We start from the raw sequence: 71,923 nt of genomic DNA, 5'->3' as shown, positions 1-71,923 counted from the left end.
CAAGTCTACATCAATCTAATCAAAACTAAATCATCAAATCAATTAGTCTAATCACTATCTAGTTAAAAAAATTGTCATGTTTCCTAAGAAGCTAACTACACAAGATAACCATATACATGTGTCAAGATCTAATGCCAAAAGGGGTAATCAACCTCACATATAAATACTCATGATACAATATTTGGGTTTAAGGATATTTTACCTTTAGAGGATAAAAAGTCGTATGTGGTTGACTTAAGAGAGAAGACAACTATTGATACAAGATTTGGGTTTGACGTTTGAGGACGATTCACCCTTAAAGGGCAAAGAATCGTATGTAATTTAGTTAAGGGAGAAGATATTATTAGAACTCTAGTCATCTGTAGCTTAGAGAAAGGTAGAAAAAGAAGAGAGCCTCTCTTCCATCTCTCATTCCTCCAGCTGACACATGGATCACACTATACTCGTTTTTTTTACATAAATAATATAAAATAAATAAATACCATAATAGGATAAGGGGATTAATATTCACGAAACTAGGCAAAATCAACAGTACATACTTTCAAGCGACACTGCTTTACTTTTTAAAAAAATATTTTTTTTGGTGCAGCCTGACCAATTGGCGGCATTCATATTTAAAATTAAAAATATGAGTTTTTTAACAGTATACGAGTAAAAGATGAAAGAAATTATTTTTTTATTGGTGCTCCTAATGTGTTAAGCAACACCCTATTATTTTTAATAAAATATAATTTTTTAAGTTGAAAATAAATCTGATTTGATAAAATTTATTGGGTATAGGAACCCGGGCTCATGACCGACAAGTCATATCCGCAACAGGCTGTCAAGTCAGTGCCGTTTGACAGCCTGTTGCATATATGACCCGTCAGTCACGGAAACCTGAGTTGTGGCATCATCATACACAATGATCTCGAGGCTCATATGTCGATTGTCGATCTTGATACGATGCATGCTTTCGAGTTCCCGAGTACCTGGACATCATACCTACTTACTTGATGTTAAAAGATCCTGGCAGAGTTGTTCATGGGTCAAAGATTCGCAAGCAAAGACGAGTATGTTGATGCCATCAAGCGCTATAGTTTGAAGGTGTCTGTCGACTACAGGGTGGCTGACTCTAAACCAACGATCTATGTTAGTGAGTGTTGGAAGTTGACAGAAGGGTGCAAGTGACGGGTACGAGCTGCATTTATCCAGAGGTCCCAGTAGTGGGAGATACAGAATTATGTTGGGCCTCATACATGCACTTTTGCTCGTATGACGCAAGACCATCGCAAGCTTGATTTAAAAACCATCTGCAACTGTGTATCGGCAATGGTTAAAGACGACCCCACCATTGTTGTATCGATGTTGATTGCCAAAATGCAAGAACAGTTCCACTACCGAGTTTCATACCAAAAGCATGGTTGACAAAACAGATGGCCATGGATCAGTTGTACGGAGATTGGGATGTCTCGTACAACGAACTCCAAGGGTGGATTGCCGCAATGCGAGAGTATGTTCCAGGGACTATCGTTGAGTTGCAGACATTGCCTTATCGCGATTGGGACAACTAACTACATCCGGGGAAAAGAACTTTTCACTGTATGTTTTGGACATTTGATCTATGCATTTAGGCTTTTCCCCAATGTAAGCCACTTATGCAAGTTGATGAGACCTGGTTGTGCGAGAAATATACACAGATCCTCCTCATTACAGTTGCACAAGATGGGAACCGAAACATTCTATCTATGGCTTTTGTTATTGTCGAAGGAGAGAAGTCGGAGTCATGGCAATTTTTCGTGGAGAACTTGCGGAGATATGTTGTAACTCAAGATAATGTTTGCATTATATCTAATAGATCAAAGGGGCTAGAAGCCGAAATTAGGAGTGTGGGTGTTTCGTAGAGATCCATCTACTGCATCAGGTACATTACGGTGAACTTCCACAAGGAATTCAGAAATGTGGATTGGCGAAGACAAGTTGTCAAGATGGGTAATTATCTTACTCATTTTTTCCATATGTTTAGAGTTTTCCAAACGACACGTAACATGTTGTAATGGTTTAGGGTATGAGGTGGAGCTACATCGGTTCAAAAAGATATAGGCCCGGGTTCTTATACCCGATAAATTTTATCATATCTGATTTTTTTTAACTTAAAAAAATTATATTTTATTAAAAAATAATAGGGTGCCGCTTGACACATAGGCAACACCAATAAAAAATATTTTTTTCGTCTTTTACTTGTATTTTGTAAAAAAACTCGTATTTTTAATTTTAAATATGAGTGCCGCCGATTGGTCAGGTGGCACCAGGTATGCACTGTTGATTTTGGCTAGTTTCGTGAATATTAATCCCCTTATCCTATTCTGGTATTTATTTATTTTGTATTATTTATGTAAAAAACTCCACTATACTCTTTTCTTTTTTGTATTTTTATAAAAAATAGATAATTTGCAATTTTAATCTCTCTAATATGTTTAAATTTAAAATTTAATCCTTATACTTTTATTTTTAATATAATTTGCTCTCTATATTTTTATAATATTATTAACTAGTTCAAATAGTTAATGTTGTTAACTTTTCAATTAAAATGTTATGTGGTTATATATAATATGAAAGCAAATTTTTAAATCCAAAAAAGGAATTAAATTCTTGAAAATAAAAGTAGGAAGACTAAATTCCAAATGTACAAATTGTATAGAAACTTAGAGTCATGGTTCTTTGAACCAGATCAAAATGGTTGGGGTACTGATCTGGAGAGAGGTATCAAACCGGTTGACTTGTGAATTTGTATGGACCGGATGAACCAAGCTAAAAATTGAATGAATCAATTTTTTATAATCTTTTAATAATTTATTTAATCGAATCATATAATCAATAGTCTACCAGTTCAACCACCGATTCAATTATGAAAATCTAGCTTTAATCTTTAAATTTTTGATACAAACAAATAATTAACTTGGCGCAAAACATGATAGGACTAAAATTTAAAAAAAAAATGTCCAATTCACAAGACTAGGTTGGTTTTTTAATATGGTTAATGGAAAACAACTATTCCAATATTTCTTTAAAAATATTTTGATAATCATAATTTCACATTCCAAATGATATGATATCTTGGTTTACTTTTTTTTGTATGAGTAAATTACATTCAAAAACATTAAATTATTAGTTAATTTATATTTTGGTCATTTAACTTTAAAAATTATAAAATGGTCATTGAATGATTTGAAAATTTTTGTTTAAATCATTGAACTATTCAAAAATTTTTATTTAAATCAATGGGGGATTAAGATTTTTTATTTATTTAAGTCTAGCTAGTGAGCTCTAGTAATGATTCGTTGATCTGTATGGTGAATCAGTACTCATCGGTTTGTAGAAAAATATACTTTAGATTCAAGTTGATCTAACGATCAGTGTCCGAGATAGATAAGAAAATTGTTTGGATTTTAGTTCACAGATTCGTGATGTTCAAAGTTGTGCCATAAAAAAAAGCACTATAAAAGATAAGGAAGAATAATTTTCGATTAGTACAGGCAGTATGAACGGAGAAGGCCATACAATAACGATTTTAACAATACAGTGACTTAAATGAAAACTTTTGAATAATTTAATGACCATTTTGAAACTTTCTGAAATTGAATGGTTAAAACGTTAACTTTCTAATATTTTAATGACCTTGGATTTAGTTTACACTTTTTTTTAATTCACATTAGTCATTTAACATTTTTTTAACAGTATTGGTGATCTAAACTAAAAAACGTAATATTAAAAGGATTAAATTATGCAAGTTAAAATAAAAGGATTAAGAACCTAAGTTGTGCTACTCTAGGAATAATCTAGGTTCAAATTATCATTGTACCAAAAATAATACAGGGATTAAATCTCAAGTTAAGTATATTATAGGGATTAAAATCAGAATTTAACCTTATTTAATAAAACCTAAACAAAAAAGTAGGAGGGTGTGTAAATGATGAAATTTCTAGGGTTTCAGTGACACAGAGCCAAGTATAAAAGAAACATTGTCTTCTATAAGACCCAATCTTCCTCTCAGTGAACCCTCGTCACTCGGCGGCAGAAGCAGAGAGCCTCAACATCTACACTTTATCCTCAAATCATGGTCCGAATCTTCATTTCATCTCTATTTCCACATCTGGGTATTTATCAAAACTTAAATGTTGCTCACAATTTTGATCACACTGGATCGATTATTTCTTTTTGTAGACTTTCAAGCGTAGGAATGGTGGCCGCAACAAACATGGCCGTGGCCACGTGAAGTTCATCCGCTGCTCTAACTGTGGCAAATGCTGCCCTAAGGTACTTTACATTTGTATTTCCATCTGGTTCTTTGAGGTTTTTTTTTCTCTGAAGGATTTTAATTTTCATTTGTTTTTTGTTTCTTTGGAATTATTAAAGGATAAGTCGATCAAAAGGTTTCTTGTGAGGAACATTGTGGAGCAAGCTGCTGTGAGGGATGTCCAGGAAGCTTGCGTCTATGACAGTAATTATCATTTGATTTCCTAATTATATGCTAATTTTCTCATTCTAGTACATACATTTGGATTTATTGTTTGATTAATTGTATGTAGCCTACACTCTGCCTAAGCTTTATGTGAAGATGCAATACTGTGTTTCATGTGCTATCCACTCCCACGTTGTGAGGGTCCGGTCTCGCACTGACAGGAGGAACCGTGATCCACCTCAACGCTTCATCAGGCGCAGGGTATATCTTTTTGTAACCCATGATTAGAGATGCTTTTCACTGTCAACTATCCATGTATTGTATTGTGAATGAAATGCTGTTCTTCTTGCCATGTTGGATTTTAAGGTTATTTTATTTTTGCCATAGAGTGGGGGTGCTGTTAATAGAATTTTAGCTATTGAACTCCTCCATAGGGTTTGTGACCTATGACCATCCCTAGAGTGGTTCTTTTTTTAATTATCTTATAAAGAATAACTGAAGGGTATTTTTGGAAATTTCTTCAATGGCTGCTAGTCTTCTGCTTGAGCAGAAGTTTTCAATAGATGTCTGGATCACCGTTCAATGCCTTAGTGATTGGTTTATGATCATTTTGGGATGCAAAATTCCTTGAATCTAATATAACTAGCTCTTATATACAGAATTCATACGGAGCTGATTGATAGAATTTTGGCAACATTTTTGTTGATTGTGATATATAACCATCATTAAATGATTCCCTGTATTATGTATGATGCAAGTCTTTAGGGACTTACGTCTGCCTCTTCTGCAGAACCTTTAAGTGCTTTAGGGTTGGACAAGTCCCTCGTATCTAAACCACTTAGTGGCCTTTTTTGGTGGCTTATTGATCATATTGGGATGGAATATTCCTAGGAACCTAGATGCAGAAGTCCTCCATTGGACTGGTGGAATTTTGGCTACATTTTGCTGATTGATCCGTGACCATCATTAAAATGATTCTCTCTACTATTTATGATGCAAGTCTTTAGGGACTTATGTATGTTCCTTCTGCAGAATTTTTAAGTGCTTTAGGGATGAACAAGTCCCTCGTAGTCAATAACCATCTACACCACTTAGTCAGTGGCCTTTTTGGTGGCTTATCCATCATTATGGGATGGATGGTATATTGCTAGGAACCCAATTAAATGTTTTGTGGAGGTCATCCAGAGGGATGATAGAATTTCGCTATTCCTGAAACCTAGAATCCCTCTACTTATCAGATTGTGATTACTCAGAATCTTTCTTGTGATGCTTGGCATTTCTTTAGGGACCCATCTGCCCCTCAAGATGAAATCTTTTAAGTGTTTTAAAAATGAACGGGTCCAGTGGTCCCTCATATATCTAACATCATCTAATTCACTGTCATGTACCATTTTACAGTTGTAAGCTGATCACTATAGTATAGAAAAAGGTTTCTTATATAGGTGGTATCTGTAGGTGTAGGGGTTCTTTGTTAAGTCTAAATAATGCGTACTTTGTTACAGAAGATTTTTTATCTCAACAAGAAGGAAAAAATAAGCTTTTGTGCTTAGACAAATGTGCTTGGAAAGTACGCTATCTATTGTTGACAATTGCAGTGTTTGGTTGTGGAAATATATGTGCAATTGCTTTGTTTTTCTTTTTTGTTATAGCAATGAACTCCTAAACTCTACTGTATAGCGCCTTCATATTTATCAGAGGCTTGCATCTGTGATAACTCTACCTATTCTGTGTTTTATTGTTTTATTTTCATATTTCTTCCATTTTTGCTACATTCAGAAGCTTCATTATTTATGTATGTGATTTATTCGTTCAGGATGATATGCCAAAGCCTGGTCAGCCTGGTCAAGCTCCTCGTCCAGGTGTTGCCGTTCCTGCCCGTCCTTAAGGCCCCCAAAGTTAAAGATAAATTTCTATTTTTGTATTTGCTTTGAATGGGGCTGCTTTAATTTTGAGAAAAGTTGGATTTGTGTAGGAAGGTTTTTGATTAGTTAAAAGTTTGATCGCATTTGACAAGCTATGAATGGTTGAGAATACTGGTTGGAATCTCATAATTTCTATTTAGTTGCTTATTTTATTCAAAATAATCTTCACATCTTTGAGACATATTGCTCATTATTTTACATAAAACTTGTTTTTCCATTAGTCTGGGCTGATGATGAATCATAGTTGGAAAGCAAAGAGCTTGATTCGGCTATTTTACCCATTTGACCCCAAAAAAAATAATATTTACAAAAATAATTCTGATTTAAAAATATTTATCAACAGTAAAGTTAGGTTATGGAACTAGATGGTCAGCATTATTATTTTTTATTAAAAAATAATTTTTGAGGTTTTGAATATTAGATGGTTGGACCCATGTAAAATTTAAAAAAATTTTAACTGGTTGGTCGGTATCTTTTATTTGATTAAAAAATAATTTTTTGGGTGTAGTGCTAGTCAACCAAAATAAATTTTTAGGTGTAGTGCTAGTCAACAAATTGCCAAAATCACTTAAACAAAAGATAATAAGAATATTGCAACATAATCCCTATTTGTTTCTCAGATTCATATTTTAAAACTACTTATTATGTTTTTAATTATTATTGCATCACTCACATTATTATTAATTTAAAATATATCAATTACATATTTTATAAATATATTACTCGTTATCTTTTAAAATAAAAAATAATTTAGCAATGTTTATTTGAATTATTATAAAATATAAAAATCATTGAAACATATTCTAATTTTATAAAAAATATAATTTAATTGTGCATATTAATTGTGCATTTTAATATATTTTACAATTATAAAATTTAATATTAAAATTAATAAATAGTTTTAAAATACTTTCATTTGAAGTTCTTAAATAATATATTAAAATAAGATAACTTTAACAACTTTTATCAAAACCACCTCCAAAAGATTATCATTACATTTAAAAATCAATATAATTTTTAGGCTTAATTTATTATTTATACTTGAGTTTAACAACAATCAAGTTACATTTAACGAAATAAAACAAAATTTAAAAAATCATGAAAATTCAAATATGATAATATTAACACGTTATTTTAAATTAATTTTAAATTTAATAATAATGTAAGTGATGCAATAATAATTAAAAAATATTAAGTATTTCAATATTATTTTAAAATATAAAATATGTAATTAAACTTGGGAAATAAAAAAGATGAGAAAACAACGAGGGGTTATGTTGCAATATTACCAATCTCTTTTGTTGGGTGATCTTAGTCCTTCGTTGGCTGACACCACACCCCAAAAAAAATATTTTTTTAATCAGATGGCGCCGGCATCAGTGTGCCAGCACCCAAAAAAAAAAATTTTTAAATACATCACTGCCGGCCATTTAGTGTATAAAACTCCAAAAATTATTTTTTAATAGAAAAAATAGTAGTGCCGGCCATCTTCCTTAACCCAATTTTATTATTTATTTCAGGTAATTTGGTGAATATTTTTATAAATATTAATTTTTTTTGGATTAGACAGTAAAATAGCCGCTTGATTTAGAAGCAGTTCACATACTTCTAACATGTTTGGGTGGAAAAGACCCTTGTGAGGGATGTCATCGAAGTTGATAAATCCGGAAGGCAGTAATCCCGGCTCTCTTTCTTCCAAATTCCGTTTCAGAACCAGTCCCTGCACCATTGCTCTGCCAAAATTAATATTTCCATGATTCAATCTGAGCACTAGAGTGAAGCCGTAATTACATAAGGGTTAAGGTAGATTGTACTTGAATCACTTGTGCTCGTACAAACAATTGCCACAATTTAGCAGATGTTCTTACAAAGACGGTAAACCATCATTATAAAAGAATGCCATGATGTATATATTGGTGTAGAGAGTAACAGATACGATCTCATACATGCATCGCTATCAGTTCCTGTAGCACTCTGAACTCCGTACATGTACACATTCTTTCAGTGCAGGCTTAGAAGCTTTTCAGGGAACCAAATTTAGTGGTGTGACTGAAAGGCAATTGAAATCAGGTGTGGCACTAAGAATCACCCATAAATAAACCTATATATACATTCATTAACTCAGGTCAGGACAAAGATCAATGCTGCCTCAAAACACAAACCCCATCTTCATTTTTCCAAGAATGCTTAAGTGAACCAAACTGTTCGACTACTAACGAAATTTTTATTACTTATTAGCTCCATCAAATATTTATAAATAATCATCACAAAAACAACATTAACCACTTGTAAAAGACCAGATAATAACAGTGTTTTTTTTATGCAATCCCACATCTGGTATGGTTCACAGGTACCAAACGACTCCTTGTAGACACCATTTACAACAGTTCAAGCAGCAGTAATTTTAAGTAGTATCAGATTTCTCAGTAATAACAAAGAGAAACCACAAAAGGGATACCATTATGAGCAACAACCTAACTTTCTGAGTGAGCCACTGTCTTGGGAGTGAAAATGTACATATGACAGTCATGCGAATCAACTTTAGCACCAAATGATGCCACTGCATTTTCCTTGACCTCTTTGTGCTGCAAGTGATAAAGATAAGTAAGCAGGTAGTTGGAAAGTAAAGAATTTCAGTCAAGGCAATGTATAAGCAAAACAGAACGAATTGTAGTTGGTATGACTAGAATTTCCTACTGCAATGGATTGAATGTTCGATAAACTTGAACAGGTTTCCAGTTTGGTGAAGTTTGAGCAATTTAATATCAACATACCCCCTCCCACAGTTCGACAGGTTACTTGCATAAGTCGAATATTTATCGATGTTTGGGAAACCCAAGCAAAGCTTCATTAGGGTGAGAGTAAGGAATATGTGTGCCTTGTTGATTATCTAGTTATACTTTGCATGTACTTTATGTAAGAAAATACACATGATTCTGGTTACTCAACACCAAAACAGACACTTAAGCCATCCTGGCTCTCCAACAGCCTAAGTAGCTTGAGGAATCCTGGGACGATATAGGATGATGCTACACTGTGTTGTTTCCAACTGACAGTTATTGACTATTTTCAGAAAAAAGAAAGATTTTTTGGTAACTTCTACGTCTAACACAAAAGGTTAATCTGAGTTTCAATTCCTTCAACCAAAACACCAGCTGAAAAGTAAGTTTGCTCACCTGCCACAAATCTCTTATTGAGACATTGGTGCTAGATTCAAGACCGAGTACCTCCCACCTAGCTGTTATAGTTGCAGCTTTCAAACATCTATTCCAGAAAGCTACGACTAAGCGATTGCCAGACAAAGGTCCTGCCCAAACCTGCAAAACATAATCACAAATAAAATTTAAGAGATGATCTATCCGTTATAGCATAGCGCAAACTTAAAACAATGTGTTGCACCATATGGTTGACAGCTCCTGTCGTAACCGAGTATGAAATACTTTCTCATACACAGCTTTCACAGCTAAAATAACATTTAGCTGCTCGATACTCTTACAATTGAGTCTTTCCTTTTATTTTTATATATTCTCTTGCACTGCTTTGGCCAGCAAAAAGCAGGCATACATAAGACTTTCCTGAGACCCAGCTGCAATATTGATAGTTAAGCTTACTACTAACTAAAGCCACATTTAAGGGGGGTATTAGAGGCCATTCTTCTCTACCAATTTGATAACTTTGTCAAGGAAAATATTCGCAGAAGTAATCACACTTAAGAATCGTTTGGTTACTCATGTAATAATGTGAGGAAAAAGCTTATTTATTACATTGTATTACAATAGTTAGACATAAAATAAAGAATAATTAGTACAATTTTAAACTTGAAATTAGAAAGATGAGTAGAAGCTCTTGTAAAAAATGAGATCTCTTCAAAATAAACAAAAATTTTCCCTTTTCTTAGCTAAAAATAAGGCATGGGAATGGTTAAACTTATCAATTGAATTAATTTATTGCTAACTCATATACTAAAACATGCATAAAAAATGATACTCCAACCAAACGTAGCATTAGTGTACCAACTTAAGCAAGCTTAAAGATCACCTGAAGGCAGTTAGCTTCTCCAGAAACATAAACTTTCCTTCCCTGGACACCTAGTGAGTCTGCAAAAAGAAATAATATCCTGTCTACTTAGTAGCCCGAAAATATGAATTGAAATCCATGGAATTATAAAGAATAACAGACAACACAAATTTCTTTTAATACAAGAAGCATAAGAAAGCCTGACTTGGCTGCAGACAGGGACGAAGGGATGAAGGGCAAAAAGTAAAAATAAAGAAATTCACCTTGGTTTACAGAAATGACCTCCTTATTGCTTAAAATTTCAAGGGTTTCAGCAGTCATGTTTCTTACATCACAACCAATTAAAAGAGGGGCCTGCACCATCAACAACAAAATTTTAAGCCAACTGAAGGATTTAAAAGGACATAATGTAGCAGATATACAGATATGGTCAGTGCTAATTAAGCAAAAGTAAATGGAAGAAAAGTTCTCAAAAGTAAAGAAATAAAAAGTATCCTCACAGGACACAACAAATTAAAAAGCAGATAAGGACTCAACCAATATTCCAGGTGCGTGGCAATTAAAACATTGGTGTCAAAACTTGGCAGAGCAAGCTCATGGAAACAGCAGTTCACCAGGAACCAGCTATGTAAGATTGGTTTCTCAATTCCAGAATCAATGAAATTAATAATAAAAATGAACTAAAAATAACAAGTTGGGATGGGGATAAAACAAATAACTTGTTTGGGACATACAACATTTAAATAAGGAATAAGATTAAAAAAGAAAAAGAAAAGACCTTCATCAAAGCCCAAATGCTAAAATGAGCACGGTATTCCTGATAAGTCATGCCTCCATTACCAACTTCCAGCATATCAGGATCTAGTCAAAAAGGATTACATGGAGAGTTCAATAACCGCAGCTTTGCACAAGAATTTTAACATCTCTATGCGAAAAAAAGACATTTTTACCATTCCATCCTCCAGGTCCAGCACGGGAAGCCCATTTGTCATTTATATCAGCTATTGTAGTCATGCTAACCAACAAGCAGAAAAAGAAGGTATATCAATCAATGTAAGAATTCAGTATCAGCAGAACTTTTTCTTTTTCTCCATGAACTAGACAGAAAATCATGTTTCATTTCTTACATTTCTTACATTTCTTACAAGGTACAAGAAAACCAGTTCAGTGTGTCGTGCTTTCCCAAGTGGTGATGATTAAGGGGGAGAAACTAAAGGAGCAAGCTAACCGTACTATAATTTCAGCATGTTTAACAATGATGCATAAAAAAGTAACTCACTACACCACTCAAGCACTTCTTATTCAAGAATTCTAACCTTGCCCATGTATCATTAATGTCATCTGTTGTACGCCAGCTATTTCCGACTCCACGAGCCCATAAGGCTGGGTCTTCAACCCCCCTGTCAATGAAGCCATGGTTGATCCCAAGGTTGTGCCAAATTGTGCATGAAAATAATGCAAATAGATAATGGAATTTCAATTACCATTCACAAATAGAATAGAAAATTGTTCTCCCAGTTGCATTTAGAGCGTCACGCATTGGAGGATATCTGAAATTATGGTACCAAATCCAATGAATTGAACCAAAGAAATAATGATTCTTTGAGTAATAAAAATGAAGAGGAGATGTAACCTTTTTTTAGGGTCAATACCCAAGTTGAAACAGTTATCATACTTCAAATAATCTACACCCTGGTAACAAAATAAAAAAGCATCAAATAGACATTTTTCTGTCATTTGTTTTCAGAGTCCATTTTATTAGTACTTTGAATTATAGAAGCCTACTGGTATCAAACTTCTAATATTATGAAAAAATAGAATAGTAGACAATTGAATTATGTTTAATGGTTTCCAACTAACCCAATCGGCAAACAGCTGTGCATCACCAGTTTCATGGAAGAGTGATCCGGGTCGAACTTGACACGTAAATGCCCTACAACATTGAGTTGAGTTAGTGAGGAAAATCCAGAATTTAACAGAGATGCAAAATTAAGTAACATTTTCATTGTGAATCTAACTTCAGAGATTCTGCGCAGGTATTGGAAGTCCATCCTACCCAGCATCACCATAAATACCGAGCTTGAGGCCTTTCCCATGTACATAATCAGAAAGAGCTTTGATTCCAGATGGAAAAGTTTTTGGATCTGGGACCAACTGACCCTGCATGATGAAGCAAAGCCGTAAAATTTAGGCGATCCTCGTACATTCAAGCAATAGACCTTGAGAAAGTACTAGAACACATATTTGACATGGACAAGTTTTATGAGGGTAGTAAACTAAGAAGCTCATAATATTATTCCATTAATTGAACTAGAAACGACATTTACGATAGATCAAGGTTTATAGAATGCAAATAGCAAGAGTCATAATTCTTTTTTAAAAGCAATAAGATTATCTAACCTTCAAATTTCGAGTGGCAGCAGACCAGCAATCATCTGCATCCAATGAAAATAAGTAAGCCTCATATAAGACAATATAAGTTAGGGTAACTATGTTAAATAAGACAATAACACAGAAGAATACCTATATTAACATATACATAGCCTAAATCAGCCAAGCCAGTTGAGACAAGTGCATCGGCTGTTCATAGTAGAAACAAGGTCAGTATTTCAAATGAATTTCAACCAAGAAAGAAGAAGAAAACAATAAACCAAAACTCAAATGGTATCGGAACAATGTTTCAATATGTCAATTAATATGACATTGTATTTGAAGGATATCACCATCATTAGATTTTTTGAAGTGGCAATGGAATGATATATATCCCAATTCAATTCTTTAGAAATGAATCCAGTATACCTACTGCTTATCAAGTATTCCTCTACGTTTCATACAAATATGTGTTAATGAGTTTGGCTTAGCAGAACATAATATTAACAAAAGAATCAATATGTCACATGATAATTCATGAGATTAACAGGGAAAGAATGTGGGTAGTTTATGTGTATTTATGAGCAATCTAGGCAAAATTGATCAATACCACATATAAGAAAAGGCCAATGAACCATGAGAGCAACTAAAATCGGGTAAAGAACCAATACCTGTTTCCTTAATAAGATCTTCACTGATACTACAAGCAAAGAAATTCCAGCTATTCCATCTGAAAAAAGCATGCATTAAAAGAACATCATATTTACCTTTGACATGCAATTAGTTTTTATACCAAAAGATAAAAACAATGAGTTCGGTTGCATTATTACATTAGCAGTGTCACTTGATACATTAACATCAAAGCCTTTGAATTAAGATCTCAAGCAAAACACTATATTCCCCCATATTGGCTTATCAAGTCCCAGTTGCAAATCTTTACTGAGTTTAGTCCTAAAAACAATATCTCCAAAATTATCATTGTTTCTAGACTTTCCATCACTGAACAATTTAATTTTAGCTTTTTCACAATAAAAAAATACTTTTTCCCCCTTCATTTTTTATGATTACACATATAGCACATATCCAACCCCTATAATCCAGGGGAAAAAACAGAAGAAAATTATATATATATATATATATATATATATATATAAGTAAATCAGCAGAAAGCAAGGACCTAGTGCATGAAAAATCAAAATCCAAACTGGGTTCTTAATAGATGAGGGATAAATTAAGATAAAGAAATAAAGAGAGAAAAGCAATACCCCATTTGAGGCGTTACAGCCAAGCCATTGTTGAGTTGAAAAATCCCATATTTTGAAGTATCATAAATGGAATTGTAGGATTTGGAGAAACCAGAACTGGGTTTTTCAAGTTTCTCTAAAACACCCACTTGTCTTCCTTCAATTCCACCATCAATCAACCGTAGTGTAAGAACCATCACAATATAAACACTGTAAACACTCTTCTTCTTCTTCATGTTCTCCATGCCCATTTCTATATGTTTCTCCTTCACCTTCTGCTGTAATTTGATTTAGAGGTTAAACTTGATCAGTTTCGTATAAGCTTTAGCAAAGCAAGGAAAAGAATAAAATATATGGATTTTGTTGATCCATATTGTTCAAACACGATAACTCAGGTCAGAGGTAAGCATTAGATTATTGTCTGATTAAGTGTTGCGTTGTCGGATTGAATTATACTTTAGGGAAATGGGACCCACGAAATTTGTGTAGGCTCCATGAAGGAGAGCGGTGACACGTGTTTCAGACTCTTGTCAGTTATTACCTTTCTCTAGATTACTCCTCAGTTTATTGTCTTAAATAATATAAAAAATAAATAATTACAAAAATAGGATATGTAAAAATTAAATACGAAAATAGCATTTGTCACTTCCGTTTGACTTACTGGCGGCATCGGCCTCACTTTCCTCCCAATCATTCGACCATCATTAGTTCTTCTTTTTCTTTTAAATAATTTACTTGTGCCGCTGCTATATCAGGCAGCATCGTTATGTTTTTTTTTCAAAATACTCGAGAAAATACAAATATATCTAGAGGTGTTCAAAAAGTTAACCGAACCGAACTAGTACTAATTGAATTAACTAAATTTTTTAATCCTTTAAACATTAATCGAATCAAAATTTTTTCAAAAAAATTAACCAAACCAAAATTGTTAGAATTAAGTGACTCGAATCATTATTTAAATAAAATACAGTGATAAAATAAAATAAAAGTAAAATCCCTATAGAACTATACTTCTTTTATTTTATTTTAGAATAAGATTTTTTAAACCTTATTAAACTCTATCTATTTGATATTGATTAGAATAAGGTGTTTTAATCTTACTACACTCCTATTAGAATATGGTTTTACAAGCCTATAAATAAACATAGCCTACTCCGTTTGTAATTATTCGAATTCGACATAGTGAATTTTCTTCTCTTCTGCCCGTGGTTTTTTCCCAAAAGGGTTTCCATGTAAAAATCTGTGTGTTCTTTATTTTTATTTCTATTTTCTTTGTGATATATTGTCATTACTAGAGGTGATCATGGGTTGGGTCAAGTCAGGTTCGGGCCGGGCTTGGATAAATTTTTATGCTCATATTTTGGGCCGGGCCTAGAAAACGGGCCAAAAATTTTATCCAAGCCCGGCCCAAAAGAAAATTGCTAAGCCCGAGCCCGGCCCGGCCCAGCCCATATTAAATTTTTTTTAGCTTATTTCATTAAATAAAAAATTTTAAAACAAATATTAAAACAAAAAACAAATAAAAAATGAGACTAAAACAATTCTTAAAACAATACACAAATTAAAAATATAATAAAAAGTGGTTATATTAAAATTGAAACAAATTAGAACTAAAATAATAGCCAAATTAATAATAAAACAAAAGTATATTTGATTAAAAATAAAAAATATATATTTAATATATAAGTTTTATCTGAAGCTCGGCCCGTTTTCTAAACGGGCCTCGTTTTTTACTCAAACTCATATTTTGGGCCTATATTTTTACCCGAACCCTCCCATTTTTCGGGCGGGTCGTCGAGCCGGGCCAAGTAGCCCAAGCCATGATCACCTCTAGTCATTACCGACATTCTATTTTTACAAATTGGTATTCGAGCTTCTGGATTGTTCATCTCAATCACGGTAATGGCATCTTTGAAGTATGAAATTCTGCTGTTAGATCGCAACACCAAATTTGCGTTGTGGCAGATAAAGATACAAGCAGTTCTTGCACAGATAGACTTAGAGAAAGCCCTGCTATAGGTAGATAAGATGCTTTCAACATTGACGGAGGAAGAGAAGAATCGCAATGATCGAAAGGCATTAATACAGTTACATCTGCATTTGTCTAACGAAATTTTGTAGGATGTGATGAAGGAGAAGACCGCCGTTGGATTATGGAAGAGGTTGGAACAAATATGTATGTTGAAAACTCTAACTAACAAGCTGCATATGAAGCAGCGTCTTTATGCTCACCGTTTGGAGGAAGGTGCATCTGTACATGAACACTTAACAGTGTTTAAAGAAATTCTCTCAAACTTGGAGGTCTTGGAGGTTCAGTATGATAAGGAAGATCTAGGGTTGATTCTAATTTGTTCGTTGCCCCCGTCTTATACAACCTTTAAAGACACAATTTTATATAGTCGTGAGTCTCTCACAGTTGATGAAGTTTATGATTCTTTAACCTCGTATGATAAGATGAAGCATCTTCTGGTTAAAACCAACTCTCAGGGAAAAGGTCTCATTGCTCGTGAAAGACAAGATCGGAATGCTGATGATGATCGTGGAAGGACACAGGAACGAAATCTTCACGGTAAATCTAAGGGTAGATCGAAGTCTTCAAACAGAGGTAAAACTTGTAACTTCTACAAGAAGAAAGGGCACATTAAATCTAAGTGTTATAAGTTACAGAACAAGATCAAAAGGGAGGCTGCGAATTAAAATAGAAAACAACCAGAAAATTTCGGTAAAGCTGATGTTGTAGAAGACTACAGCGATGGTGAACTTCTAGTCGCTTCTATCAACAATTCTAAAGTGAGCGAGGAGTGGATTCTTGATTTGAGTTGCACCTTCCACATGAGTCCCAATCGAAATTGGTTTACAACTTACGAAACAGTGTCTGAATGTGTTGTTTTGATGAGAAATAATGCTTCATGTAGAATTGCATGTGTTAGAACAATTAAAGTTAAGATGTTTGATGGAGTTGTCAGAACACTTAGTGGCGTACGACATCTTCCAGAATTGAAGAAAAATTTAATTTCGTTGAGTACTCTTGATTTAAAAAGGTACAAATACACAACTAAAAGTGGGGTTTTGAATATTTCCAAAGGTTCCCTCTTTGTGATGAAAGGGCAGAGAAAGACTGCCAAGTTATATGTTTTACAGGGTTCTACTATTAATAGTGATGCAGCTGTTGAATCCTCTTCCTTGTCAGATGATGATATTACTAAACTTTGACATATGCGCCTAGGGTATATGAGTGAGAATGACATGGCAGAATTGAGCAAAAGAGAACTTCTTGATGGACAAGGAATTTGCAAACTGAAATTCTGTGAGCACTGCGTTTTTGGGAAGTAAAAGAGAGTTCGATTCACCAGAGAAATTCATAACACGAAGGGAACGTTGGAGTATATTCATTCTGATCTGTGTGGGTCATCTAGAGTGTCTTCGAGAGGTGGAGCTAATTATATGCTAACTTTTATTGATGATTTTTCTAGAAAAGTTTGGGCGTTCTTCCTGAAGCAGAAAAGCGATGTGTTTCCCGCATTTATGTCTTGGAAAACTATGATTGAAAAACAAACGAGAAACTAAAATACATCTGCACAGACAATGGCTTAGAGTTCTGTTCTGATGAATTTAATAAACTGTGCAAGTCAGAATAGATCGTGAGACACTTGACAGTGTGTCATACTCCACAGTAAAACAGCGTTGCAGAACGAATGAACAGAATGATCATGGAGAAGGTTCGATGTATGTTATCAAATGCCAACTTACCAAAGTCATTTTGGGTCGAAGCAGCCTCTACTGCATATTTTTTGATCAACCGATCTCCATCAATTGCCATTGAGAAAAAGACTCTACAAGAGGTATGGTCTGTTAATCCTGTTGACTATTCTGATTTAAAGATCTTTGGGTGTCCTACGTATGCTCATGTTGATAATGGAAAATTGGAAACGAGATCCATTAAATGTGTTTTTCTTGGTTATAAAACTGGTGTAAAAGGGTATAAGTTATGGTGTCCTAAAAATAGAAAAGTTGTGATTAGCAGAGATGTTGTTTTTGATGAAACTGCTATGCTACCTAACTTATCTCTTAAAGGCACTTCCAATAAAGAAAATCAAAAGCAGGTGGAACATCAGATTAATCCAGAATCTACAACAGAGTCGACTCCTCAAGCCAGTACAAAAATTCAGAATAGAATTGCTTCTTCACCACAATACTCTATCGCCAAAGACATAACTAGAAGAGAAATTAAACCTCCAAAGAAGTATCTCGAGGTTGATCTAGTTGCTTATGCTTTAAATATGGCTGAATATTTAGATGCAAACCAAGAGCCATCTAATTATTCTAAGGCGGTTAGTTCTGAAGACTCAGAATAGTGGATGTTTGCTATGCAAAAGGAGAAGGAATCAATCCACAAAAACAAAACATAAGATTTTGTGAAACTTCTTAAAGGTAAAAGGGTTGTTCGTTGCAAATGGGTGTTTAAAAAGAAAGAGGGGAAGTAAGGCTTGTTGCAAAGGGTTACAGTCAAATTCCAATAGTGGACTTCACAGATGTGTTCTCCCCAGTTGTGAAGCATAGTTTGATTCAAGCTTTGCTTGGTATTGTGGTCATGCATGATTTAGAGCTTGAGCAGTTAGATGTAAAAACTATATTTTTGCATGGAGAACTTGATGAGGATATTTACATACAACAACTAGAGGGTTTTACAATCTCAAAAAAAGAGGACTATGTTTGCTTGCTAAAAAAGTCCCTTTACGGTTTGAAACAGTCACCAAGACAGTGGTACAAGAGGTTTGATTCATTTATGACTTCTCATGATTTTAAAAGAAGTAGCTTTGACAGTTGTGTTTACTTTAAGAAAAATAGTGATGGTTCTTTTGTGTATCTACTCATTTATGTTGATAACATGTTGATAGCAGCGAAAGATAAAGGAGAGATAAGAAAGGTCAAAGCCCAACTAAGCGAAGAATTTGAGATGAAAGATTTGGAACCAACACAGAAGATACTTGGTATAGAGATTCTCAGAGATAGAAAAACAAGTAAATTGTACCTAAGTCAGAAAAGGTACATTGAGAAAGTTCTTTGCAGATTCAATATGCAGAATGCTAAGCCTGTTAGTACTCCTTTAGCAACCCATTTCAGACTTTCATCAGCTTTATCTCCACAATCAGATGATGAGATTGAGTACATGTTACATGTTCCATACTCTAGTGCAGTGGGATCTCTAATGTATGTTATGGTTTGTTCACGTCTAGATTTATCATATGCGGTCAGTGTAGTTAGCAGATACATGACAAATCCCGGTAAAGAACATTGGAAAGCAATTCAATGGATTTTAAGATACTTACGAGGTACTACTGATATTTTCTTATAGTTTGGAAGAACTAGAGATGCAATAATTGAGTATGTTGATGCTAATTTTGCTGAAGACCTTGATAGAAGAATATCTCTCAAAGGTTATGTCTTTACAATCGGAGGTTGTGCAATCAGTTGGAAAGCCACTTTGCAAACTACAGTTGCTTTGTCTACCATTGAAGCTAAGTACATGGCGATTACTGAGGCTTGTAAATAAGTTATTTGGTTGACTCTTTAGTGAACTCAATGAAGACCTTCAAATCAATACAGTATTTTGTGACAGTCAGAGTTTCGTCTTCCTTACAAAAGATCAAATGGTTCATGAGAGAACAAAACACATTGATGTTCGGTATCATTTTGTTCGTGATATTATTGCTCGTGGTGATATTGTTGTGAACAAAATTAGTACGCATGAAAATCCTGTAGATATGATGACTAAGTCACTTCCTATAACCAAGTTTGAGCATTGCTTAGACTTGATTGGTGTTCATTGTTGAAATTAAACCCTTAAGGGGTTTTATGAAAGAGGTGGAGAACTTATTCGTTGAGAGTTCGCGATGAAGAACTTGTTCATTAAGAATTTGTGTAAAGGTGGAGATTGTTAGAATTAAGTGACCCGATCCTTATTTAAATAAAATACATTGGTAAAATAAAATAGAAGTAAAATCCCTATAGAACTGTACTTTTTTTATTATTTTATTTTAGAATAAGGTTTTTTAAACCTTATTAAACTTCATTTATTTGATATTGATTAGAATAAGATGTTTCAATCTTATTACACTCCTATTAGAATATGGTTTTACAAACTTATAAATAGACATAGTCTACTCCTCTTGTAATCATTCGAATTCGACATAGTGAATTTTCTTCTCCTCTGCCCGTGGTTTTTTCCCAAAAGGGTTTTCACGTAAAAATCTGTGTGTTCTTTATTTTTATTTCTCTTTTCTTTGTAATATATTGTCATTACCAACATTCTATTTTTACGAAATATTTCGGTTAACGAATTAATCAAAATTTATATGTTTTTACTTTTTTTGTTAAAACAAGTATAAAATATATAAAAATAAATAAATTGCTAATATTTATTTGACCGAATTATTCGAATTAACCGAATTAAAACTACATATAATTTGTATTATTAATTATTAAGTTTGGTTATTTCGGTTAATTATCCAATTTCGAACCGCATTAGCCAATAACTGAACTTCTAAAAACTCATTAACTGACCTCTGACTGAATTAAATCGGTTAACCGACCAATTAACCGAATTAGATTGATCCAGTCGGTTAATTCGGTTTACACTAAAATTTGAACACCCCTAGGTATATCAGGAAACCAAAAAAAAATATTTTTTAATGATACAGCCGGTGTGTCAAGTGGCACTGACGAAAATAAAAAAATTTTGACTAAAAATGAAAAAAAATAAACTAAAGTTAAAAAAAAATAGTCCTAGGAAATTAAGAAAGTAAAAAACTCTAAATCCGTGTGCAAAACTATTTCATTCATCTTTTATAAGAAAATAAAAAAAATTAAAAAAAAACTAAAAGCTTTTGGTCTTCAGTTTTTGCTGTTGTCCCTACTTTGATTCTCTTCTCTAATTTTTAAATGTTAAGAAAATTAAATATCATCAAATGTTGAAAAAGATGAAATGTTTTCAAAGGTATAAAGAATAAATGTTGATAAAAATACAAAATACTACCTTTTAAGTTAAAAGTTGTTTCTTTAATAATAAAATTAGTAGTTTTGGTTCCCAATAGATGAGGAGCCAATTAATTTAATAAAAAATTAAATTAAAGGTGTTTTGCAAGCTATTTATTTTACCTATTTTCGTATTTAATTTTAATTTATCTCATTTTGATAATTATTTTTATAATATTTATGTAAAAAAGCCAACTATTTTCAGTTAAAATTCAAATCAATGTTTCAGGTGACACCGATAGGCACTGTATATTTTACCTATTTTTTATTTAATTTTTAACTTATTCCATTTTGATATTTTTTATTTTTGTATTATTTATGTAAAAAGTCAAAATAGTTTAAATTAAATTATTTATGACCAAAATGATTAAAAATAAATTCACAAAATATCCTTTTATTAATTTATTAATAAAATTATTTCTATTCAAAATATCATTTTATTAAATTATTAATTATTAGAATCCTTTGGAAATAATTTATTAAAAAGAAGCGAAGGAATAAACCCTCAGTTTAATTTATTGATGAAAAAATAATTGATTGAATGGGTGAATTTGATGGTATTTGACCGGAAAATCTTTTAAATTATAATTTTATTTTTATTTTTAATATTTATATATAAATACGTACCTATTAAAATTATTAATTATTAGACACATTTATATTACTAAACTCTTAGAAAAACTATTATATATATTATATGTGATTTTGTTTTTTATTTATACTTAAATGAATAAATATTTAAAAATGAATTTTACATGGTATTAATTTCTGTTAAAATCAATAAAATTTAAATATATATATAAGTTCTATTAATTTATTGAAATTTCAAATATTAAACTTTATTTGATTTTGTAACTTAGATTAATTTATTCTAAACTTTTAAATTGATTTTAATTAAATTTGTTCTAAGAAAGTTTTGGACATTTAACAATTTATGGACTAGATTATAGTAAACAATACATAATAGAACAATTATATATAAATTTAAAATTTTACATAAGTCATTAATATAAATGATAAGAAAATTTACACTTCTAAAATTATATACATATTTTACTATACAACTATTATTAAAAATTGAAGTTTTAAATTATGAATAACTTAGCCTCAAGAAGAGTAAAAGGATAAAACCTTCGGTGTTATCGCTTAGATGACACCCTCCTTGAACAATGTGGAAATCAAAAGCAAAATTTGGACGTAGAATTCCCCTTGCCCCTAAGTATCGAGTCAATTTCTCCTCAGTAATGGTGCAATCATGATAAGGAGTGACTACTCATTGTGAGCCTTTGGGACCTCTGGGTCCAAATGGAGGATTATAGATTACACCACTTAATACAGATCTCATTTCCTTTTTTGAAACGAATGCATTCCTCAGAAGGATATTCATATATAATTTACTTTCGATGGATTCTTACATAGACAGATGTTGAACACTTCACCAGGATGGTGTACTCTCCAATATTATTTTCTCTTTTGGCTGATACTTATACTAATAGGAATTTTAAGGTGAACCTCGTACGAATCCTACTTTTGGCAAATTCTTATACTAAATTTAACAACTCTCAAGATACCAGCCAGATCATATCTTAAATCATATCAGAACACAACTCATTCTGATGGCTGAAACATTCCCAGGAAATCCCAAACAACCATGCTACATACCACGAAAACATCTAGATTTGGCGGACAACTTAGACTACAAATAACCTCTATACATAGTGTATAAATATTCAGATTTGGCGAGTACCATAGAATTTAGATAACTTCTATACATAATGTGGATTTGCTCAGACTTGACGGACACTTACATCGCCCCTAATTTCAAGTACACTGAATTCTATTTTCTGACGGATACTGTAGCGAGGTCGTAAAACAGGACATCGTAAAACGAACAACTTCAGTACTACTTTAAATGAATATCCAAACCTCGCCATGATGGCAACTAACAATTACTAGCCACTTAGGTGTCACAAAATACTCCACAAAGGCATCACAGAATACTAACCATTAAGGCCTTTCAAGGAACTTACTGATTTATTGTTCTAACGAACCTTATTTCAGTTGATGCCATGGGCCTCACCCACATGGTCTTATACATTTCTTCATGTCGTGATCTACCAGTCTGGCTCACAACCCATCGGAGGCTACACTATGAACATCCTCATTGTCATAAAATGTCATGTGTCTCTACCACATGGTCTTACGCATTTTGTTCTGTACTCTGCCAATCCGGTTAGCAATGTACATGCCCTACCGGAGGCAACACATACAGATGCATTACTCATTTAACACAGAACACACTTACTAGATTTCATTCACACTTCCGACAAATTCATACTCTCCAATACCAAATCTCACATGCATACATACTACACATCATCTTATTCATACAGCACATTATATACCTCATTTGTAAAAATAAAAAAGCTTTACAATACTTCACGTACACAAAGCCTCACCAGTTATCCGAGAAAACATCAACATATAAATAACTATTGTAAATTGTCATACATGAGTTAGGATAAAGACTCTCATGAAACTCACATTCACCTCAACTCTGAGTTTCTGTTCGGATGATCGTACCCGAAATAGAAACGACAACTGCTTAAAAGATTATGGAACTTCCACTAAAATTTTATTTACAGACAATTTACTAACATCTCAAATACAAAAGAAAAACCCCATGTAAGGCCTCATATTCACACCCTACTATTTTTATGCCTCTTAACATTCTTACTCTTTCAAATTTTCAACATGCGGAGTTATAAAACTTACCAGGAGATTGAAACATCCACTGATTAAACCAAAATTTTTAGCTTCCAATCCTAATAAAGAAGAAGAGATTGTTTAAGTTTAGGAAGAAGAACTTGAACGTAGAGTAGAATGAAAGAAAATCTATCTGAAATGTTCCCTTCCTACTATATATACTCAATTCCTCTTACTAGATCTTGACAAGTGTCAAATGCATACGAAAATTATCCCTTAAATTCCCTAGAAAAAATGAGAAAAATACAAAAGAGAATTCGGTGCAAATGTGGTCTGACCAGTCAATTTATTTAGTTGAACTCCCAACCAATCACATTACAGAACCCACCTTGCATAATGTTTGAGCAAACCGACCGTACCATGCATTTGGTGGCAACTCTCATAATGTGTGCTCTTGAAGACAATCTAATCTTCCAAAATTTTCTCATACACTTAATAGGCGCTTCATACTCAGCCAAAACTGTAAGCGCACTCTTCGTTGTCGTACTCTTTCTTGAATTGAAGAATACCTCAAAATGAAATCCTTAGATGCTTCTACGGGCGGATACTTTATGTGCCAAACTTTAGTTTTCCATAAGTCTATAAAATGGTCGAGTAAACTACCATAGTGCAACAAAACAAGAACCGTTCACTTCTATTTGCTTTTCTCTCGAACCTACCAATTTTGGGGTGTGACAAATAGATGACCAAGTTGTCTGGATTCAGTTACTTGGCCTTCCCAAGGGTTATTATTCAGAATGCTTGCTCTGTGCTATTGGTCAGACAATTGGACCGGTAATTAAACTTGATGAGTATACTGATAATGCTCGAAGAGGAAAGTTTACGCAACTGGCGGTTTGTATCAACTTGTGAAAACCATTGGTGTCCAAGGTCAGGATTAATAGGCATATTCAACATTTCGAATATGAATAGTTCCCTATTGTTTGTTTCAAGCACAGAATTTATGGCCATAACTCAGAGTTGTGCCCTGGTCAGCAAGTGCCTATGTCTGGAGGTGATAATACTTATGTAGCAACGGAAGGTGTTATATGCTATGTAGCACTAGTTAGTGACAAGGGTGGTCTTCAACGATGAATGGAAGAGGAGCATTATGGTTCGTGGATGATAGTGGAAAGACGTCAAAAGGGGAAGGGTCAGAGTTTGGGAACGGTAGTAGGTGAGAAGCATTGCAATCGGACTAGGGGGTCAAGATTCTCGGTGCTTGATGAAGTTAAGGAAGAAATCTGGGATGAGGTTCTGGCCGTGAATGAAGGACCTCAGTTAGGTAATGAAGCTAAAAATTGGGAAATTTGAGTTGTTAAAAAGCCAAGACATGTTGTTTCCAAAAATGGGAGCTTTCAAAGAAAACAGACAGTAAAGGCTAAAGGGAAGGGAGTGATTGTGGGCAGTGGGCCAAGAATAGGTCTTAAAGTTATAGGGCACAATAATGCGGCTGGTAGGGCTCCGTCCACAGCAAGGCTTGGATCTTTTGATGATAGATTATACATGGGCCTGCAAAAGTCAATTGGACAGGAAAAGGATCTTATAGTTCAGCCCGTTTCGGTTAGGTCCATTTTGGACAAAGAAAAACTTGCAGTGGTGCATTTGGTAACAGTCATTCTTTGGTGATACCAAAGAATAGTTATTATGCGAAGACAAGTAATAAAGAAGTAATGGTCATTTTATTGAATGAGTATTACGTTCAACCAAACAAATGAATGGTGTGCCATTCAATGAATAGGAGGAATGGAATATATGGTGTAATATTTTATTCATATAAATCATTCATGTCAAATTTGATGTAAATTAAAATTTTCTAACCATTTATTTTTATGTAAAAATTTCAACCATTGAATATATATTAATATATAGAGTATTTTATACTGATATGATAGAAATATCAAATTGGTTCGAAAATTGACATCCATGACAAGCAAGGGCGAAGTCAGAAATTTTTTTTGGGAGGGTGGAATTAAATTATATATTTTTTATGATAGTAATAATGTAATTTCTTCATTTTAATAGCTTATATCTTTATAATTTTTAGAGGATTAGATCAAATTTTTATAATTTTTGGGGATCAAAATACAAATTTACCGTTACTAATTTAAAATTTTATAAATTATAAATGGCCTAAATGAAAATTTTCTATTTTAGGATGGATCGGGACCCTTGTCAACCCCCTAGATCCACCCCTGATGACAAGTATAATTATATTGATAAATTCAATTATTGGATCATTAAAATATTAATCATACAAAAATATACAAAAGGGTGTAAAACTAGTTTACACTGGTGTCAGTGGATCCATCCCCATAATAAGTATATTAAATGGGGAGGGGTCCACTTACACCGATATAACACTCAAGTAGCCTTACACCCTTCCATATATATATTTTGTACGATAAATATTTTAGCAACCTAATCATCATATTTCATATTCCATTCATACAAGTCATACATGTCAAATTTAAAGTAAATTAAACATTTCTAATGTGAAAAAAAATTCAATCTTTCAATAAATATTACTATATACAATATTTTAGATTGATATGATAGAGATATTTGATCAAGATAAAATTTATATGCATGACAAATATAATTATATCGATAAATTCAACGGTTGAACCAATAAAATATTAATGGTACAAAAATATATGAAAGGATGTACGCCAATGTAATTGGATCTCTCCTCAACTTAAATATAATTTTTATGATATATACAAATTAGTTGATAAACTGATTTAAAAATTGAATATTCAGATAGGTTTAATTATAATTTCATCTCTTTATTTCAAAAAATTGAGAAATTAACATATTTACTTTAATGTCAAAATTTGCTCATCGTGCTTTAGAAAATTTGAGAAGTTAATTCAATCATGTAATATTGTTAAACCATACTATTATATTAAATAAGTTAGTTAAAATTAATAATCCAACAATTTATGTGTACGAAATCAACAATCTAATAATTTATATGTAATAAATTAGTGAAAATCAATAATAGAAACATTAATATTGATAAATTAAAATAAAAGAATTATTTTTAATGAAATTCAAAATTAAACGCATCAAATAGAATATCTAAGGAATATGCTAATATTGGATTATTCTATTCCAATTATAGTGTTTTCATTTCTTTTAGGATACGAATTGAAGATAAAGATAGTACGAATCTTGGTTAAACTATACATATATATATATATATATATATATATATGAGAATAGGGCATTTTGAAGAGAGAAAATAAAAAAACTCGTCTTAAAAAATACGTTTTCACTGAAAGTTGATAATCTAGCTCTTTTGGTCAAATGGTTAGATATTAGTGCTTTTATTCTTCAGTCCCGGGTTTGATTCTTCTCCTACTTGCATTTGTATTTTTTATTTCATGTTGTTTTAGGCTTTTTGTCTTTAATTAATATTTTTAACAAATTACCTCATTTGATTAGATGGTTAAATAATTGTGATTGCATACTTAAGTTTTAGGTTTAATTCCTCTTATAAGCATGTTAACAGGTATTTTTATTTCATATTGTTTCAAGTTCTTTTTAAATTAATGTTTATAACTAATAAATATGTTGCTTTCAAGTTTCTTGATTGATAAATTTTTATTTATAAAAATCAAATAATAAATATGTTATTATTTTTAGAAACATCAACTAATTCTTTTGATATATTTTTCTTTATATATAATATTTATATGTTAAATATTTATTTTCTCCACCTATATTGTGGGATTTGGTGATTTCTAAAATTATAAAATCAAATAATTATTTCAAATATCATTATTATTCTTATATGTAAAATATTTCAAATATAATTGTGTTTTCATCTACATTGTGGGTATGATATTTCAATTGTTTTTATATGTGAAATATTTCAAATACATAAAAAATATAATACTAAAATTTACTAAACTCGTGATATGGATTGAAAAATAAATATTACACATATAAAAATTATATTTACTAAAAATAATGATATTTGCAATAATTATTTGATTTTATAAATAAAAGAGTTATTAATTAAAAATAAAAAACTTGAAAAATATATTTATTAATTATAAACATTAATTAAAAATAAAAAATAAAAGCTAGAAACAACACGAAATAAAAAAATACATTTTAAAATAGTTATAAGAGGAATTGAACCTAGAACCCAAGACTAAATTACAATTATCTAACCAAAACAGCTAATATGTCAAAATATTAATTAAAAATAAAAAAAAGTTTGAAAAAACATTAAATAAATAATACAAAATATAAGTAAGAGAAGAATCGAACTCGAGACTTAAAACAAAAACACTAATATTTAATCATTCAACCAAAAGAACTAAATTGTTAATATTAAATAAAAATAACATGTTTTCAGTTTTCTCTCTCTAAAATCGATGTATTCTCATAAATATTAAAAAAACGACATATATAATTTAACCTACGAATATTGATCATATATTCAATAAAATTATTAATACCAAATCATTTGATTAATATTTTTAATTAATATTTAATTAATACTAATTGGTAAAACCAGTTTCATTTTGTTGTAAGCCTTATATATTTATAATTTTGAGAAACATTCTAAATGGGGAAAATTTTAATTGAGAGAAATTATTGCCCAATTATTGCCCGGACTCAGTTGAATAAATAAAATTCAATATTTAAAGTCCAAATACATAGGCCCAACGTGGCCCAAATTGTTTTAACCTACCAAACCTATACCCAATACAGTGGCCCAAATGCTTAAATACTAACCCACTAAGGCCCATTAAAATCTAAACCCAATTTGCCCATACCGTAGCCCAACCACAAGCCCAACATAAAATCGGTGGGAACCTAGAAGCTCCCAGTAGCTTTCCCACACGCTGAGCCTCCAGCCAGCGCATACCACGGGACCTTCCACAGCACGCACCGCCCTCCACATCACCGTACGGCCTCCGTACACTTGCAGAAAACCAATAGCACACAAAGAGGCAGAGAAAAAGAGGAAGAAAACAAAAAAGAGCAAAAAGGAAGGAGATTTGATTTTTTATTTTTATTTTTACTCTGTATCTTTTCGGTATATAAACCGATTGCGAATGCAAAAAAAGGGGGCTATGAATATTGTATTGAAAAACGATTGAAAGAAAAAACAATAGAAAACAGTCTTTGAAGGTGATTTTCGAAGTTTTTTTTTCTTTTTTTCGTTCTGTTCTTGCTTTTCTTTCATATACACATGAAACAAAAAAAGAAAAGAGGGGAATCTTACCTGTGAGCACGCCGTCGGAACCGCTGCTTGCTCCGTTCCAAATCGGAGTTGATAGTAGCGAGATTTCGGGCTTATGAGGCAACTAAGAGTAGAAGGAAAGGTCTCTTGATTCTTAAGTTCTTTTTATGGTTTTTAAGAGGCCTTTAATAGTGTTCAAAACGACACCGTTTGGGGCTAGATTTAGTGGCTCTAAAACGGTGTCGTATTAGCATCTGACTCGATGACCCGACCCAGATGCGGCTAGATCCGCGTGTTCTGGCATGGGGAGGGATATTTGCAACCCTGGCCCCTCTGCTTTTCAAGGGCGCTTCAATCCAGTCCTTTTATTTCTTTTTGAATTTAATCTCTTATTTTACTTTTGTTTCATTTTAATCCAATGCAACGCTGCGTTTTGAGAGGGCGGGGGATATTTCTGACTAGTCCTCCATGTTATTCGCGCATTGCACATTGGCCCTTATTTTATTTTATTTATGTTATTTCCCGACTAATTCTGTTCAAGTTGCAATTTAATCCTTTTTGTGTTTTATTATTATTATTATTATTATTATTATTATTATTATTATTATTACTATTATCGTCGATATCATTGTATAGCTGTTTATATGTTTGTTCTTTATATACATTTCTATACTGTATGTACAATTATCATAAGCATTTTAAATTTTATGCATTATTTTTCTTTAAAGTATGGTGTATTGTTAGTGGTATGAATTTATTCTATGTTATCATTCTAGGCTCATTTTATGTTATTATTTTGGATTTATTGTGTATCTGTATTTTAAAACTTATTATGCGTTAAAACTTTAAAATTCGTTATGTGATCTTACCATATATTATTTTATATATTTCTTTATAACTTGTAAATATTTTTTATTTAATTATAAAATTTTCTTTATACATTGTCATGTCTAAAAATTTTATACGATAAAGCTTTCATGTAACATTATTTATTTTCACATATAGTTCATAATAAATTATTTTTTAGTATATATTATTGTTTTCATATCTTTGTAATTGTTAACTCTAAGCCTTATTTTAAACGTGTTTATATTTTTAAAAGGAAACTTATTTTTACATATATATAATTTATACCTTAAGACCCTATTTGAGCCTATAATGGGTGAGGATCGAGGAATTTGCTGGTTTGGGTACCTTGACTCTAGAGCTAAACCACATATAGGAGACCTTAGGAACCCATCCTAGGTAGGTCCACTCCAAACCCCTAGTAGTCACCTGTCTAGGTACTTTTGTTTTCCTTGTTTGCTTCTCTTTTGTACTAACCCATCTTGTTTTGTTTTGATTATGATTGCATTGCATTTGCATCTTAGGAAAGAGATATTGATTCAAATCCAATTACTAAATTATAAAGCTTGTCACGGAATACGGATTCATTGATAAAGTGGAAAACAATACGGTTGCCTGAATATATTCTGAGAAACACAAGAAGAGTGATGGAAGAGTTCGTGACCTTGCTTCGTGGCCTGAGGATTCAAGGCGGTTGTCTAAGAGCCTTCGACGTTCCAAAGAAGCTGTCGAGCCTTATGAAGATAGGCAGATGATGGATCGCAACCAAGATCAAGAAAATGAGCTAGCAGTGGCATCTATTGGAAATTGGTGAGATTATCCCAAACATGCAGATGAATAAAAAGATCGATGTTATCTCTTGGAATATAAGGGAGAGGCCGTACATATATACGCTTTATGTAAAGAAATTTGCCTTCTAGTAAAGTTTTCTAAATGTAATTGAATCAGAACCAACGTCTCTTTAGGCATTCATTTCATGCATTTGCATTACATGACATCGCATGCATAAATCCATTGAAAGAGTCTAATTGAGTAAATTTAATTTAGCTAATTTGGAAAACCAACCAACCAAACACCCTTACGGTATCCAAGCAAAGACTAGAGAAATGGAACAAAGGTTGGAAAAATTAGAGCGAATGCAGATACAGATACAGATACAAACAACTAATAGAATAGCAATGAAGCTCACAAGTGTATGAAACAAAAGTATGAAATTATTTGGCACAAAGGTCATTTTGACTTGATCTCTTTGCTTGAATATGCTTTCTTGTTGTTCTAGGACCTTTGGAATATGTTATTATACCCTCTAATTCATTTTCAACTTTTGGGGTTGTTGTGGAAGTTAATAGTCACAGGGATGAAAATATCAATGCATTTAATTCACCTGCAACAAAATGTATCAATACTTTTTCTACGAGTATCGATACCAATAGCATTTAATCTTTGATTCAATGACCATTAAAGTTAGTTTACAACGATACCAGAGATGATTTATCGATACCTGGTAAAAGGTATCGATATTGTTTTTCATTGTTTGAAAATTCATAAAAACAAAATGTAAAAGTGGTATCAATAAAATTCAATATGTATTGATATATTTTGAAAAGTATCGATCGTATTGCTTTTGTTCAATTTATTATTCAAGTCAATGAGCAACTTTAGTATCGATAAAAATATGGTATCGATAAAAATCATATCGATATGGATATTTTTTGGAAAATATCGATACTTTTTGTTGAGCAGAGTTTTCAATTGATTTAAAATTGTTTCAATCAAGTTCAAGAGTTTAAAATTATTTTTGAACTTTGTTAAAATAATCTAAGTGTTAAAACATTTTCTAAGATGTTTTAGAAGTCTTGAAATAATTTTATACTTTCAACTTTATAAATTCTTTGTTCAAAAATAAATTTTATTTAAAAATATTTTTGTTTGTTATATCAAAACAATTATCAAATAAAGCTAGTTTAACAATAGTTAATGAGTCTTAATTTATCATCTTAATTCGATTTGAATTTTTTATTCGAATCAAGTGAAATGAAATTTGAATCGATGGAGTGAAATTGTTTGATTTGAATTAAAAAATTAATTATGTCTAATTAAAATTTTGTTACAATATAACTAATTTCATGATAAAACACATAAATTTGAAATCATATATATTTAAAAACTCTTTCAAACCAAAATAAGAGAAAAAAAATCTGTAGTATAATAAACTTGATTTGGTAATTTACTTGTTTAGGTTTTTAAAATTATTATTTTGATTTCTTTTTGAAATTTTAAACGTTTTATATATATACTTTAGAATTTTGAAAATTTTTATAATTTTTTATAAATTTTTGAATTTTTTGTAATTCTTATTGAAGAAACCAATTTGCTCATTTTTTGAGCGGGTATTTACACTAATATGTTGTTTAAATTATTCAAATTGTAAAATTTAACTCAATTTGAAAAACTAAATTACTTATTCGAGTTGACTCAAAAATCGAATAACTCAATTCGATTAACTCAAAATTTAAAAAAAAATCGATTTTTTCAAATCGAATTAAATTTTGTTAACCTATATTTCGAGATAATGCGATGATTCGAGATCACAATTTAATAATGTTAGGATTAACACTCCATTTGGGGAATATAATGAGCTGTAATTTATTTCTATTGGTCATGGAGTTTGTAGTAGGCCAATAATTGGGCAAGCTAAAGCTTCAATAACGAGAAGCTGAAGCTTGATGCAAGATTTGTTGCTCAAAACCTCGTTGGAATCGGATTGAAAACTATGATAGAAGCTTGAGGTGAGTTTGAAGTAAAATCAAATAATTGGAGCTTAATTTGATTATAAGACCGTTACATTTTTGGTTTTGAATCTTATATTTCAACACTGAATGCAACATAGTTTTGAAACAGTGGTCGATTAAGTCTTAACTCGATTAGTATTAACATTGTTGCCAGTTGAAGAAGACGTAAGTTCGAGTGCACTGAAATGCATTATCCTCCTATTTAAGGATTAGGGAAGTATTATAAGTAGTTCTAGGCATTAATAAATATATATATTATAAGAACCTATAATGAAATCCAAACCGAATAGATTACTCATCAAATAAGACAAATAAAGTTTGTGAATCAAACATGCTTATCGAGAAGCAAATTGGGTGGCAGACTTCATGGTAAATTTGACAACAGGTCAGAATCCTGGATTAATCCAATTGTATAGTCACCCCCAGGGTATTTGGAACCTGATTATGAGAGATATATTGGGAGCAACTTATGAAGAAATTGTATTCTAGTCCATACGTTTTTAAGGAAAAGTTAGTCTCCTTTAGTAGTAATCGGTCTCATTTCATGCTGAGTTGGCATGATCAATGGTTGCCACTCTTTCTCATTGATCCAAGGGGTTGTCATGAGAATTGTTCCCATTTCTTGGTGATTTCTTAAAACAATTTCTTATTTACTTTTCTGCTCTTTCTCGGTGATTTCTTAGAAGAAAAAAACAATGAACTATTTAGTTTATCAAGTTTGATGCCATTATTGCAGCAAGTTCTCTCTTCCCTGGAAAGCCATTGCCCCCTCTTAGAGAGCAATGTTCATGTATGGGAATATCCGTAGCTACTCGCTACTGATTTTGATTCTACTGATCACAGCAGTTATTGCGGGCTCAATTTTTGATGCTTTTTTTTACCTACTTCTATGCGGTTTACTTGGTCTAGTTGTTTTAGGGGCTTTCTTTTTTCTAAGATCTAGAAATCGGTTCCAAGAAGTTGAGGAAGATCATCTCGACAACATGTTAGGAATGCCAACGAGGTTTTCTTATGAAGAGTTGAAGAACATCACCAAGAATTTTAGCAACAAGCTTGGTGAAGGCGGATTGGGGTCTGTTTCTCAAGGAACACTGCCTTCGGGTTCTCAAGTTGCAGTGAAACATCTTTTTGGCATTGGTCCAGTTAACAAGTCCTTCGTAGCTGAAGTTCAAACGATTGGAAGCATCCACCATTTCAATCTGGTAAGTTTGGTTGGATTTTGTGCTGAAAAATTCAATAGGCTTTTAGTTTACGAGTACATGGCTAATGGATCATTAGACCGATGGATCTTTAATAAAAATCAGGATCTTTCACTTGATTGGCAAGTTAGAAAGAAGATCATTTTAGATATAGCCAAAGGACTTGCTTATCTTCATGAAGACTGCAACCGAAAGATAATTCACTTAGATATCAAACCTCAAAATATCCTTTTAGATGAGAATTTTAATGCTAAAGTTTCGGATTTTGGATTATCTAAGCTAATTGAAAAAGATCAAAGTCAAGTTGTTACAAGTATGAGGGGAACCCCAGGTTATATGGCTCCTGAATGGTTAAGCTTAGTCATAACTCAGAAAGTAGATGTCTATAGCTTTGGTATTATAGTCCTAGAAGTTCTGTGCGGGCGGCGAAACATCGATGGATCTCAACAAGAAGAAGATAGGCATTTATTGAAACTTTTTGGAAGAAAGCAAGAGGAAGGACAACTCTTGGATTTAGTTGATAAGTGCAGCGATGATATGCAGTTGAACGCCGTTTAAGTCGTAGAGATGATGAAGGTTGCTGCGTGGTGCTTACAAACTGATTATGCCAGGAGGCCTTCCATGTCCGCAGTTGTGAAGGTTTTTGAGGGTTCAGTTGATGTTGTAATTGATATGGATGAAGACTTCCTAAATGAAATAACACCAGAAGTTGGGGAGTGTTTTGCTACAACAGTTTTACCTTCCATGTTATCTGGGCCAAGGTGATGATCATGGAATGCGTCTGTTCCCAGCTTTAACTAGTCTAAAATTAGTAAAATTGTTTTGTCAATCCTTCTGCCATGTTCCAAAGCTAGCTTTGAGTGACGTACTTGTATTCATCCCAACCTTTGGGTCCAGAGGGTAAAAGTTACCCAAAATAAAATCCAAGACTCAAACGGTAGTGAAAGATTTTTTTGTTTTTATCATAAGATTACATGTACTCTAAAAGGGAAAGTCTAGTAAGAAAGTTCCTATTTTCGCTTTGTAGACTAGACTTCATATTTTGTTTTTTATTTCAAGACTACATACAATACACGTTCTGAAAGGTTAATCCGCGTTTACATTTCACTCCACCCAAAAAGGCACTGCGTTGTCCCCCCAAATGGGCGACTATGAATGGATTTGATTTGAGGGAAAAAAAATGGTTATAGTACACCGTAGTTAATCAGATTAGTGAACGATTACCTCATACAACCTCACACAATGATCAGCTCCGCAAGAAGCAAGCTGCAGGTTTGTGCTATATTCATTGTTCTCAGGGTTCTTCCACGCCAAACGGTTAACTGCAGAAACATGACACATGAAAGGATCAAGCCGTATGATCTGAGCAGTGGCCACACCTGGTGTTGGAATGCTATCATCACTTCTTTCAACATGAAGGCTCCAAATTTGAAGGAGCCCACTCTCCATTCCCACTGCAAGAAGCCCATCATTTCTTTGTCGGTCAAGACCAACCCAAGACAGGGCAGTGACACTACTGTCGAACTGCGGTAAAGTTAAAAGTGGCTTAACCGAAGATGTTTTCTCCACACCCCAGATCTTCACTGTCTTGTCCCTAGAACCTGTCGCAAATTCATGACCAAAAGGGTTCCACGAACATGCCCATATTATTCTTTTATGAGCCTCCTGCCGAGCTACAAGCTTGTAATCAATTTCATCATTGCCTACAGATAGAAACGAGATGATTTAATCTCAAAATTTAACCGGATATAAACATGATTGAGGAATTCAATCAACGCAAAAGTCTTCAGCCTTAAATTTCTAATTCCCCGAAAGTATGCAAAAAGATGTAGGTTAACAGTTTTCTCCTGCCTCCCCATTTAATGATTAGTTTGCTCGAAAAGTAAACAAGCTAAAGAAGTAATTTCTGGGACAACTTTAGCAACAGTTGCCTTTTACAAGAAAACAAATATACTTACATGGACTTCATTCGAAATTAGACCAACTAGATCGAGTACTTAAATGAAACAGTATTATAACACAATTAGTAGATTTCTGAGTACCTGCTCTATTGATTTTGAAAATGGAGAACTGGCGATCCCTTGAGACTGCCAAAAGAAGATTGTCATCATGAGAGAACTCCATCTGCGTGACTGTTAAGCTGTGAGACTGCAAGCGACCAACAGCTTTCCATGAACCCACTTGCCATAACCATATTTCTGCTACTGTTGCTGATTGGGCCTGCAGGCGTAGTATAAGAAACAATTAAAAAAAGGACTTAAATTTAACGGTTTATCACTTCGGCACTGCTAAAGCAATGTCATATAGCATTCTTGATTCAAGAACATTTACAACTCCAACATACCAAACTAACCTACTAAATTTCAACTATGCATGTTGTTTTAGGGTATATTTAGAGATTCCAGAACTTACTAGTAAGATGTTTCCAATTAGTTTCTCATTTAAAAAAAAAATTGGGGAAATTGCAAGATGCGGTATGTATTACTTGTACCATTAACCACAGATAATTTAATAGAAAAAGGAAGCAACAATTACTTTTATGACCCCAATGTTCAATGGAAAAAAGATAACTATGAGTCTATGACGTGATTTTTATTTGTACAAACAAGACTATATATAAATTTAATGATAAAAATATAAACAATCACTTTATAGTATATATACATCAGTGACCATAAGAAACAACGTTAATTGTGTATAAAATATTGTATTTAGTTCATCCTAAAGACGACAGTATATTTTGAAGGAACCCGAAAGCCTCAACCTACTTACTCAAGCAAAAGAACTCTAAATCCTCAACCAAATTACTCGAGCACTCAAACTAAAGGTTAATAAGAAGAAACATCTATAGAGCAATACGAAAAATGTATAGAATGAACTTAAAAAACTAGATGCACATTAGTAAAACTTATCTTCTCAATTTTGAACTGCACACAATATTTTCCATTATATGGTCCTTTGTCCAAAATCAGTGAATTTTTTTACAGATACACGTAGTTGATATTTTTTATACTTTTTCCTCTCCTCTTTATCCTATTTATCCATGAACTTAGGGGCTTTGGACTTCTACAAACATGCATATATTTTAGACTAAATATGGGGACAAGAAACTATTTTCTTTTTACCAATTTTACATATTGACGTATCCATATCAATAACTATTTCTCTCCATGGTGGCAATTACTAATTATTTTTGTAAGACCACCCTATTTTATTATTCCTCCAAAAATTTCTTTCCCCAATGACTAACAAGATCCACCCTATACAACCTTATCATCAAGAAATAACTGCCTGCTTCTCAGAGTTTTCCCCAAAGTGAACTTTTCATAACAATGTCCCAAAACAAGACATGATAAAAGCACCCACATTGTGGTTTAACAATCAACGTGAAAAGAGAGGTTAATTCAAAACATAAATGAGAGCAAGATTACATAAAAACACAATCCACCCTACCAAATTCATCAGAATTAAATTTCTAGTGACCCATATGGAAAGAAAGACATGTACCTTACATGATGAAGCAACAAGCTTTCCCTCATGATCACAGCATAAGGAAAACAGTTCATTTCCATGTCCATAGAGTTTGTGTGATTCTGGCCATAGTGTATGCCATGCAAGTTGATCCTCAATAGGAGGTTCAGTTAAAGCGACTGGAACAGCATCAGGAACAGATTCAAGAGTGTCAAGACCATCATTTCCGAGATTCTCTTGGATCTCATGAGTTGCTGAAAGGGAAAACGTTACTGTCAAATAATTTGCTTCTACAAGTTCATGCACACAAACTGATGGAGATAAACTTAGGTCATTACAATTAGCAAGAAATTTCACCATCAATAGGATACACAACAAGAGCGATAAGGAGAGTATTAATGTTGCAAAATAATTGTGCTCACAGGCAGTTGTTCAATGTGAAAATCAGATTCAACTGCTCTGTCCACAGACAGCTTGGCTAGGACAGCTGCATCAACAAGTTTCTCAAGGCACAAGCATCTAAAATGGCACATAGGATATCCAAACTAGATAACTAGCTGTATACTCGCAAGGTTTTTGTCTTTATAAAAGAAACCTCTATAAAATCTAAATCATTTATTTATCAAAAAAGTAAAATTATGTTAAATCAGACAAAAAGGGTACATGATATCTCCATTGGAATGCACGTATGATTTATGAGACTAACCATTTACATATATAGGTTTCTGTGATAGACCAAGAGCAGACATATTGGCACCCAGGACCTGAACATCTGCTTGGACATCTTCAGGAAAACTTGATTGTTCTGAAGTAGCATAATGCAGAGTCTTTAAGAAGGACAAAGGGGCTTCAAACACTCTGGCAACTTTCTCCTCTGCTCCACTTACAAAACGATGGTTTCCTTTTCCTTGAATGATAGCTGCACAATTAATATCATGCCCGTGTACTTGAGGTCGGGCAATTTCATTCCAGGAGTCCCCATCACTCTGAGGATCTCGATTGTGCCATGGAGCAAAAATACGAGTTGTCTGCAACAAGAAATTACAACACCAATACTGCCATTTAATTTCATGAAAAATTCAAAGGAATGTAAATTAATTCTATTGATATTAACATCTCATCTTTAAAATAAATTAATTACAAAAGGGACCCAATATTTCAATTGATTGTTTATGTCCATAAAATGTCACTAAAGTTTATAAAATTAAATGATTAAAAAGTTCATAAACTATTTCTTAAAAATGGGTGACATCTCACCTGATCATGACTTACTGACAGCAGGTACTCACCACACCTTGCCCAAGCAATATCTGTCACTGCTGCAAAATGCCCAGAAGGGACTTTCTGTGGTTGCCAATTATCTGAGCTAACACCAATATTTTTCCACATATGGAATGAGCCACCATACCCATGTGCCAAGATAGAACGTGCATCTGGGCCCCAATGGCCACCATAAAAGCCTAAAGCACAATGACTTAATTCCCCAACAGTGACCACATTCATCCAAATACCAGTTTTCCTCTCAGGTTGCCAGATCATCATAGTCTTATCCATTGATGCAGACAAAATGCTTTGAGGTTGATAGAAGCCAATCTCTTCCTCAGCCGCCAGTGAAGGTGGTTGCCACTGTACCGAATATACCCAATCCTCATGTCCAATCAGAAGAGATTCCAAAGATATTTGGTAAGAGAATGAGCCAGCGACAAAAACAGGACCTTCAATGTAAGATGCCAGACCTATTTCACCTCTTTTATATGTACCCTCTGTATTGGCTAGAGAACCTCGGAAAGTCAACTTCCATATGCGTATACCTTTGTCCTGAGATGAACTTACAAGTAGAACACTATCGGCTTCACCACTGAATATAGGTAACGAGAAGTCTAAACTCCTGATCCAATCCGTATGCCCTTTTAGTTCACAAGCGCGTACAAACTGGACAATGCAAATTTAAAAGTGAAAAGAAAATTTACTTATAGGCCACAGAGAAATATTCGAGGGCCAAAAATGACATGGTTAAAAAATAAAGGGTGCTATTGGGTATCTTGACACCTTTCAGAATGAATGGCCTTAGATAAAGGAGAATGGAAAAGGACTTTTCTGTTGAACGACTACCAGTTTGGAATTAAAAACATTTTGAGTTAAAATCAATAGAAAGATAATCGATGCATGAATAAAGACAGATAAAGCAGAAGTTGGTACCTTTCCGGTCCCCTCCGCACAATAAAGATAAATCTTGTTATCCAATCCTCCCATTGCCAGGGCTATAAGCCCTGTATTTCCAGGCAGTTGCGCAAGTGAAAGTGTTACCATTGGTCTTGAGCCAACAACTAGAGTTTCCAGACATGATAATTTACATTCACCTAAAAGAAAAAACAATCAAGGTTTCAGTGGTTATCAACTATTGTTCAATAATAATTCTTGGAAGAGGATAGCAAATGGTTGATTAACAAAAAAGTTATAAACCTAAATGACACATTAAACACAGATAGTCATCAAAACATGCTAAAATAAGATTACAATTGAAGGAGTTCTACAAAAACTGCCTCTAGCTTTGTTGCATCCTGCATTGCAACATCGACACTTTTGTCCAATTAATGCTTGTTTAACAGAACCAAGACATCAAACAGTGTAATGGAAAGTTCAAACAATCCATTCTCTATTCCTCTCATCTCAATCAATTTAAAAATGACCAAGTGAACAAATTGATTCCAGTTTTTAAGAAATGGCCTTTATGAAGCCAGTTCATCTAATTGATACAAGAACCGGACCTGAATAGCCGAATTCCTCTCAAAGTCGTATAAGGACATTAAATCAAAATGACACATCCATGGTGTAAGAACATATTACTTACAGTTAGCTAACAATCTGTCTAAAACAACAATATCTAAAGAGGATTACAAGTGACACAAGCAGTCTAGACATAGAATGTGTTTCAATCCTTAAATCTTTTTTGCCACTCCCGTACAATTATATAGCCAATCTATGCAGCATTGTGAGAACACTTCGCATAAGAAATTTTTTTAAAAGATAAAGGAGCTAACAAAATATTTTCTCTTTTCCAGAAAAAAAAAAATCCTTTAAAGGGTTACCTCTTGAAAAATAAAGACCTACCTGGCACAAACCCAAACTCAATAATAAAAAATAAACTTACATCCACAAGAAATAGTATGTAGATTTTATTAGCTAGCCAAGTTAAAAGCTCAATAGACGCAAATATCAAACTCTTAGTAGTTTGAAAACAAAAAGAAAGCAACTAAATTCTGAAGCAAAATGGAATGCAATATGGTGTATGCATTGGGAATTTGCAGTAGCTATTTTTATAATTGAGGCAAATTACAGAACAGGTGAAAACAAAAGATTTTGGATTAACAATGACAGCAAATGCAAAAAAGGGTTAAATTAAGTTGCGTCAAACATTAACTCACAGCCAAAAGAAGTTGGAAACACAACATCCCATATGCAAACAGTGCCATCAGAAGAAGATGTGGCAAATATTGCATCAGTTTGAGAAACCATAAATCCAGTAATGCATGTTACGCCCTTCTTATGTGATTTTGGCAATTGTAAAGCAGGCCTCCACTGTAAAAATCGGGAAAAAGAAAAAGAATTAAAATAAAACAATAGTAACAGAAAGATCCAAAGGAAACTAAATATGCCAAACTCTTTCAAAAAACAAAGCTTAAATCTGAAAACAACACCAAATCACTATATTTTGCTTCCTAACTAAGAAAATAAAAAATAAAAACTAGAGGAATTGCAGAGAGAATACCTTATTGTCAGCAAGAGAAAGTTCCCATAGGATAATAACACCATCAGCATCTCCAGATAGTAGATAATGCCGCTCTAATTGTTTAGCTGCAAATAACAGAAAGAAAAAATTCACTACCACACCAATGAATTGTTCAAATACCCTAAAAACACTAAAAAAGGTTGAACCTTTTAAGAACAATTTAGTATCAAACCTTTGCACCATTTACTGTACCTTTGAATGCAAACTTATTACTTGGAAGCCAATGAGTGCAATTAACAACTGCCTTATGACCCGGAAGTGTAGTCAAGATCTGAGCAGACTACATCACAAATAAGAAAACAAAGATAAAGCGCTGATCAATAAATAAGAAAAGAAATATGGAAGAGTCGATCAATGAACAAAGAAAAGAAACAGAGAAAGGTAAAGGAGAAACCTTGGGACAGAAAATAACAACGGCGTTTTGGGCACCAAAGGAGACCAAATCAGAAGCACCCCATGAAACGTTGTTCACTATTCTGTTGCAACCAGCCCCTATAAACAATCTCTTTACTTCTGTTTTACTGTTGTTAAAAGACATTGTTTTAAAAAATGAAAAAAAACCAAGAAATAAGAAAGAACCGAAAAGAGAAGAGAAAAGAAATGAAGAGGGTTTAGGGTTTTGAAGGACAGAACTAAGGAAGAAAAAGGGCGGACAGAGAAAAGAAAATAAAAGGGTTAAATTCTTGGGACATCCCTGTATTATATGACCGGATCAATTTAGTCCCTCTATTATTAAATGAATCAATATAGTCCTTATACTATTAAAAGGAATCAAATAAGTCCAAAACGTAATAGAGTTAACATTCACTATATAAAGAATATTTTGAAATTTATTTTTTCAATTGCATTTCAATTCCAAACAAACCATGAAAACTTTAAAAATATTTTGTGAAATAATAAATGATATATTTTTATACAAGAAAGGTTAACTTTCCATAGTATAATGGCGAAATTGATCTATTTAATAGTTGAAAAATTAATTTGATCAGGTTCAAAAGAAAAGGGTATAAGATTTGAAGGCTCTTTTACTAAAATATTATAAAAATAACATGGTTCTAAATTATTTATCAAAATATCATCTTTAAGGAGTAATTTGGATCTTTATATTTTTCTATATCTAATGTCCAGAAGTGATTCTCTATCTTGTCATACTTATGTATAACATGTCGTTTCAGAATTTTAAATAACCACCACTGATGATTACATATTTTCAAATAGACATAAATGATTTCAATTTAGTGTTGAATTTACTAAAATATTATACATTTCATAATATTTTGGAAAATACTTCTAAACTTATATTATTTAAATAAATAATTATTTTATAACATTTTGGTAAAAAACCAAGATTTGAGAGAAGAATAGAAATATTTAATTTCTTTCACTTAATTATGGAATGTTAAACTAAGGGCACGTTTGGTTCGCTGTAATGGAATAGAGGTGTAATGGAATAGAGGCGTAATAGTAATTCAATTGTTTGGTTGAATGTAATAGAATAGAAGCGTAATAGTATTCTTGTGTTTGGTTGAATAAAATGATATTGTAATAGCATAAGAAAAAAACTAAAATGACTAGAATACCCCTTAGCAGAATTTTTTTAGGTAGATGATTATTGTTATTGTTATTAAATTTTAATAATATTATTAATATAAATAATAAATAATTTAATCATATTTTAACATAATTATTATTAAATATAATTTAATAAAATATATAATTTAATAAAATTCTTAATATTAAATATTCTTATATGAATTTACTAAAATCATAATATATAATACTATTAAATATAATTTAACATAATTATTATTAAATATAATTTAATAAAATATATAATTTATAAAATTCTTAATATTAAATATTCTTATATGAATTAACTAAAATCATAATATATAATAATATAAAATATAATTTAAAATAATTATTATTAAATATAATTTAATAAAATTCTTAATATTAAATCTTCTTATATGAATTTACTAAAATCATAATATATAATACTATAAAATATAATTTAAAATAATTATTATTAAATATAATTTAATAAAATATATAATTTAATAAAATTCTTAATATAAAATTAGATAAAGCTAAGCTCAATGAGCGTGATTCTCTAAAGAGGAAATAAATGGTAGGATCCCGACTTACGAAAATTAGATTTCCAATTTTTTAAGCCACTTCACTTGTTTGATATCATAGTAAATAAATTACCTTTTTACACTACTTATAATCATAAGTTTGTATAAATTATTAACAATAAATAAACACCATAATTAACTTGAACCATGTATTAACTTGATGGATAAAGTATTTATCACCTCAAATGTGATTTGGGTTCAAATTATACTCATAGTAAGCTCAAACTTTTACTAATGCCAATGCCAACACTACCACATTTGGGTTCAAATTATACTCAGAGTAAGCTCAAACTTTTATTAATGCCAATGCCAACACTACCAAAACCTTTTGGACAATTATTTCGAAGATTTAAACCAACAAAAAGAAAATCAATAAGTAATAAAACCACAGAAAATAAAAGAAAAAAATTGCCTTTAAAGCACATTCAATTGAGCACTTGATTCTCTTTGATATCTCCATGATTTCTTCATCTTTATTCATAATATCAAACATAGGCAAACACAACGATAACTGTAACCCCTTACCCTTACCAACATTTTATTGTAACTACAACTAACATAGGATAACCAGTTGGCCTCTTAAAACAGACAATGACCAGACCCCAAATCAAACCAAACCAAACTGCTAAACAATAAAGCAGACATCATTGAAAAGATCCCATCCCCAGATTGCATCATTTTCAATTCTTAGAAAGGAGGAGCATAGAGTTGGAGAACCTTCTGCCAAAACAGTCTGCTGCTAATATCATCTCATCAAGCACTCACATGATTCCTGCTGGTTGTCATGTATTCCTTTCCCATTTGACCCACCAAGTACTGAGTAAATGGCAGGTGGCTCAGGTCAGCAAGGCTAAAGAAATCACCGGCCAAGTACTTGTTCTTTGACAGCCTCTCCTCATAAATATCCAGAACTTTGCCTAGCTTTTCCTCGCTTTCCTTGATCAAATTTTCATAAGGAGGGAACCCCATCTTGGAAGCAAACATCAGATGTAGGGTCAAGGCATAAATTGGTGGGTTGAAATTGTGTGCCTCAACCTCTAGCCAATTTTCCACTTGACCACTTTCCTCTACTGTCTTTCCCAGTAGATCAGTCCCTTGTGATTTGTATTTTTCTGCATAGTATCTTATGATTGCACGGGATTCTGCAAAAACCCAAATTGTAAAAATCATCATTTGGTGCTGTTTAATTATTATGAATATTAAAGTAAGAAAGTTTTGTTTTTTAAGAAAGTGGTTTAGAATGTCATCTTTCTTTGCTAAAGAGTGAGCACTCACAAATTGAAAACTATAGAAACCATTTTCAAGAAAAATACAGAAACCATTTTCAATTGAAAACTTCAACAATAGATTTACATGCAATTGCAAAGCCAGATAAAAGGAAATATGGAAATATGTATTACCACTAAAGCTAGATTTACATCCGAGTTTTTCATTTACAAACTAGATACAATTCAAACTAGTCCAATAGCTTTGTACCTCAATTAAAGTTTCAGTTATAATTTCATTACAATGAAGAATAAGCAAGAACTATCGGGCATGGAGCTCAAGCGCAGTCTACACTCCAAAGAACTAGAACTCGCCATATCAAACCAAAAAGGAAGACTCAAAGGCAGTATCCCTAAACCATAAATATAATATGCCATATGATTTAAATGTAAAAACAACCCAAGAGCATAAAATTTGCAAATTTTGTCACAAGATGCAAGGGACAGTGCACTAAGTTGTAATAACATCCGATAAGTATAATGATAAGGGGAATAACCTAGTGCACAATATAAACAGATCACAATCTAAACTTCATGCTTCATGGACAATTTTCAAAGCTAACTTCAATACACGTAAATTTTCTTCTTCTTCTTCTTCTTTTAAAATCCAGAGCACAATATAAACAGATCATTCAAGAAAAATATAGAAACCATTTTCAATTGAAAACTTCAACAATAGATTTACATGCAATTGCAAAGCCAGATAAAAGGAAATATGGAAATATATATTACCACTAAAGCCAGATTTACATGCAACAACACAAGGAACTCTCTACTTCGGCAAGATGGAGAAAGAAAATGCAAGACCATAGACATGCATAAACTGTCTCAGCAAAGATCACATGCAAGAAAGGGTTTAAAACAAGAAGTAGAAGTAAAAGGGTACAAAGTATATTACCTCGATAATTTTTTCTTTTTAAAAACTAAAGAAACCTACCAGAGAAAAAAGACCCTAGGCAGTACAACTGCACTGCACCAAAAGTAAAAAGCTTTAGTCTAGATAATTAAACTCTTGGAGTCTTCCAGATCTCAGCCATAAAATTGAGAAATACTTGCCTAATTTCAAAGAAAAAAAAGCCAGCATTTTTTACATTAAAATGTACATTGACTTGCCATTTTATCATGTCAAGGTTCATCAACTGTGCAGAAACAAAGGAACAAATTCGAGCATGCAAACTGCCAACACTTCTTAATATCTCTGTAGAAACCATAGTTAAATTGCAACTCTTTTCCTATGCAACAGATGAGTCACCTGAATGTCATTCTAAAGCTGGAGAAGCTTTTTAGAGGTAGAAGAACCAATATATAACATTCATGGCAAATTAATATTAACTAACTGCCACTACATTCAATACCCAGATTGATATCATACTTGAGACTCACATTAGCACACAACTCTGCATCCCCCCCCAAAAAAATGTATGAAAAATTTTCTAATGTGAGTCTTAAGTATGATATCAATCTGGGTATTGAATCCTCTAAATATATGAAACATATTTAGGAATAGGATCCTCTAAATATATGAAAAATTTTCAAAACGACTGAGATACCTATATCCGGCACTCACCACCTAATCCTAATCAACATAACATAGACCATAATACATGAAAATGTCACCTATCATCTTGGTTATGGTCAAACAATGGTGATTAATGCCTTCCAGTAACAGCAATGGTTCTGGCTACAAAAAGCTAGAAACCAATATTCTTCAATTTTCATACAACAATAAAAATCTAACACAAAGAAGAAAACATTGAAATCAAAAATATAGTATTCCCACAAAACTTTGAAATCAAAGCCACCCTGCAATTAAATAGAACTCCCCAATAGAATAAAGGACTCAAACCACAACCATAAATCAGAGGAAGCCGAAGACATTGTTAAAGCAAAGATTCATACCTGAAATTAGCCTCCGATGAAGTAGGGGTTACAAAAATCGCAACAAAGAAACGGCAGAGAAATAAATCCACTGAAATATAAGAAAAAAAACATTGATCTGAAACCAAAATAGAAATGAAAAGGCAATGACAGACAAAGAAAAAGTTTAAGATTCATACCTCAAAATCAGTCCCCAATGAAGCAATGGATTTTAAAAACCACAAAAAAACAGATTCTAGCGTGTGTGTGTTTTGGCCTTTGGTTACCCAAAGCTAAAAAAATGACAGGAAAAAAAATTTAAAAGAGACCGAGAGAGAGAACCAGTAAAGAAATGGGAGGAGATTTGGATTGAAGAGATATATTTGAGGATTTGTTATGAAAGCAGAAGAAATGAGGACAGAAATTAACTCTGCAATACCTATGGAAGAAGAAGCAGAAATCGATGAGGGCAGCAAAAGGAAACGAAAATAAGAAACGGGTAAGGATTCCCTAATCGGTGCTGAATGGGGGGAATACCTATTACAGGACCTGGGTGTATTAGAGACGGAACTGATTCGGGACGTAATGGTATTATGTCCAACCAAACACCCGTTTGGTTGTGGGCCCGCGGAATAGGGGGAATGCATTCCTATTCCCCCCAACCAAACATAATGTTATTGTTGTTTAACTTAAATTTTAAACCTATCAAAACTTTTAATTAAGATGATGTTTGATAAAATAAAAAATTAAGTGTTGAAAAAACAAGAATTGAAATATTAAGTATTGGATTTAAGCTATAAATTTTGTTTGATATATCTATATACGAAATATAATTTGATTGTTTGATAATTATAAATTATAAATTATGAAAATTTTATTCTACATTTTATTCTTAATTTTCAAATGTTCCATCGTATTCCAAAGAAAATCAAATTTTAAAAAGTTTTTATATGTATTGAGTTCAGTATTATTGAATGTCATATTTTACTTTCGTAAAGAGTATTGATTCCTTAACTATTGGAGAAGACAAACGATTACGCTGATCTCGCCACCCTTGGGCAGCGGCAGATACAAAGGGGCTGGCAGGGGCCCTGGCCCCCTTAAAATAGAAAATTTCTATTTAGGCCCTTGATTTTTTTAATTTTAAATTAGTAAAGGTAAAATTGTACTTTGGCCCCCTTAAAATTATAAAAATTTGATTTAATCGTTTAAAAATTATAAAGATATAGACTATAAAAAATTAAAATTTCATTCGCCCCCTAAAAATTTGTTCTCGCTTCGCCCCTGCCCTTGAGTGTCAAGTTTAGTATTGTGAGATTGCTGACTACGATTAGTGGCTTCTTAAATTTTGGCCCTAAAAATACCTATCACGACTCATTCTTGTAGGGTTACGATTTATGGGTTAGTATGTTTGCAAACAATTTTCACTGCTTTAAAATGGCAAAGAGGTTAGAAAAATTACATTTTTAAAAATGTGTTGACAACATCGACTCACTTTGTTTAAGAGGAAGGAAAAAAGGGATAAGACTTTTTTATCGAACAAAGTCATTTTGGTGGGTTTGTTTCAATACGAGAGCACTTTTACAGTGATCACCCACTTTTGAGAAATATGGTTCCTATTGGCTTAGCCAAATAGGCCACAAGCCATTAGTATTGGTAGGACCATATGGTTGTTACCATAAACAAATGGCACCATTAAGTTGTAAGGTCATTGCACTTGGTGGGTATATATGCTTAATGCCACTAATAAATGGCATCAAACATTTTGCATTTAATGGGTTCATATGGTTGCTGAAGTAGTCGACAACTACCATTAAATAGTCAAACATCAAGGCCACGTTTGGTTCGCTGTATTGGATTAGAGGTGTATTGGATTAGAGGTGTAATGGAATGGAGGTGTAATGGAATAGAGGTGTAATAGCAAATCAACTGTTTGGTTGAATGTAATGGAATAGAGGCGTAATAGTAATCCTGTGTTTGGTTGAATGTAATAGAAATGTAATAGCATAATGGAAAAAACTAAAATGACTAGAATACCCTTAGCATAAATTTGTTTGGGTAAATGATTATTGTTATTGTTATTTAAATTTTAATAAGATTATTATTATCAATAATAAATAATTTAATCATATTTAAACATAATTATTATTAAATATATTTTAATTAAAATATATAATTTAATAAAATTCTTAATAATTAGCGAAATTTGTTTTGGTAAATTATTTGTTATTGTTATTTAAATTTTAATAAGATTATTAATATCAGTAATAAATAATTTAATCATATTTAAACATAATTATTATTAAATATATTATAATTAAATTATATAATTTATTAAAATTCTTAATAATTAATATTCTTACATGAATTTACTCAAATCATAATATATGATCTTGTAAAATATAAATTAACATAATTATTATTAAATATGTTATAATTAAAATATATAATTTAATAAAATTCTTAATAATTACTATTCTTATATGAATTTATTCAAATCATAATATATGATACTATAAAAGAAAATTTGAAATAATTAATATTAAATATATTTAAATTAAAATATATGATTTAATAAAATTTAAAATAATTATAACTAATAAATTATATTTTATGAATTTGTATAATTTAAAATAATAAATATTACATATAATTTAATAATAATATATAATTTCATAAAATTCTTAATAATAAATTTTCTTATATGAATTTATACAATTTAAAATAATTAATATTAAATATAATTTAATAATGATATATAATTTCATAAAATTCTTAATAATAAAATGTTCTTATATGAATTTACTAAAATCAATATATAACTTGAGAATTATAGTCTGCATAAACATAATTAACTTATATTAAGAAAATGTTAGATGAAATGAAATTCTACATCATAATCCATATGTTATATAGTTTTACAACATCAAAAAGTTTGAACATTGATATTTAATGGTGAGAAAGAAATCTTCTGACCCATTCCAATTGGGCAACAGAAGGTAAACTAAAGAAAACGATCATTTGAGTTAGATGATCAGGAATTTTACTCAAAGCATCATACCGCTGATCGTCGGTTAAACCTTCAATTGACCATAAGGTGAATATAAATTTGAAGCTTTCTCTTCCATCTTTGATATTCTTCGACTTCACTGAACTACCACCTCGGAAGCAATACTCCTACTGATTTGATCGCCAACGGCCTGGATTTTTTCCCCCAACAAAGTGGCAGCCTCATCAAATGAAGAATACACATTATCACGAGCATCAGATTTCTTCTTTCTCTTGTTTGAAGATGAGGAACCCCCTTGGTCTCTATCTCGTTCTGGCTCGCATCGAAACATCCATGTCATCCAAAGGATGTCGACCGCAATCATAGAATGAGTTTCTTTCTTCATCCATACCTGTAGTACGAACATCCTCAGCATTTATTTCTTCAAGAACATCAGCATCTGTTTGAGCATCTTTCCCAGTTGCTCGATCTCTTGCGTATATGGTAGTAAGCTGGTCGTAGTAAGGGAAAGTACGATATCTGAATTGAGCGGCTTCTCTGTGACTCTAAAAAAATGAGGAAATCATATTAGTCATAAGTTTGGTAAAAATAATATAATAAAGACTTGAAATAATCTTACCTTTAAATAGGACTCCCAAACCGCATATTCAAAGAACAACGAAGTCGCTTATGCTCGTCCCAACCAAAAGCGCTATTGTTTTGGCCATTAAGCATGTCGTGACGATTGACCACTCCTTTTAAGTAACCTAATCCTTGATTCAATATTAGGTTTCGCTTTCAACATTGCATTTGGTAAAACCGTTTGTAGCATTCTTTCCAACTCGTTCAAATAACCTTTGAACCCGTATCGACATTAAATGTTCCAACATTGTGCAGTCCACCATGCAGAAACTAATGTCGCATCTTCCTCGAACCCATTTTCTTTTGCTTCCTCGAGAAGCTTGAGAAGAAGCATTTGATTCTGGAACAGCTGACATAATGATCTTAAGAACAAAAAAAAACAAATTATATTAATTACTATTTTAATATCATGATTCAAAAGGTCAACACTTTATAAAATCAATGAATTAAGTTGAATATCATGAATCAAAAGCTCCATACCACAAAAAATTTAAAATTATAACACATGCTGAATTAGAAGAAATTATATTATAATTCAACAAGTTTAGTACAATACAAAAATCAATACAAAAGTTTTACAAAAGTTTCACAAACTAATTTCTAGATGCTTGCCATTCATCGAACATTTGGTTGGCTAGTTCCATCCTCCAAGTAGCCCAAGCATCCAATGGATGAATATTTGTGATATTCGGTTCATCGTCATCCACCACATTAATTGTAGGTAATCCTTCTCCCACCTCCGCTTCAATGGGATCAATACTCATATGGGTTCGAATAAAATTATGGAGCAAACAACATGCAATAATAATTCTATTGTGCACCCTTACAGGATAGAACGATGGACTCCTAAGTATTCCCCATCTAAGTTTTAATAAGCCAAAGCATCTTTCAATAACATTACGTGCTGAGGCATGTTTCATATTAAAAAACTCTTGCGGAGAACTTGGCTGATAACCCTGACGCCACTCGTTCAAATGATATCGCTGTCCTCTAAATGGTGCAAGAAATCCCTCACAATTTGTGTATCCAGCATCAACTAGATAATAACAACCTATAAAATAATTTTTTTTAAATGATTAATTCAGACACAAAGTTTGATCTTAATGAATAATTCAAAGTCCTCTAACTATACACTTTACCATGAGGAACTTTTAATCCATGTCTTCTACTAATGGCATCTCGAAGAACCCGTCCATCGGCAACTGAACCTTCCCAACCAGGAAGAACATAAACAAATTGCATCTCAGGTGTACAAACACCTAGCATATTTGTTGCTATGTCACCTTTTCGCGTTCGATATCTAGGTTTATCAACTGTTGGAACCCTAATCTTGATATGGGTTCCATCAAGAGCACCTAAGCAATTCTATATCACATAATATAAAACCTTGAGTTAGAATACTAATTTAAATCTAAATCAAGTAAATGTTGTTGAAGCTATATATAAAACTCAGTCCAATACCTTAAACCATTTCCACCTTGTGTCAGAAGAATCGGCTGTAATTGGCTCCGGCTTTTTAAATAACACATCTTGTAAGCGTATGACAGCATTTAAAACACTATGAAATGCTCTGCTAACAGTTTCCCCGGACCTTCTAAAGTGATGCTTGATAACTCGATTTTTCAGGTGATGGGAGATGATATGTTAAAAACATTGCTACTTGCTCGTCAACAAGCATGAACCTTGTCGACTTCAATCCCCCTATCGATTCTAACATCTCACATAGTTTAAAAAAGGCAGCTCTATTCATCCTAACTTGTTCAATACAGGTCTCGTCACTAGCATATACAAGCCTCTTCACATAATCCCGTTTTGCATAAAAATCTATGGTATAGGACCTAATCCTTGGTCTATGTAGGCTAAGGCTGGCACCCATTCTAAATAAGAACCAAATTGCGATTCTACAGATTTCCAACCATATTGTCACAGCAATACCAATTCTTTTACGCCTCACATTTTGTGCAATTAAAGGCAGACGAGCCATTACTGCAAATTTAGAACACACGAAGCAAAAAAGTATCTATTAAATGATATCGTTGCAACTTTAATTTCATTTATTTATCAATCACCCAAACAATAATAAAAGAAAAGATATTATACCTTATAATAATTCATATCATATTTGTTCTACTTATAGCAAGCATACATGGAAAGAGGCTAATATTTGTTCTACTTACAGCAAGCATACATCGACAAATATCTTTTATAATTATGTATAATGATAAAGGAAGTGGGTGTTTTATCCCAGCCTAGGAAATAACAATTGCAAATGAGGCCACCCTAGGAAATTAAACAGGTGTCGAAACCTAAAGGAGATGGTAATGGCGACTTCTTACCTTGATTGCAATCAATATTTTAGTACTTTGGATGAGATGAGACACAGTGTGGCTGTGGTGCATATTTTGATATGTGTATGATGGAAAAGAACCGAGTTGCTGAGTTGAAAAGGAAATAGGAGGCTTAGAATGAGCAGAGGAAACATGACGAAAAGAATAGAAACTTGGCTAAAGAAATGCAAAAAAAGAAAGAAGAAATAGAACAAACAGCAGAACAAGAACAAAAACAAGAAGGAGACGCAACAAAGAAAACTGCCTCTAAAAAAGGTATTAAAAGTTTTAATAATTTGTCTTAAAAGGTTTTTGTGATTTTTAGTAAATATTAGCACTGTACTGGTTTTCATTCTTATTTCAGGCAACCGAAAATAAAAAGATTCAAGCAAATGAGAAGCTTAAGAATCTGTACAAAGCTTGAGAATGCAAATGAGAGAGAGGTGATTGTTTTTCCTTTTTTTTTTACGAATGTGTTTCCATCAACATGATAGTGAAGAGTAAAATGATGCTTACGAACAAACGCATGTTTTCTCGTTGACTCAACTCATTTTACTAAAACAAACACTAGGAAATTATGAATACATTTTCCAAATGTATCAAAGACTCTTTGCTTCTTCGATATCATTCTTTTCACAAAATATTATTTGATCTTTTTATTTCATTGTAATTTGAATTTCTTTTGAGCTTATATTGTTTTCAATTGGATAAATTAATTATATATTATTTTTAATTTGATTGGTTTGATAATATCAATTATGCATCACTTTCAAATCTTACTTAAAATAATAACTTTGAGAGCTTTTTGATGGCACTAACATTAATAACATATTGCTACCAAATTTGAGATCAATCTTCGTATTAAGCAAGCGTAATGGGTTCAATAACAAATGTCTTGGTCTTATTTCGCATCTTAGTCAAGCATTGGCATCTCTTTTATAATTATAAACCCACCATAAAATTAGTTTTCTTATTATTATTTTTTATTCAATTAATTAAAAGTGGATTGCTGAAATAAATACTATATGAGCAAAGTTAATAGACATTATTTATTCCCTCCATTTTGAGATGATTTGTCCAACCACACAAATTCAATGACTAAAAGATGTGAAAGATTAAATGTAGGGCTAAAATGATTTTTTTTGTAAAGTTAAAGGGCTAAGTAAATCATAATGCCTTCTTTTTAGGTTACAATAACAAATAAAAAAAGGGAGAGGGAAACCTTTACAAATTTATTATATATGATAAATCAGAAAATATCTATAAACTAGTAAATAAGGCCTACTGGAAGCAGAAAACGTTATTGGTAATATTAACTTGCTTACCAAAGCTAAATTATTAGTAACATCTAATTGCATAGACGTAAATTAGAGAACATCAGCAACCAACTAACTATCTAGTACCATAGCAGAATCCTCAAGATACTAAATAGGTAAGGAGCATTAATGGAATTTTCGCTTAACTCGATACTGTGGGACTTCCAAAACTACAACATGACTCTTTCTTTAGTTAGTTTAAAATAGAAATGAATTAGCATCAAAATAGAAGCAGGGGAAACTTTTCTGCTGATAAAAGATCAACTTAAAATGTAATTTCTCTAAAATAACACAGAGACTACTGCGACCAAGTTAACAAACATCAAATTATGCATGAAAATAAATACTAATAATAAGAAGATTAGTATATGGGCTCAATTAATATATTCAAAATTTACACAGTAAAGAATATCAGTAAAAATAAACATCATTTAGTTGTATAGCATAGAAATCATGAACAATAGCATAAAGCATTTAAAAGTGACTCATTTATCTACCCGTGGGAAAGCTTCAAATGAAAGCAGTACATATAAATACATAAGAAATGAATTTTCACGTGACAATGAACATTCAAATGTTATTTTACTCCTCCTTAATGACTACAAGGTTACAAAGCTAAATATCAAATATTGTGCCATCGAGAAACAAGTAATGAGCAATACAAAGACTGTAATGAGCAATACAAACATACAAACAAAACCATAAATACCAATGAAAAACTAACCTGTAATGAGCAAATCGGGGACGACTGCGATGAAGAAGTGTTGGAAGAAAGAACCTGTAATGATAAAAGGGAAATCGATTAAGTTTTGAGAGACAGCAAAAATCAATAAAGAGGATACTTGTTTATTGAATTTAATCATTTAATAATTCCAACATAAAATCTGTTTTTTGAAGTTAAAATATTCAACTGAAACCAAGATTGACTATCTATGCTACCCTAAAACAAATAAAAATAAATAAACATAGGGTGAGGTCGACATGTAAATGAAATGTCTGATGAACCAGATGCTGGAATCGGAGTTCATTACTCAGTTCCTGTAAAACTTTTAATGCACTGGATATTGGAGCTAAAGTTGCTGAAAAGTTGTTCGAATTGGAGCAAGGAATGAAAAATTGATTTTTATTACCATAAACAAAACAATATATAATTTTTATAGACAATTCTTTCTACCATAATGACATGATATCTCCAAAGTAAATCAACCAATTCCAACACATAAAACAAAAGGGATATTTCGACCAAATCAAAGCAATAAGGAACAAGAAACTAAACAAAATTCGAAAACCCAATCAACGATGAAACATCAATGAACTAATCCAAAAGGGAAATAAAAACCCAAATATTCAGATTTGAATGTTACAGAATCCACCCAAATAAACTTCTAAAAAAGAGAAACAGGAAAAAAATGAAGAAAAGAAACTTACAAAGGCACTCTTGGAGCGTCGATGGGCAGACCTGCCAACAGAAAATCTGGAAAAAATACCAACCATGTTTTTTGTTACGAACAAATTGTGGGTAACCGATATAGCATTAGTAAGATTTCAGAATAGTAAAGATTATAATCGGAAAACACCCTAATTCCAAATCGGAAAATAATTGAAATGTATTTAGCACCAAAAAGAAAAATAAAGAAATAGAAGTAGCAGAAACTATAGATATAGAAAAAGATCTAGAAAACTTTAAACAAGCAAATCATAAACATTTTAACCAAACGTTGATTCATACCTCAAGATTCAAAAACCAGACGTGCTCCGAGAGAAAAAATGAAGCAGTGGGAAATGGGAGGAGAAAAGATGGGGACAGAAAAAGGAGAGGGAGGGAGGGTAAAACAGAGACTTGGGAAGGGAAGCCGGACGTAATAGGGAATCTGAGATTTGGGAAGGGAATAGAAAATCGGGGATTTTGAGGGCTTAGATCCATATTGTAATAGCCGTGTAATGCCTATTACAGTGAACCAAACGCTGGAATAGACCAGTAATAGAATAGGCGCGTAATCGGGGCGTAATGATTAGAGATTACACTGAACCAAACACAGTGTAAGAGTCTAAGAAAAAAAAGACAATGTTTATATACACAATGTTACAACCTTTTTAATCATCGTGGCATAAACAATATATCTACCATATGTAAATTGTTGTATTAGAAGCTTAGATCAATCACGAGTTAGGGATCCTTTTTGTAGAATTAGAGAATTGATTTATGTATTTTTTCCCATAAATTCATAATTATATTACTATTATGTAATTAAAACAATTTAGAGTTTAGGTGATGTGAAATTTTACTATTCTAGTAAAAATTTTCATCAAGTTGATGTCTAGTATACATTCAAATAAATGGTCAAAACACTAAACTCTAAACGAAATGAATGAAAATAAACATTAAGAAGTTTTTAAATTTATTTAATCAAAAGTCGCATATACATTTAATACTCAAGAAAAAGGATACCAAAAAATTATTTTCCTTGGTCTACTTGATGCATTGAATCTCCATCCATCATCTAGAGAAATCTAAAATTAACCTTTCTATCTACAAAGTTGGGTCTACCGTTCGGACCAACTAGTGTCACGGGGCTAGACATTTTGTCTCGCAATCCATACGACCTTAGGCAATCTGTTCGTCCAAACTCGCCTAAGTTAGCCTTAACTTAAGTGAGGATTCCTTAAGAACATCTCCAAGGCACCAAATTGAAGAGCGGAAGCGATTTATGCCAAAAGAAGACCAACAAAGAATAATAGAAAGAGCACACGCAAAGTGTTTTAGTAAATGCTCTCAATTCTCTTATTCATAAAGAATAATTAAACAATGAATGGAGTGAGTACAACTGAGGGGGAGGCTTTCTATTTATAGTTGAGCTCCCCTAAAATCGACGGTCAAGATACATTTACATCGACGAACAAGATTAACTATATCCCTTTATTTTAGGGATTTTCAAGATATGTCATATCAAATCTAATCTAATCTTTGCAAGATATGATTCATTCTATCTTCTAAAATTAGTTACCACATTAGCCTAAGTTGCCATTTCTTCGTTATCAGGCCAACCAGGCTTCAATCTGACAGGCTTCTCTAATAGCTCTTTGAATTGGGCCAATTCTCGTGGGCCAAATAATCCCCATTTGAACAATAGACCTCCATTGGATGCATTTGGTGCGATGGTCCTGGGTTTTGAACTGCGACCCGTGACATTCTCCCTCACCCTTTCTCGTAACATCCTCGTTGCGACTTATGAATGACACTAACTTGATTCGCCTCGATCTCGTCTTGACGCCGTAGCCTTTCCCTTCTTTCGAGACTTTTGCGTCGGCTTATGTCGCTTCTTAACTCGAACCGTCCTACTCATTTGTACATCTCGATAACAAGAAGTTATGTCACTCTCTTGTCCACATTCTAACTTGACTCAAATAGAATCCTCATGATTCATAACACTTGGCTTTACTTTACCCACAATCTCTCAACCTCTTTTCTCAAGCACTTCGAAAAGGCCCCGACGTTATTGCCAAGTTAACAAGTTAGAATGCAACACACTATCAAAATGATCGGAATGTAACTTTGCATTTACTCTGGTCAACTGTCCCTCATGCATCACTTCTTTTTTCTTAATGTTCGATGCACCACCCACCTCTCCCATAGGTGGAAGCCTTGTCGATGACTCGGCCAACTCTGACGCTTCACTCAATTTGAGTCTCATTGGTCCCAGCTTCACTGTTTTCATCGTAACTTTTTCCTCTAAGTCCAATGACAAACTCACCTCTTCTTTGGGTGGAAGCCCCTCCGATGACTCACCAAGCTCAGACGTTGCCTTTCTTTTGACTCTGACTTGCTTTAGACAGTTCCGTAACTCACGCCGATCACGGCACAAAAAGTACTTTACTCGCTTCTTTTTACTCCTCTTTGCCCTCTTGGCTACGACTTTTTTCTTGCCCCAGCCAATCTTCTTAGCCTCATTTTCTGCTCCATCGTTCCCTTCGATGACAGACTTTCTTGCACACTTCTGTAACCTATACGGACCATGACACAAGAAGCACTCCACTGGCTTCTTCTCGCTTTCCACCTCCTTGGCTTCGACGCCCCTTGCGCTCGAACCAAGTACCAAGGCCTTACCCACTGACTTTTTCTTAAGCACAGATTTCTTCAGACATTTCTTCAACATGTGTGGACCGTCACAGAGAAAGCATTTCAGCTTGTCCATTTTCCTCTTGGGTTTCTTTTTCCTAACTTGTGGTTTCCCATTACTACCACTGTCGCCGTTGTCATTTCCATCAACCATATCTTCCTTGTGATCCATTTCATATACGCCATTTTTCTCGGACTTGGAAGACCCAAGCTTGTCTTTCCCTAGACCAAGCTTGACCACAGACTCAACTATCGTCATGGCTTCCGACAGCTTTTGGACACCTCTTTGTTCCACCTCCTGCCTGACCCACGGCTTCAATCTATTCTGAAAAGCAAGTAATGCTTCTTTCTTGGTCACATCTAAAACTTAGAGTATGAGTTCCTTAAACTCTCGTACATACTCCCCAACTGTGCCCTGTTGCATTATCCCTTGTAACTGTGATCGAGCTTCTTCCTCGGTAAATTCTGGGTAAAACTATCCCTTTAACTCGTATTGAAACATTGAAGCAGTATTTACCTTAACCGCATCATCCACTATGCCTTTGGCACGGAAGTACTTTTCCATCATCCACAAGAAATTATCCACATCACATGCAGACCTTGTCCCCACAAACTCTTTTGGCTTTAGGACATCCTCGTTACTGAGTGCTGCACTTAACACTCCCTTCCCCACGGCTACTCACCACAAGGCCAGCTCTCCCTCGAGCTCCTTTATTCTTGTGCTCAAAGCCCTCGTCGTGGCCATTATTTTCCCCTTCAGAGTCATCATCATGGCCTCGAGAGCATCGTTCCTCTCCGTCAGCTTCTTCCTTTAGGAATCTAGCAACTCTTGCATACTATCTTTGTGGGAAGTGAGACACATGGTCACAAAGTCCCTATACTGTTCTCTCAAGTCTTCAATGCTTTCCTCAAGCGCATTATCTGACTCTTTTGCATCCTCCATGGACTCTTCAAGTTTACCCACGCAGTCCTCAACAGCCGACAACATCTCCCTCAAAAAATTTCTCGCCCATCTTTGTTCGAACTCTTCTTTCAACATCCCAACGGTACTTTCGAACCAATAACTTAGATATCACTTGGTTCAAACCTACAGCTCAGATACTATTTGTCACGGGGCTAGACCTTTCATCTCATAATCCGTGAGGCCTTAGACGATCCATTTTTCCAAACTCGCTTAAGTTAGCCTTAACTCAAGTGAAGATTTCTTAAGAACTCCTCTAACACACCAAATTGAAAAGCGGAAGTAATTTATGCCAAAAGGAGACCAACAAAGAACAATAGAAAGAGCGCACGCAAAGTGTTTGAGTAAATGCTCTCAATTCTCTTATTCACAAAGAATAATTAAACAATGAATAGAGTGAGTACAACTGAGTGGGAGGCTTTCTATGTATAGTTGAGCTCCCCCAAAACTGACAGTCAAGATACATTTACATCGACGGACGAGATTAACCATATCCCTTTATTTTAGAGATTTACAAGATATTCCATATCAAATCTAATCCAATCTTTACAAGATATGATTCCCTCTATCTTCTAAGATTAGTTACTATATTAGCCTAAGTTGCCATTTTTTCGTTATTGGGCCAACCAGGCTTCAATCTGACAGGCTTCTCCAATAGCTCTTTGAATCGGGCCAGTTCTCGTAGGCCAAATGATCCCCATCTGAGCAATAAACCTCTATTGAATACATTTGGTACGATGGTCACGGGCTTTGAACTGCAGCCCGTGACACTAGTACAATAGCTTGGGCATCTTCAACAAGAACACCTGTACTTTTGCCTTAACCTCAAGCTCAATCTTTGCCTCAACCACAACCATTTTGCCTATCACCAACACCTTTGTCGAGGGGTGCACCTTTGTTACAACACGGTCGTAGATTCCCATCTCTTCCAACTTGGCCTCTAATACAATCATCACTTGTTACCTACATACCCTACAACTTAGGTGATGTTATATTTCCCACCTAAGAAAAATATTAGAAAAGACTAATTGGCCAACCAGAGGTTACTACGTGCCCCTTGAGGCCAACCCATATGAACCTTCTCTCACCCTGAGAAGGGATACATTTACTCATTCTCTCACCTAGCATTCTCATCTCTCTCCTTCATTTCCTCTCTTATTCCTCTCCACCCTCAAATCTCAACCATCTCCACCACAAAAAAAGTACGACTCTCTACCCCTATAAGGTGAATTGACCTCAACTTTTATCATGATCTTTTCCACGTCACCTCTTAGCATCAATAATTGGTGTTATGAGTGTGGATTGAACATGACTCATTCCACCATCGATGCTCCTACAAACCCAGAAAAAAAGACCAGGATCAACAGCAAACTCAAACCCAACTACAAATAACCTAAAATCAACCCTAAACCAATACTAAATGACAACATACCAAACCACTTCCTCAACCAAGTTCTCCTCAAGACCTATATGGTGCTTATGATCTTCATCATCCTTACTATGGAGGTTACCTTTAGTACTACCAATATGTTGAAAAAAATTCAGTTCGAAAATCGTTTTCTTACATAACAGAAAAATAAAATATTGAAAATCAAGTCTACTTGTGATATTTATATTAATAATCTTTTCTCGAAATCGCACATGTGTAGCCAGATGGTCATTATCAGCTTTCAATAGAACGGCCTTCTCCGCTATTCTCGTACCACAAACTGCTTCGAGTATGGGCTCAAACAAATTCGAATCAAATACAGAACAAAAAATTATTTACTTTACTTTCAGTGAGAAAGTGAAACTCTCTCTAATAGAAGCTAGTAGAACTATTATCCTTGAAAAATAAAATTTATACTTAGAAATAAATTCTCAATATTTTTTAGCAAAATAACAATATCTCAAAGTTGTGTAATTTATTTTGTTTTTATCCCTATCGGTGTCATCTATTTATAAGGAGAAGAAGTGAAACTCTTGTTGAATTAGTAGAAAAATTTAATGCCTATTTAATAGAGAAACAATCTCTTAGTTAAACTAGGAAAGAGAGGGGCAACAACCCTAGTTTAACATACTAGTGTTTGTCGTCCCTTATTTTCAATATGAGGGGCTTTGAGACATCTACTGTATCAAGTCCAATTATAAGTGTTTCTTAAACTTTTAACCAGTACTTTATAATTCAATCAAACTCAGTACATTTTTTTTCTAAAATAAACATCATAAATTAATTTAAATAAATAAATTTCACAATTAAATAAATTTCTCAACCTGATTCTTAATCATTAAAATCATAACAACTTTCTTGTACAAGAATCTATGAGAAAATATATATAATTTTCTACTTTCAGCAGATTCATGATGACAAGTTAATTTAATTATATTTTTAACTTCAATTAATTAATTTGTTAATTAATAATTCAAAAACTATAAATTAATTTTCAAGTCATTTCCACACTTAGTTAGAAAATCACATTCATTTCGAATGTTTCTCATTTCTCTAACTTTATCATTTCTATTCATTTTGTTCATTAACATACAATTTATTTCTAATTTCAATGAGCTAGCGGAGGGACTGATTGGACATATGTGATTAGGACTCAAATGATTTATAATTAAGTTCAAACTTTTCACCTATTAATTATAAACTCATTTAGTCACGAAGTCCTTCCACTATAGTATCGTGACTATGCTTCCTCTAATGACATACCATTACGAAAGCTACTCGGTCAGTGCTCGTCCAATGACCTTGTCATAAGTGTGTTACCCTCATAAGATATCCTTAGTCTCTTTGGGATAAATCCACTCTCCCAATATGATCCTATGTTATCTTATGGTAACCATTACATCTTATTTCATAAAAAGTTAATTACTATCAAATAGTAATTAACTCATTCACCACAAAGACGAATGACTCATGACCATGTTTAATTTTCATCTATCATGTAATGCCAATGAGATGATATCACTTACCCATGTATTGGATTATGAATTCCACTATTATGAATGATGCTACATATTATAGAAGTTTTATACCCAGCGCAACAACTTTCTATTCCTTATCTTTTGGAACTCAAGCTTTTACTTAAATCAAAGTATATGAGTCATGCATGCATAGTCCATCATCCACTAAGGATTAATGTATGCCACACTATGAACATCAAAAGTTAATAAATCCACAAGCGAATTTAGAATCTATTCTTCTTGGGTCCTGTTCAATGTACTGTCAGTCCAGTCAGTCACATTTATATCTTTATCTTCTGGGAGTCATCTGTTTCGACGCCCAACACAAAGCATCTACCTAATTAGACCTGATAGACAACATTTCAATCGGTTTTCTCATTTCCGATTGAACTAAGAAGATATTTAGGTTCATCTACTAGTATAAATTGTCTTTCCGTATTACAATTCGACCACATAATATAATGATCACTAAACTAATTATAATTATGACAAAGGCAAGCGCACCTATCGAACAATAGTATAACTATAGTGAGTAGGGAATATTGTATCCATGAGGACTAAAAGTATTAGTAATTACCGTTTTTCTATTATTTAGGTGATAAATTGGAGTGATTATTTTAATCTAAATTTACTAATCTAATTTAACTAAGAATATGACAGAGAATAAAATAGGAAAATAAACGAAGATAACCAAAGAGAAATACAATACCCAGGAAAGAATCCACCTAGACTTCACCTATTATTTTGAATCTGAATTAAACGATTTATTCGTTTGTGTCTTGATCTGTAGAAATCCCTAAATTATGTTAAGATCTCTTTCGAGAGTAAGAATAATTGACTCTAGGTTGAATAATTGAAATATCTTTCTAATTAAAACCCCTATTGCCACATTAACTCGATCTATGGATTCCCCTATTAGATTTGACTCTAATCCAGTAGATTTATGTCGTCTGATTACTAGGGTTGCATGCAACTCACTCAATTATGCTAGATCTACTCTTAAACAATGACTTTTTTTTCCACTGAAATAAGCACATTAAACATGAATTAATATTTTAGAAATATTAAAATAAGAAATAAGTATACATAATTAAGAACAAGAATCAAGTATTTATCATGTAAATCAGAAATCAAATAATAAGATTCATCATAGGTTTCATCTTCCCTAGGTATCTAGGGAATTTAGTTCATGATCTTGAATAGAAACATCTCAAAGTTAGGATAACCACAAGACATAAAGAAACTCAATAAAACTTCAAAAGAAATTAAAAGGAAATCTTCGATATTGATGGAGATTCACTTCCGAGTTGATTCCAATGGCATTCTTCGAGTGTTTTCTTCAATATTCTCTGAGTGCCCCCTTAGGCATTCTTTTAATTGGTATTTATAGACTTTAGAATGCTCAGAAAGCCTAAAAATTAGGTTTTTCCGTGTATTTGGGAAGTAGGGCGCGAAATCAACACGGGCTGGCACATAGGCGCATGGCCAGCCTGTGTGGCTCACACGGGCATGTGGCCAGCCCGTATGGAAATGCCCAGGCCGTGTGGATCCTGAAAACAGCTTTATTTGTCTGATTTTGGCTCGTTTTTCGCTTCTTTCACTCCCAAATGCTCTCCTAAGTATAGAAACATGAATTTAAAGGATTAAGAGCATCAAATTCACTAATTTGCATAATTAATCATCAAAAAATGCATTAAGAATGGGATTAAACTATGTTACTTTTACAGTTTATCATAATACCACATAGTATTAGTTAAACATTAGACAACCAGTGAACTAATATTTGCTTATATTTTTCTTTACATGCAAAAATCATGTGTGGACATTATACAAAGGGTATTAATGTAATTCATGAATAATTTTATTAAATCAAACTATTCGAAAAAATTACAAGTGTACATAAATGAAAATACTACACTAGGGCACCAAGTCCAACACAATACCCCACCTAGATATTATACCCAGCATTAACAAGCACAACCCTCATTATATTAGGGCAATAACAAACCTTTCAAAATCTTCTTTTTGATTTGCAACAATTCACTGGGATGCATGAGAGGATAAGGATGTTGGAGGCAGTTGGACGGCTTAAGTGTAATGTAGATGCTATTGTGCTCTCTTCCAGAAAGTTGATTGTGTTTGCTGCTATTTTGAAAGATCATAATTTTTTTTGTGGTCTTTTAGGTGTTCATTATCATAGCTTAGGTTTTTTTTTTCTCTTCGTGAGGCCCTGTCATGGTTGAAAAATCTTACTCTTATTTTGGTGATATAGAGATGGATGCACTTGAGATTTTTAGTGCTTTTATTTCTTCTAAAGTTGCCTCCTTTGAGTTTGATGTTTTGGTTGTTGATTGTCATGATCCTTTCAGAATTCTTTTTAGAATTTGCCCTTCAGTTGGACTTGTAGATATACTAACAAAGATGTTCATGCTCTTACCAGGGTGGCCATTGTCTCATGTTCACTACCATGACCGACTATATTCCCTTTCTTTTTATATAATGTTCTAGTTGTTGGTTGTTATTCTACATTGAGTCTATTGAATAGTAGGTTGAATGTATGAAGGAGCCTACTCGCTCAGGGCTAGATTCATCTCTTTTTTTTTTTTTGTCTCTATAATTGTTTTCTTAGTTGATTTTATAAAACTTAGAGTTTAAAAAAACAAAATCATGGCCAACAGACAACCAATTCTACCAATATATACTTTAACATCAATGGAAAACCTCAATCCAAGTTTTTTTTAATAGACATTGATCTAAATTCTTATTTAAATATTTTTAATTTAGAATAATACGAGAGATAAGTGATACATAACATTATGATGTCATAGTGGTTGAGATTAATGGTTGAGATTTTTTACCTTAATGGGTAAGTTAAAATCTTAATATTATGTTTTGTAAATAGATTATTTTAAGGGTTTTATATAAATTATTAAAAGATATATAGTGTCATAATAGTAATAATTGTTGTTTGCTAAAAAAATAATATTTTATGTTTTCTAATTAAGTTTGTGTCGAGCTGATCAGTTACACCATCACAATTAAAAGTCATTTGATATAATTAAAAGTAATTTGATATATAGTATAGTTACTATATGATAGATATATAGGAAATGTTGTCTATTAAATTTAGCCTACTTGCACTTAGTAATCAAATTATAGAACTGAACCAATTGATGCTCATCTCCAAAACATATTTGACCATGATCGGGTCTGTGTTTCCACACCATGAAAACTAAAATATCAATACATAAAAGCTTTATGAAGAGATTGATTTTATCAAACAACGCATGGATCTTACAAATTAATACCCAACAAAGCTAAATGCAAGTTCATATTTTCGAAAGACTTGTTAAATCAAAACACCCTTGGCTTTGCAACAATGGTTGAATGCTTCAGAATATGCAGACTGAACTGTCCACCTTTCTCCGATGTATCAAGCTTAGACTGCCCCTTTGGAGGCAATAGCTCAAAATTCTGCACCAAACGTCCCAATGTGATCCCTAGGATTGGCAGTGCCAAAATAATCCCTGGACAGCTCCTCCTTCCAACACCAAATGGAAGATACCTGAAGTCATTCCCATTTGCTTCTACCTTCGATTCCTCCTCGAAAAACCTTTCGGGCCGGAACTCTTCTGGGTTCTTCCAGTGAGCCGGGTTATTGGCTAACCACCATGCATTCACAAGGATCTTACTCTCTGCAGGGATGTCATACCCACCAAGCTTTGCATCATGGAGGTTCATGTGTGGGACTAGTAGAGGGATGGCCATTCGGAGCCTGAGAGTCTCCTTGATCACTGCCTGCAGATATGGAAGCTTATGGGTGTCGGGTTCGGTAACCTGCACGCCGGGTCCTAGGACGGTGTCGATTTCGTTGCGGAGTTTCTGCTGGATCTCAGGATGGTTCACAAGCTCAGCAATGCCCCATTCAATTGACCATAAGGTTGTTTCAATAGCTGTATGTATCATCAATATGAAACTTCTTGAGTCAACCAGATTTGGTATTTGACCAAGTACTAACACATATATGTATATACATATCTAACTACTTTTCTCGTACCAAAAAAAAAATATTCAACCAATAACCAATGAGTTGGCATGCTTTTATTTTCTCGGACATATATGGTAGGAACTAATAAGATATGGTAAGTTGTAACCCAATTTGGCTGGTTGGTGGGACTGATCCCACCTTCCAGCAAAGCATCCACTTGGCAACAATTTGACCACATTCAGTACTTCAGAATTAAGCCATTTGCCTTAAAAATCCAAAATTGTACAATAAGACTTGCAGGTAGATGTTATTATCAATGGTAAAAGTGCCATTTATTTATATATAATTTTACCCTTACCTTAAATTTTCTGTTGACAAGTTGACATCTTGAGAAATGTAATTGCTTGCTTTATTTTATATATATATATATATATATATATATATATATATATATATAAATTTTTTGCTTTGTTTTTGGGTTAAAAGTTTTCTAGGTGTACCAAAAAGTGTTGGTAATTGGTAACAAGCATACATGATTTTGACCTACATGATTTTGACCTTTTACTAAATTGACTTTTGGTTCAGCTGAAATTTTCAAATCTAAAGGCAACAAAGAAGAGAAGAACCCAACAATCTTACCAGCAACATTGATATTCTCAACAATGTAAAGAACATTGTCTTCATTGATCTCTCCCTTCCGTTGAGCATCAAGAATGTGATCAATGGCACATTTCAAAGCATTGTTGTCAGTTCTTTTTGTGCTTGCAAGCTTCCTGCAAGGGTTAAATTCCCATTACCTCAATTAAGTACTAGATTTTGATGATCAGCAAAAACTAGCAGAAAATTCAATTAACAAGGGAATCAAAAACTTACTTCCTCTCCTCAAGGAAATGGTCCCTGAAAAGCTGCAATCTGATTTCCTTCACTTCCTTGCATAACTTCAAATACCCTCTCAAGAATGGCCTCAAAATGGGGATAAAATCACCATAGTTGTACTCAAAGCTTTGTGCTAATCTACTTCTTTCTCCATTTAAAGCCTTGAGCTTAACAAACAAAGGATCATCCTCACTTTCAAACCTCCTATCAAACATGATCCTATACATGTTATTGTACATCATGAGCTGCAATCTCCTCCTTAAAACAATCCCATTGGTGGCCGCTTCTGGGTTCTTCTTCACGTCTTCAACCACACTGGCAGCCTCGTCTTCCCATCCATGTCTGTACTGTTGCACGACCTTGTTGGTGAAGAAAGGGACGGTCATGATCCTTCTCATCTTGCGCCAGTGCTCACCGTACACGGTGAAAACCATGTCCTGTCCTTTCCCCGTGAAGATATCAAACACGACATTCCTTGTCCTGGAACCGAACTCAACTCCTTGGGTGTGCAGAACTTCTTTGGCTAGCTCTGGGGAAGAGATAACCACGAGGTTACGTTGTCCCATCCGGAGCAAGAAGATGTCACCGAACTTCTTGGCTAAGTCTGTGAGGTTGCGGTGGTTCAAGTCATCGCCGACTTGGAGCCAGTTGCCGAAAACCGGGATGGGAAGGGGGCCAGGGGGGAGTTTAAAGCGCTTGCCACGAAGTTTAGAGACTAAGATAGCAAAGATGATGGTGAAGAAAAGAGAGATGAGAACTTTCTCTAGGAAGAGGAGGTCCATGATGATGAATTGCTGGGGTAGGGGTCTGAGGGAAAAGTGGAATGGAGAGGTGGAGTTTTATAGAGAATGTGGGTTGGATTTGGGTTTGAGGCAAATGGGGTGGGAGGGTTTGGTGAAGAAGGGTGGTGGAAGTGAGACGGGGTAGGTGAGGGAGGGAGGGAGGTAGGTAGGTGAAAAGAGAGGCCGCAATAGATTATGGAAACAATTTACATGAAAAATAAATAAAAAGTTTGACAAATGGCACAGTATCCTAAAACATTCATGTTGGAGTTTTATTATTTATTATTGTGACGAAAGAATTTTATTCTAAGTATTCTAAATGTTATTTCGAATCTAAAATAAAATTTTAATAATTTAAATTTAATATGTTAAGAAATAAATTGCATCATTAAAATTTAATCTAAAATTTAATTTAATTGAAATTTTTGGGCATTTTGATAAATTGGTGGCCTCTAAAACTAAATAACTTAAATGTGCTCCAATTTTATTTTGGTGCGAAATAAAATGAAAGGGTAAGGTGTAGTTGGTAGAAGCTTGAAAATTTGGCATGCTCATGGATCTTAAATTGCCGATTTTGACTTTCTTCCCATTCAATATGGGATGTTGATAAGAATAAGATATCATCCAACCTTCACTTTTCACTTTGCTTTTTTGGTGTGTGCGGTAGTTGTGGATCGTGATGCCTTGAATGGGTTAAACCTAACTTTAATGTAAAATATATAAACATTTCACAAGATCTAAGACTGCCACACCCACCAAGTACACAGTTTTACAATAGAAGAAAATGACGTTTACCGGTTTTCTGCTCCCTATAGCCTTAATGCCAAAAAGGAGATTCAATTTTATTTTATTTTTATAAAAAATACAATTTTTTTATTTTAATTTCTTAAAATTTTAAATAAATAAAAATAAAATTATATTTTGATCTTTCTAAAAATAATAAAAATTTGATTTAATAATTTAAAAATTATAAAAATATAATCTATTAAAATAGTGAAATTATATTTTTACTATCGTAAAAATATAATTTAATCTCGGTCTTCCTAAAAAAATTTTTAGCTTTGCCTCTACAACCTTATTTGTTTTTTTTTCTTCAAATTTTGCTATTAGATCCTGTATTTTGTTTAATTTGTGAATTTAGTATTTGTACTTTGATTTAATTTTTAATTTTGTACTTTTTGAATCGATCGATTTAGTCTCCTTACTTTCGAATTTTGAGATTTTATCCTTCATCAAATTATAGTAATTAGATTATGCTATAGTCATTTATTACGAGTAAATTTATAGTTTTTATCCATGTTCACTAACTAGATCATTATTAGGTACTATATTTTTGAATTTCAAAATTTTAATCTTAAGGTAAATGATGACATTAAATTTATTAACTGATTTTTGTAAATAATATGTGAAAATAATTAGCTGGGATAGTTATAATATAGATTAAATCCACAATTTACATATATTACAGATATTAAAATTATGAAAACGAAAATGATTAAATTAAATTTACAAATTACGCTTAATACAACTATTATTTTATATTTCGATTTAGTGTTAAGATATGTGTCCACCTTACAAAAATTAGAAGTGACGTATAAAATTCCAACAATAATGTTTGTGAGAGTGTGCATTGAATTTTGATTAATGTTGATCCGTTGAAATTGTAATAGGTGCGTGATTATGATTATCAAAACTAGCCATGGTTTTTATCCTCTGCTCTGCAACTGCAGAAGGACTTGATTTTCACCATTACCAATGCATAATGATGTTCCTATCATACCCATAAAAGACCTCCTCAATCAGACCGACAAATTTATTTTGTCCAAACAAGTTTTGGTTTGTAATTCCTAAACTGGTAGTAATTTTTCTGTGATTTCCAATTAAGGAAAACCTTCTCAACTGGAAAAACAATATAAAATATTAATTAATTACAAAAAAATCGAAATTATTTAATAAAAATGAGTTATTTGTTATAATATAAATAGGTGTCGCTTGACACATTGGTGGTATTATCTAATTTTTAATCAATTATTACTTTTTTTAAAGACTTTTTTATTGATGTCATCACCATGTCAGATGACACCAATGTGTATTTTTTTTTAAAATACTCGTATTGGCGGCACCTGATACAAATTTCTTTTTTTCTCTCATTGTGTATACCTATGAAAATTAGGATATTTTTAAAAAATACACACTAATATCACATGATATAGTGATGGCATCAATAACTTTTTTAATGTAATAATTGATTAATGATTGGTTAAAAGGTAAAATGACAATACTGATTTACACAGTAACAAACAACCTATTTTTTGTAAATAATTTTCTTCCAACCCATTATTACAAATTAATTATTTTTAATATTAGTTTTAAAAGAATAAAAATAAATATATGAAAAGAAAGAAAAATAGCAAAATGCTAAGACACTTGAGACCTTCTCAATTGACTACTCATGGGCTTTTTAAAGTGAGATTCCATCAAATCCAAAAGTAGGAATCAAATTTAAAAAACAATATTATATTTTTTATAAATATATTATTATTAAATAGATAAATTTAGTTTTATATTATTAAAAATTTTAAAATTAAATTAAAATAATTTTAACATTTATGGTTTAAAATTATCATTTACTATTTAATAGTGTTTATAGCTTTAAAATTTTTATTTGAAATTGAATTACAATTAAAAGAGTAATTTTCAGTATATTTTTTATATAATAAATATTAATAATGTTGCAATTTAAATTTATTTAATTATTTTATTACTATAAAATTAAATTAATTTATTTAGTAATAGAAAAATTAATTTATTTCGGTCTCTGTATGTTTTAACATGTAATTTTTATATCACGCCAAGTAGGATTTTTGGAAACTGTGCAGTCAACCTTCATATTTACCATTTTAATTTTCATCCTTCATTAAATGTTGTGCTTGATAAAAAAAGTTAATAATTTTTAATTATTGTCAATTTGTGAAAGGAGAATTAATGTCCTGTTGGATTTTTGAAAGTAGATTTTTGCCATTTTAGTATTAAGGTATAATGAATTTTAGTCCTCTAACTTTAAAAAAATTTATTTTATCCCTTTATTTATTTTTTACCTTTTTATCTCTTAAACTTGTGTTATTTGGCAAATCAGTCCAAAATAGATAGAAAAGTCAACATTTATTAACTTTGTTGATGTAGCATATATGTGGATTATTACGTCAACAATTAATTAATTTTTTAAAAAATTAAAATATTTTAAAAATATTAAACATACATTTTTATTAATTTTAATTTAAAAACTTAATTAAATGCTAATGTGGTATACACATGACAATCTATGTATATGCCACGTTAGCAAAGTTAACAAACGTTAATTTTTCCGTTTATTTTGGGGTAATTTGACAACCAATGTAAAATCAAGAACTAAAAGAGATGAAAAAATTAAATGAATAGTTAAAATAACTTTTTTTTTTAATTCTTGCATCGATTAGTTACCTGAATCAATACTAGTTTGTTGCAAAACTAAGAAAAAAAATACTATCATTGATTAAAATTTGACATGTCATCTATAACATCCCGTACCCAGCCTATACGTTAAGACCAAGTCTGGAGAGCTACATCAAATAATTTCAGAAAAAATCAACCTTTAATCATTCACAGTTTAACAGTCGAAAATCATCTAAATAGTTAAGCCAAACATAAAAAAATCCAAACTTATAACTAGACCTGATGGCCCGCCCAAAATATGGGAGGGTTTGGGTAAAAATATAGGCCCGAAATATGGGCTTGGGCAAAATTTTAGGCCCGTTTAAAAATGGGCAGACCTCGGCAAGATTTTTTGGCCCGGCCCGGCCCGACTAAAAAATATTAAATATATTTTTTTTATTTTTAAAATATAATAGTTTTTTATTTTAAGTTTATTTACTTTCATTTCCTTGACTAGTGTTACAAAATAATAATAATAAAACATCAAGTTTGTTTTACTAATCAAATGTTAGATTTTGTTACAACAACTAATACAATTAATACAATTAATAATTTGATAAATTTACTAATCAAATGTTAGATTTTATTACAACAATTAATACAATTAACAATTAATAATTTGATAATTTTACTAACAATTAATTTTAATAACAATTAGTTTTAATTTTATTAAAAAAACTAATTTTAATTTTAATTAAAAACGGGTCGGGCTCGGGCCCATATTTTTTCTTCGGGCCGGGCCTGGGTAAAATCTCAGGCCCATATTTCGGGCCGGGTCGGGCCCGGGCCTAGTAAATGGGCTAAAAAATTTTTGTGGGCCCGGCCCGGCCCATGGACAGATCTACTTATAACCAATCATCTGAAATAAAACACACGATAATATAAGTCTAGATAAAACAATAGTTGATTAAAAGGGAGATAACCGAACTCCTGCCATGCCGACCCGCCTAAGCCTGTGTTTTACATGTAATCTAAAAAATAAAATAAATGAGTTTACAACTCAGTGTGTAAGTTACACTTGTAATTAATCAGTAACATAATAGAGGTCATTTCGGTTTTCATTAACCAGTCAATTCTCAGAATCAAATACAGAAATAGAAAACATCAAATACAATTTCAAAACATTCAGATTCAGATGTAGATTCGTAACCCCAACCGCTACACACCATC

The 71,923-nt window shown here is 32.6% G+C and overlaps 7 protein-coding genes and 1 non-coding gene across 8 annotated transcripts; 3 read left to right on the top strand and 5 right to left on the bottom strand.

The window, feature by feature from the left end:
* Positions 1-3,934: 3,934 nt before the first annotated feature.
* On the top strand, positions 3,935-6,544 carry LOC105776956 (40S ribosomal protein S26-3). Its single transcript, XM_012599945.2, has 5 exons — positions 3,935-4,099; positions 4,204-4,296; positions 4,396-4,480; positions 4,569-4,702; positions 6,255-6,544. The coding sequence occupies exons 1-5, from the start codon at positions 4,097-4,099 to the stop codon at positions 6,324-6,326; spliced, it is 387 nt and encodes a 128-aa protein (XP_012455399.1). The 5' UTR covers positions 3,935-4,096; the 3' UTR covers positions 6,327-6,544.
* Positions 5,483-5,588, top strand: LOC128034391 (small nucleolar RNA snoR99). Its single transcript, XR_008190516.1, has one exon. It is a non-coding gene; the product is annotated as a small nucleolar RNA snoR99 (small nucleolar RNA).
* Positions 6,545-8,555: 2,011 nt separating the features above from the next.
* LOC105776955 (alpha-galactosidase 3) lies at positions 8,556-14,411 on the bottom strand. Its single transcript, XM_012599942.2, has 15 exons — positions 14,016-14,411; positions 13,422-13,480; positions 12,904-12,960; positions 12,781-12,815; positions 12,437-12,540; positions 12,241-12,313; positions 12,014-12,072; positions 11,865-11,930; positions 11,697-11,780; positions 11,331-11,395; positions 11,159-11,241; positions 10,644-10,734; positions 10,402-10,460; positions 9,540-9,680; positions 8,556-8,948 (listed from the first exon to the last, which is right to left on the bottom strand). The coding sequence occupies exons 1-15, from the start codon at positions 14,243-14,245 to the stop codon at positions 8,838-8,840; spliced, it is 1,317 nt and encodes a 438-aa protein (XP_012455396.1). The 5' UTR covers positions 14,246-14,411; the 3' UTR covers positions 8,556-8,837.
* Positions 14,412-33,295: 18,884 nt separating this feature from the next.
* Positions 33,296-34,843, top strand: LOC105776147 (G-type lectin S-receptor-like serine/threonine-protein kinase SD2-5). Its single transcript, XM_052622235.1, has one exon. The coding sequence runs from the start codon at positions 33,401-33,403 to the stop codon at positions 34,373-34,375; it is 975 nt and encodes a 324-aa protein (XP_052478195.1). The 5' UTR covers positions 33,296-33,400; the 3' UTR covers positions 34,376-34,843.
* LOC105776146 (elongator complex protein 2) lies at positions 34,756-41,696 on the bottom strand. The gene is made up of 10 exons (XM_012598643.2): positions 41,473-41,696; positions 41,271-41,358; positions 41,058-41,143; positions 40,714-40,867; positions 39,488-39,648; positions 38,546-39,220; positions 37,995-38,316; positions 37,325-37,542; positions 35,860-36,037; positions 34,756-35,520 (listed from the first exon to the last, which is right to left on the bottom strand). Exons 1-10 carry the CDS (start codon positions 41,614-41,616, stop codon positions 35,027-35,029), a joined length of 2,520 nt encoding a protein of 839 aa, XP_012454097.1. The 5' UTR covers positions 41,617-41,696; the 3' UTR covers positions 34,756-35,026.
* Positions 41,697-43,657: 1,961 nt separating this feature from the next.
* Positions 43,658-44,421, bottom strand: LOC105775553 (glutathione S-transferase F9). Its single transcript, XM_052622236.1, has one exon. The coding sequence runs from the start codon at positions 44,387-44,389 to the stop codon at positions 43,970-43,972; it is 420 nt and encodes a 139-aa protein (XP_052478196.1). The 5' UTR covers positions 44,390-44,421; the 3' UTR covers positions 43,658-43,969.
* Positions 44,422-50,547: 6,126 nt separating this feature from the next.
* On the bottom strand, positions 50,548-51,613 carry LOC128034085 (protein ALP1-like). The gene is made up of 3 exons (XM_052622790.1): positions 51,431-51,613; positions 51,109-51,334; positions 50,548-51,020 (listed from the first exon to the last, which is right to left on the bottom strand). The coding sequence occupies exons 2-3, from the start codon at positions 51,233-51,235 to the stop codon at positions 50,563-50,565; spliced, it is 585 nt and encodes a 194-aa protein (XP_052478750.1). The 5' UTR covers positions 51,236-51,334; positions 51,431-51,613; the 3' UTR covers positions 50,548-50,562.
* Positions 51,614-64,789: 13,176 nt separating this feature from the next.
* On the bottom strand, positions 64,790-67,333 carry LOC105776145 (trans-cinnamate 4-monooxygenase). Its single transcript, XM_012598642.2, has 3 exons — positions 66,498-67,333; positions 66,264-66,397; positions 64,790-65,589 (listed from the first exon to the last, which is right to left on the bottom strand). The coding sequence occupies exons 1-3, from the start codon at positions 67,280-67,282 to the stop codon at positions 64,991-64,993; spliced, it is 1,518 nt and encodes a 505-aa protein (XP_012454096.1). The 5' UTR covers positions 67,283-67,333; the 3' UTR covers positions 64,790-64,990.
* Positions 67,334-71,923: the final 4,590 nt, after the last annotated feature.

The sequence above is a fragment of the Gossypium raimondii genome, chromosome 10 (assembly GCF_025698545.1).
Source record: "Gossypium raimondii isolate GPD5lz chromosome 10, ASM2569854v1, whole genome shotgun sequence".
NCBI classification, from domain to species: domain Eukaryota; kingdom Viridiplantae; phylum Streptophyta; class Magnoliopsida; order Malvales; family Malvaceae; genus Gossypium; species Gossypium raimondii.
This window is presented reverse-complemented; position numbering and strand designations above follow the sequence as displayed.

What these genes read in the sequence shown, in the direction of transcription:
- LOC105776955 (XM_012599942.2), bottom strand. Translation starts at nt 14,245, where the DNA reads ATGGGCATGGAGAACATGAAGAAGAAGAAGAGTGTTTACAGTGTTTAT. An exon ending in AGATCTTATTAAGGAAACAG is followed by an intron (nt 12,961 to 13,421) that starts GTATTGGTTCTT and finishes TACTATGAACAG; the next exon opens with CCGATGCACTTGTCTCAACT. An exon ending in GGTATTGACCCTAAAAAAAG is followed by an intron (nt 11,931 to 12,013) that starts GTTACATCTCCT and finishes CCATAATTTCAG; the next exon opens with ATATCCTCCAATGCGTGACG.
- LOC105776147 (XM_052622235.1), top strand. Translation starts at nt 33,401, where the DNA reads ATGTTCATGTATGGGAATATCCGTAGCTACTCGCTACTGATTTTGATT.
- LOC105776145 (XM_012598642.2), bottom strand. Translation starts at nt 67,282, where the DNA reads ATGGACCTCCTCTTCCTAGAGAAAGTTCTCATCTCTCTTTTCTTCACC. An exon ending in CATTTCCTTGAGGAGAGGAA is followed by an intron (nt 66,398 to 66,497) that starts GTAAGTTTTTGA and finishes TAACCCTTGCAG; the next exon opens with GAAGCTTGCAAGCACAAAAA. An exon ending in TGAGAATATCAATGTTGCTG is followed by an intron (nt 65,590 to 66,263) that starts GTAAGATTGTTG and finishes TGATACATACAG; the next exon opens with CTATTGAAACAACCTTATGG.
- LOC105775553 (XM_052622236.1), bottom strand. Translation starts at nt 44,389, where the DNA reads ATGATGATTTTTACAATTTGGGTTTTTGCAGAATCCCGTGCAATCATA.
- LOC105776956 (XM_012599945.2), top strand. An exon ending in GTGGCAAATGCTGCCCTAAG is followed by an intron (nt 4,297 to 4,395) that starts GTACTTTACATT and finishes GAATTATTAAAG; the next exon opens with GATAAGTCGATCAAAAGGTT. An exon ending in GGAAGCTTGCGTCTATGACA is followed by an intron (nt 4,481 to 4,568) that starts GTAATTATCATT and finishes AATTGTATGTAG; the next exon opens with CCTACACTCTGCCTAAGCTT.
- LOC105776146 (XM_012598643.2), bottom strand. Translation starts at nt 41,616, where the DNA reads ATGTCTTTTAACAACAGTAAAACAGAAGTAAAGAGATTGTTTATAGGG. An exon ending in TTGTTATTTTCTGTCCCAAG is followed by an intron (nt 41,359 to 41,472) that starts GTTTCTCCTTTA and finishes TTTGTGATGTAG; the next exon opens with TCTGCTCAGATCTTGACTAC. An exon ending in TAATAAGTTTGCATTCAAAG is followed by an intron (nt 41,144 to 41,270) that starts GTACAGTAAATG and finishes TGTTATTTGCAG; the next exon opens with CTAAACAATTAGAGCGGCAT.
- LOC128034085 (XM_052622790.1), bottom strand. Translation starts at nt 51,235, where the DNA reads ATGCTAGGTGTTTGTACACCTGAGATGCAATTTGTTTATGTTCTTCCT. An exon ending in TGGATTAAAAGTTCCTCATG is followed by an intron (nt 51,021 to 51,108) that starts GTAAAGTGTATA and finishes ATTATTTTATAG; the next exon opens with GTTGTTATTATCTAGTTGAT.